We start from the raw sequence: 72,089 nt of genomic DNA, 5'->3' as shown, positions 1-72,089 counted from the left end.
ACTGAGTCATAGCAATGGACATGAATATCATTCAACAGAGGTATGCTTCTTCTGTAGCAAACCAGGATGATTTGCATAATGCATTAACATTCCAACTTGGTTGCGATTACAGTATAATTTTAAAAAAAAATGGTATCATGAGTCTTTTTGCTTGATTCAGTGTTACCCCTACATTATATTAGGGGATCACTGACCTGACCTGACATAGTTATTGTTATTGACAGTGTGTAAAATGACCATCAACAGACTGAGCACAGTCAAACGCTGCTCACACAGCAGCACAGCACTGCACTGTACCTACAGCGGAGCGAGCCTGTGTTGCGTTCAGGCGTTGTCACGTAAATGAAAATTTCCAGCACGCCATAGCACAACACGGCAGCATGTCAAGTGGGCCGAAACCGAGCAAAATTGCTCAGTTTTTCATTTGTTATTATATAGTTTGTTATGGAGTCCATGATTTCCCCGTGATGCTTACAAATGTATGCAAAACTGTGCTTGGATGTTGTTTTATGAGGCTGTGGCAGCTTTCAGTTGTCTCATTGTCTTTAACGTTACACGGCTTGGCTTTCTCTCGCATGCATCTTTCGTACTTGTCTGTGCTGTCTCAAGTGCTGATGTAGATTGGTCGTGTTGCCTCGGGACAAGGCGACTTTAACTTTTAAACTTTTACACAGCACATCTTTCTGTTCAACATCGCTGTACCTGAATCCAAAGTATCGCCATATAATAGACGTTTTTGTCGCCACCAGCTCAGCCTGTTCATGGTCGTGCTCACGCTCTTTTTCAGCGTCTATGTTGGTCACTGCTGCACTCCGGGTGGTCACCTGACCATACGTGCGGCACACACCAGGAGTGCGTCCCAAGTCTCTTATTTTTTATAGTGCTACTGCTAGCTCCTCGCTTGAACCGGAAGTCGTTCGAGGTCCGCCATCTTCTAGGCCGTCCCAAGTCTCTTATTTGTGCAGCGAGGAGCTAGCGCTAGGAGCTAGCAGCAAGCTTTAAGCAGCTACGAGCTAGGATGGTTGAGAGGTTCCTAACAGGAAGTCTTTTTCAGCTTGAGGCCATGACGTATAAATACCCGCCCCCTTTATCTGGCTTATTTGAACGAGATGGCGGAGAAATAGCGCAAGTGTACCCGTTACATGCATTCTTTGCAATGAAACGCTGTAATTCACATGCCTACGTGACTACAAAGAGTAACGTTAATGATATTTCGTGCAAGACTGTCATGTTGTAATTAAGTTTATTTCATTCACAATCTGTTTCTGCTGCTCATGTCCAGAACCACACGTGTTGATATAACACCACACACAAACACACACATATTTGCCCATCATTAATTGTCCTGCATGTCATGTGAGTGGAATAATGTTTAATAGCTTGTAGGTAATATTAATTAGCCTATTAATATTAATTAATATTATTACTTTCATGTTGTTGTAAGCTACTGTCATTACCGTCTGTCCTGCACCTCTCTCTGTCACTGTCTCTCTGTCTCTGTCTCTCTCTCTGTCTCATTGTGTCATACGGATTACCGTTAATTTGTTATGCTGATCTGTTCTGTACGACATCTATTGCACGTCTGTCCGTCCTGAAAGAGGGATCCCTCCTCAGTTGCTCTTCCTGAGGTTTCTACCGTTTTTTCCCCCCGTTAAAGGGTTTTTTTGCGGAGTTTTTCCTTATCCGCTGTGAGGGTCCTAAGGACAGAGGGATGTCGTATGCTGTAAAGCCCTGTGAGGCAAATTGTGATTTGTGATATTGGGCTTTATAAATAAAATTGATAAAATTGATTGAGGTAGACTGACAGGTCTGATGTCTTATTCACTCAGCAGCTGACTTGTTGAATGATGGCGAGTGGATTTAATAATAGTGATAATAATGATGATGATAATAATAATGATAATAATGCTCATCACAGTGACAGTGGCAGGGCTACAGACCGTTCTTTAATTGCCACAAACTTCGGCAAATGTCTCAATAACAATGGTAACACATGCAAAACTGTGTGACCAAAGTCATGACGGCGGGGGGCAGGGGGTTACGGCTTTGATCAGCGAATATAATGAGACTTGGGATGTACCCTAATTGTGGCTCCGTTATGCAGCAGATCCAGTTGTGCCGCTGTCATCAGGAATGGACGTCGCTTCACGTGACGCTTCAGAGTAAGGCCGTCTCATGTCTCTTAAACCGACAATGCTCGCTCATCACTCCTAGCGCTAGTTCCTCGCATTTTTTCCTAGGTGGGAGGGGCTAAACAGCTAGCAAAGTCAGCTAGCAGTAGCACTAGCAGTAATTTAAGAGACTTGGGACGCACCCCAGGATAGCTTGTGGGCGTATTGTCAACAAACTCCACACACTACAGGAGAGGTAGTTATGTTCATAGGCACACATGTTAACATTTATTTACATTAAATCGCAAATCGCAGCCTTTTATGTGGTAATGTAAACGTGACATCGCGATTGCGATTGCGATTAGATTAATCGTGCCGCACTACTTGGAACACATGTGATGGGGCATGTACACTCCACCAAACTCAAGAACAGAATACTGAGTTACTTCTGAGACATGGATGCTCACAAGCAAGGTTGTGATGTGGTGTGCAATGAGGATGTTGGTGCTGCATTGGGGAAAACATGTGAGCATGATGCTGACAACAAGGCAGTTCATCTAGCCAGAGCTGCTAACGTAGTGAGGAAAGACATGCTCAAGATGAAGCAAAACTTAAGTGGCTCATTTGATGCCCACTGCCAGGAGGAGTCAGTGCCAGTTTCACTCTTGGCACTAGTATCCATGGTGTTGTATGGCCTAAACATAACAGCCCAGACCAGCTCTGCATTTATGCCTCAACCAGCCCTCACTCTCTCACAGCTACTCATGTACAACAGTTTGGTACACCAGAGGGAGGTTGCCACCACAAGTAGGCCTACCACTAGGCACGTAGGAAAAATCAAGCACTCTCAAAATAAATACACTTGTAAGGTGCACGGCCAAAAACCAAAAAACACCAGCACTCTCAAATGTCCTTTTGGTAAGTTTAATAAACCAGCTTGGGTGGCAGTACCAGTACACATACGTTGACAGAAAGTCTTCCTCAGTGTGTAGCTATGGTTACAGAAGTGGCGTTTAAGTACGCTCGAAGCAATCAGAGGAGGTGTGTGAAAAACACTTAACACTTCCACCATAAAATGTAGTACCAACTCACAGGCAAAGAATAAACAAAAAACAATCTTAAGAAAGTATGTCACGGCTAATAGCAGTAATATATTCTGTTCATACAAAAAGGCATTGTGAACAACAGTACAGAAGTGTCTTTGGATAACTTGGTAAGAGCTTGTTTTTCTTGGGGACTATTATTGGAGTACAGTTTTACTTTGACTTTTTCGTGAACTTGAGAGGACACCTCCTGTTCCACAAGCCTGCAAAATGTGGCTACTGAAGGGTTAAGGGCAGGTGGGACAAATGTGCTCCTTGTGCTCAGTCTATAAGGCCCTGTGGCTTCAGTGAGTTCAGGCTCCACATCAAAAGTCTGTTGTGAGAGAGATGGCAGGTCATCACTACATTAGTCCCCAAGAAAAACAAGCTCTTATTGAGTTATCCAAAGACACTTCTGTTTCTCCATGATAATAATTTATTTGAGGAATTTCAGTCAGGATTTAGAGTGCATCATAGCACTGAGACAGCACTAGTTAAAATTACAATTGACCTTTTGATTGCTTCAGACAAAGGACTTGTCTCTGTACTTGTTTTATTAGATCTTAGTGCGGTGTTTGACACAGTTGACCATCAAATTATGCAACAGAGACTGGAACACTTAATTGGCCTAAAAGGTTGTGCACTAAGCTGGTTTAAATCTTATTTATCTGATCGTTTTCAGTTTGTTCACGTTCATAATGAATCATCCTTACGTACTAAAGTTTGTTTTGGAGTTCCGCAAGGTTCTGTGCTGGGACCAATCCTATTTACTCTATATATGCTTCCTTTAGGTAACATCATTAGAAATCACTCTAAATTTCCATTGTTATGCGGATGATACACAGTTGTATTTATCTATGGAGCCAGAAGAAAGTAATCAATTAACTAAACTTCATAATTGCCTTAAAGACATAAAAACCTGGATGAGCACCAATTTCCTGATGTTAAATTCAGACAAAACTGAAGTTATTGTTCTTGGCTCCAAACAACTCAGAGACTCTTTATCTGATGATATAGTTTCTCTAGATGGCATTGCTCTGGCCTCTAGCGCTACCATAAGAAACCTTGGAGTAACATTTGATCAAGATCTGTCTTTTAATTCTCATTTAAAACAAACCTCACGGACTGCATTTTTTCATCTGCATAATATTGCGAAAATTAGGCCTATCCTGACCCGAAAAGATGCAGAAAAATTGGTCCACACTTTTGTTACCTCAAGGCTGGATTACTGTAACTCTCTATTATCAGGTAGCTCTAGTAAGTCCTTAAAAACTCTCCAGCTAATTCAGAATGCAGCAGCACATGTACTAACATGAACTAAGAAACAAGATCATATTTCTCCTGTTTTAGCTTCTCTGCACTGGCTCCCTGTAAAATCCAGAATTGAATTTAAAATCCTACTGTTAACTTATAAAGCTCTAAATGGTCAAGCTTCGTCATATCTTAGAGAGCTCATAGTGCCATATTATCCCACCATCGGAGAATGCAGGGTTACTCGTGGTCCCTAAAGTCTCCATAAGTAGATCAGGAGCCAGAGCCTTCAACTATCAGGCTCCTCTCCTGTGGAATCATATTCGTGTTGCAGTCTGGGAGGCAGACACTGTCTCCATATTTAAGACTAGACTTAAGACTTTCCTCTTTGATAAAGCTTATAGTTAGGGCTGGCTCAGGCTTGCCTTGTACCAGCCCCTAGTTAGGCTGATTTAGGCCTAGTCTGCCGGAGGACCCCCTATAATACACCGGGCACCTTCTCTCCTTCTCTCTCTCCTTCTCTCTCTCTCATGTCCTATTACTGCATCTTACTAATTCGGCCATTCTGGATGTCACTAACTCGGCTTCTTCTCCGGAGCCTTTGTGCTCCACTGTCTCTTAGGTTAACTCGTATTGCAGCGGTGCCTGGATAGTGTGACGTGTGTGGTTGTGCTGCTGCCGTGGTCCTGCCAGATGCCTCCTGCTGCTGCCATCATTAGTCATTAGTCATACTTCTACTGTTATTATACACATATGATTATTGTCACATATGTATACTATCAGATATTAATATATACTTTCAACATATTGTACCACAGTAACCAGAGCTATAATTATAATATTATTACTTTCATTAATGTTGTTGTAAGCTACTGTCATTACCGTCTGTCCTGCATCTCTCTCTGTCTCTCTCTCTCTCTTTCTGTCTCATTGTGTCATACGGATTACTGTTAATTTATTATGTTGATCTGTTTTGTACGACATCTATTGCACGTCTGTCCATTCTGGAAGAGAGATCCCTCCTCAGTTGCTCTTCCTGAGGTTTCTACTATTTTTTCTCTGTTAAAGGGTTTTTTTTGGGGGGGAGTTTTTCCTTATCCGCTGTGAGGGTCCTAAGGACAGAGGGATGTTGTATGCTGTAAAGCTCTGTGAGGCCAATTGTGATTTGTGATGTTGGGCTTTATAAATAAAATTGATTGAAATTGATTGATTGATTGTTATTCGCAAAGCTGATAAAGGAGGAGCTATTGTCCTACAAAGTAAAGAAGCATATAGAGAAGAAATTTTGAGACAACTTGACAATAGACAATTTTATACTCCTCTGACCCATGAACCCACTGCGAAATTTCTTGGAGAAGTGGACTCTTTCTTAAGCAATGCTTTAAATGACTCTCTTATCTCTCAAGATGAATATAATTTCCTGTTTCAAAGACATCCAGTACGTCCTATTTTTTATACACTCCCTAAGATTCATAAGAGTTGTGTGGAACCTGTGCCTGGACGTCCTATAGTAGCTGGTACACAATCTTTGACTGAACCTATATCTCAATATATTGATCTGCACATTAAAACACTAGTTTTTCAACTTCCTTCGTTTCTTGAAGACACCACTGATTTCTTGAACAAAATGGACTCTGTACAAAGACAGTGAAGACAATGACTTTCTTTGCACTATGGATGTCACTAGTCTATATACTAATGTGCCACATACTGAGGGTTTAGATGCTCTGGCTTATTATCTTAGTCAAAGGAAAGTCCTCACTCCCCCTACTGATTTTTTGTTAAAGATGTCTGAACTCATTTTGAGTAAAAACTACTTCAAGTTCGAAGATTCTTTTCATTTACAATGTCAAGGTGTTAGCATGGGCAGTTCCTGCTCTCCTAATTATACAAACCTATTCATGGGTAAATTTGAAGAGGACTTCGTTTACCATAACAACCCGTTTCTTCCTTTCTTGAAGTGTTGGTACCGCTACATTGATGATGTGTTTTTTATTTTTTCTGGTACACTAGAACAACTTGAATGTTTCAAAAAACATGTTAACTCCAGGATGCCTTCTATCAAATTCTCTTTGGAGTATAGTTATGCCTCTGTCTCCTTGTTGGATGTTTGTGTTAGCAAAGGGGGATGCCTGGAGACCAAAGTTTATAGAAAGAAAACAGTTTCCTTGATTTTTCCAGTTACCATCCTCCGGGGCTCAAGAAAGGCTTACCTTATAGCCAGTTACTTAGGGTTAGGAGAATCTGTAGTACTGAAGCTGCCTTGTTGGCAGTTGCCTGTTGAGATAAATCTGAGATGCAAAAGATTCAAATCAAACCACTTCACTTCACTTCACTTCAAACCCTCCACAACTACAACTAACTACAAGTCCCATAATGCAATGCAGAGCAGAGCAGAACAGGCTGCTCATAACTTAAAGTGAGGACCTATGAGACAAGCAGCACTCACCCTGCACTGGGAATGGAGAAACATCTCAACAGAAGAAGGCAATTCAACTTGTGGTTCCTCCCAAAGCCGTCTCTGGTATCGTTAAAAGACACTGAATTTATGATATTTGATGTTGATTATGATGATGTTAGAAATATTTGTGTTAATACTGAAATTACTGGCACAGTTGTTAGGCAAACAGTGGCTGCAAGGATTTAAGTTTGGGTTTTGATTGTGGGGGTAATGTGCAGCTCTTTAAGTTAAAAGTTAAAAAGTTAAAGTGAAAAATAGTTGTTTAAGCACAAATTCTTTAAAATGTTTGTGGGTAAATCCATGTTGTATAAATCCAGTCAAGTCAATATTAAAACAGGTATTAAATGTAATTTATATAATATAATATAATATATGTAATATTTGTGACTATAAAATGGTAAAAGTTAAGTTAAAACAATTAAATAGTTGAAACAGTTAATATAGTTGATCATTGATTTATGTCATAGATTTATATCTTTCATTTTGATTTATGCACTGTAAAAAATATTCCACTAAGGAAATTGGTTGGAGAATAATTTCATTTATGGGTTTGTATAACCTGTACCTAATTTGTTGTTTCTTTTATGTCGTGAAGGTTTTCAACCTGATGAAATCCAACCAACCTATCACTAAAACAAGAAAATAAAATGAATGTTGAGTTGGAATGAAAGAGTTGTCCTAGCGTCCTTTGGGGTTTATGGAGCCAGGCCATTTCAAGTTGGGCAGAAGTTGAAAGAAAAAGCTAATAACTTGACACAGGCTGTTGAATTATGTGCCCGCTTTAGCGCTAAAGGCTATGATAAAAACATTCTTGACAACTGTCTCCAGAGAGTGAGAAAAATTGATAGGAAAACTTTATTAACACTTAAACCATCCTTCTCTAAGACCTCAAACTTGGTCTGCGCGTTGACTTTTTCTGATATTTCCTATGATGTTAAAAATTGTATTAAGAGACACTGGCGGGAAGGACGTGACACGGTGAAGAAGATGGCTGCTTAGGTGAATAGCTCCACCATGGCAGCTTATACATTTATCCGTCAACACATAAATAGTAGGCATCTCCTTACTAGAACTCATCCAGACTTTAGACAAAGCGCTTGGGAAACAATGTCGAACAAGCCTAAAAGCTCCGGGCAACAGAATCCTAAAAACACCAGCATGCCAGCTGCCAGTGTTAGCAGCGATGCTAATTCACCAGCGCGTCAGGAAGAAGACGGTGACCATGCAACAGGTAACGTCGCGGAGGACATTGCAAATATTTTCTCCGTCCTGAAACAAATATCCGGAGAGCTGCAGAGCTTGGGGGAAATACGCAAAGCCACTTCATCGATGGAGGAGAAGCTAACAACTCTGGTGACACGGATTAGTGAGGTGGAGGGGAGACTCGGCTTTCTGGAGGAGTCCGACAACCGGCTGAAGGCTAACCCCCCAGCTACCAAAGCCGAGGTGGCGGCTCTCTCTGAGAGGCTTGATGACATGGAGGATCGGAGCAGATGAAATAATTTGCGCTTTGTTGGCTTTCCTGAGGGCTGTGAGTCAAGTAACCCGATCATGTTTTTGGAGAAGGTTTTGCCCGAAATGCTGGAAATACCCACACCCGAGAAGGGATGGTTTATTGAGAGAGCCCACAGACTCGGCCCCCGTGTTGCGGAGGACAGGCGCAGCGGCCGGACACTGATTGCGAGGTTTATTCGGTCGGGGGACAGAGACAGCATCCTGCGTGCGTCCCAGGGGAAAGGAGAACTTCGGTGGAACAGGAAGCGAGTCATGATTTTTCCAGACTTCTCCAGGGGCACTGTGGTCAAGCGAGACGCATTCAGTGCAAGAGAGTCCTGCATCAGCGTGGAGTGAAGTTTGCCCTGCAGTATCCAGCCACGCTTCGACACAAAAGAGGGATCCCGCTGCTTCGACAATCCCAAGGCAGCGATGAACTTCATTAGAAGTGAACTATCCCAGTTGGCCGGGGACATGGAGTAATCCGGCACCTTCCCGCTTCGTCTCTGTGGGAATTGATGTTCTCGTTTTCTACTTTTCCTTCTCCATTCACGGGGTAACATGAGTTAAATGACCACTTGACCACTGATCTCCCCTGCAGTTTGCAGATGCTGTTGAGAGTTGAAAAGGACTTGAAGTAGTATCTTCTCTACACATTTAGTCTAGTGCACATTTATGCACTCACCAGATATGGTACCGTCTGTATAAAAAGAATGAGTAGGCTATCTGTTCAGTTCATACTTAAGGTGCCTACATATGTCAGTGACATTACTTTTGGTAGGCTGCTACGGTTCGACTTAGTTTTGTCAGCAACTTTACTGACAGTTACGGACTATTAAGATTCACAGTGCGCAGTGTTCAGGGTTTGCGCAGGTTGGTAATGGTTATGCACCTCAGTTTTATTTGTCATTATTGCAATTATTATTTTTGTCTGGTTTTTGCTTTTCTTTTTTGTCGATCCCGAAAACAAGACATGGAACCTGCTCACTACCACAGTTTTACATTTCTGTGCAATATAACAATGTCTACTCATAATAATAATTTGCACCTAGCCACCTGGAATGTCAGTGGTTTAGGAAACCCCATCAAGAGGAATAAGGTCCTTTTCAGTTTGAAATCAATCAGGTATGATGTAGTTTTTTTTGCAAGAATGCCATATGTCTGTGAAAGACTCCAAAAAATTACGGAGAGGATGGGTGGGATATGTTTTCTGTAGTCCCGGAACGAGCCGAAGCAGAGGTGTTATCACTTTAGTGAATAAGCATTTGCAGTTTAAATGCATAAAAGAGGTAAAGGATGAGGAGGGGCGGTGTCTTATTATTTTAGCTGAAGTTCAAGGGAGAAAATTAATACTGGCTAACTCTTATGCCCCTAATGCCAATGACCCTTTGTTTTTTGCTAACCTTGAATGTAAATTGACTGACATGGGAAGTTATCCAGTTATCTGGGCTGGGGACATGAATATTGTTATGGATGCAATTTTAGACAGAAGTGTCCCTAGTAAGACTAGACCCCCAAAGTCACTTAAGAAACTGTGCTCAGCCCTAGGTCTTGTGGATGTGTGGCGTCTGCTTAATCCCACAGGGAGGGATTATACCTTTTTTTCAGCAGTTCATGGTGTATTCACCAGAATCGATTATTTTTTTATTTCAAAAGAAATACTTCCATCTATAATGTCATGTGTAATTGGCAACATACTAATATCAGACCATGCAATAGTAACGCTTGACCTGGTCCCTATTAATGATATGATGAAATCCCCAAGATGGAGATCCAACTCCTCCCTCTTGCAAGATGATGCCTTTAAGGCTACGCTGAAAACACAAATAGAGTTGTTTATCGAAACAAATATTGCCTCTGTCTCATCAGTAGGCACAGTTTGGGAGGCCTTGAAAGCCTTTGTAAGGGGTCATGTTATTCAGTTTTCATCGCACAGGAAAAAACAAAACACAAGGAAACTTGCAGACTTGGAGAAGAAAGTGAGAGAGGCAGAAGACAAATTAAAGCAAAACTATTCCCCACACAACTTAAAAACAGTCACACAGCTTAAATATGAATATAATCAGATAATATCACAGAAGATCGAGTTTGGACTCTTTAGAGTGAGACAAAGGTATTTTGAGTCCGGGGACAAAGCCGGGAAACTCTTGGCACGATATATTAAGCAACAGGAGTCCATGGCTATGATACCTGCTGTCCAGTCTCAAAGTGGGGGTCTTGTGACAAAATTGTCAGACATAAATTAGGCCTTTAGAAATTTTTACGTGGAACTGTACACCCCCACGTCCTCTTGCCAAAAGGAAGATATTCTTTCATTTTTAGCAGGGTTAGACCTTCCAGCTTTGAATATAGAACACCGCAAGATGCTGGATGCTGCAATCACGGCAGAAGAAATAACGGAAGTTATCCAAAAGCTGCGTGCTGGTAAATCACCTGGACCTGACAGGTTGACCGCAGAATTTTATAAATGTTTTATGGATGAGCTCAATACCTTTTTCAAGTGCTGGAGATTTATGGTGTTGGGCAGACATTTCTAAAGTGGGTGAAACTGTTATATAATGAGCCTCAAGCAGCTGTACAGACTAATGACATAATTTCTTCATATTTCAAACTAGGTCACGGAACCCAACAAGGTTCACCTCTCTCCCCATTACTGTTTTGTTTAGCATTAGAACCTTTGGCTGCAGCAATTCGTAAAGACCCCAGTATCCCCGGAGTCCCGATTGCGGGGACCGCACATAAGCTTATGCTATATGCTGATGACATTTTAATATTCGTTACAGACCCAGGCAAATCTATTCCCGCGTTGCTTAAAATTATAAGATCTTTTTCTGGTTTTTCAGGCTATAGAGTGAATTGGACTAAGTCTGAGGCTCTTCCTTTGACAACGTATTGCCCAAAAACATTATTTCAAGCCGGATCATTTCAGTGGCCTACTAAGAGAATAAAATATTTAGGAATATTATTTCCTAGGCAATTAGACAAAATAGTGCAATATAGTTTCGAACCTCTCCTGGACAAAATTAACACAGATTTGGAAAGGTGGTCGCCGCTTTATCTCTCACTATGGGGAAAAGTCAGTATTATAAAGATGAACTGTTCTGCTAGAGTTAATTATCTACTTCAGTCTCTCCCACTGAATATCCCTGTAAAATACTTCAAACAATTTGATGCTCTGTGTAACAAGTTTTTTTGGAACGGTAAAAGGCCAAGAATACATCTGCGTAAATTGCAGAAGCCTGTAATGAAAGGTGGCCTGGGAATGCCACATCTTTTGTTTTATTATTATGCATTCAATCTGAAGCATTTGGCACATTGGGCATTACCCCCGGAGAGAGCGCCACCTTGGTATGCAATAGAGCGGTCACTGTGTATTTCAATACCTCCATTGCTGTTCCTGTCGGCCAGAATGCTTCCAAATTCTCGATCCCATCCTATTATCTCTCATTTACAGGGACTATGGAGAAAGGTGTCTCATATATTTAAGATTAACCCCTTTTTAAGTTTATCCTCTGGTCTATGGGACAACCCAAAACTCCTTATTGGTAAATCATCTCCTATATGGAAGGAGTGGGTGATTAAGGGGGTGCATACTCTGGGTGATCTGTATAAATATGGTGTCCTTAAATCATTTGACAATCTGGTTGAACAATTTAAGCTAGCCAACAATCAATTCTGGAGATATCTTCAGCTGAGACACCTCCTCGTCACTAATTTTGGTTCTACACACACACCACCCCAGGGCATGGACTTCATTAAAGAGATTTTATGGATTGCAGGGATTAGGCATGGGACCTCCCATTATTATTCTATGCTTATGAGTAACTCTGGTTATCCATCCAATACAGCTCTGAAAACCTTATGGGAAAGGGATCTGAACATAACATTTACAGAAAACGATTGGGATACAATTGTTGGAATCACTAAACAAGTCTCCAGGGATATCAAAATAAGGTTAATTCAATTTAAAATCTTTCGATTCTATTGGTACCCAAATAGGTTATTCAGGCTAGGGATGAAAGAAACACCGGACTGTTGGAAATGTGTAGGCAAGTTGGGTACCCTAACACATGCCCTATGGTCGTGCCCAAAGATTCAGACATTTTGGAAAAGGGTTCATGAGATTATCACAGAGGTCATAAAAGTGGATTTTGAGTTCTGCCCCAGTCTTTACATATTAGGTAACCCTAAAACCATGGCCCATATTGTAAAACCCTTAACCAACTGGATTCAGACAAGTATTGTGATTGGTAAACAGATGATAATGAGAAAGTGGAAAGATGCAGAGGGACCAGTGTTTCAAGACTGGCTCACAGAGTTAGACAAAGTAGCTGCCTTTGAAAGAATATCTTATAGTATAACAAATGATATTGATAAATATAATGAGAAATGGGGAATGTTTTTAAGACCATACTCTTTACAGGGTAGCTAAAATATATCTGCGTACACTGATCATTATGGGCTGTTTTTGGGGGGGCTGGCATGGAAATGAAGGTGGAGGTGGACTGGGTGTAATACAGTGATCTGTTTATTGGAAGACTACCTGTGGGCTGTGAATTTCACGTGGGACAAGGAATGGACATGTAACAGTGTAGTGGTTGTCTCCTGGTAACTGGACTGGTTAACATATTAAGCATGGACTAATTTACCTGTTTTGGACTTCTTATGTACTTATTTTATTTGTTGTTTTTACTTTTATGTTTTAGTGTCATAATAAGAGTGTGTATCTTAATTTTGCTTTTTTTTTTTTTTAACTGGTTTTTAGTTTGGTCTTGTAAAAAATTTAAAAAAAACTCAATAAAAGTTGAATCATAAGAGACACTGGCATATTCTGGCTAGCGATCCGAATGTAGGCCATATTTTTAAAAACATATTTTCGCTCAGAAGCGTGCCGCGAATTTGAGAGATCAATTAGTCAGAGCTGATTGTTATGTTCGGCCCCAACACTTCTTGTCTCTATCACCTGTCAGTAATTTTCCTTGCCACAGTTGCATTCAGTGTAACGCCATGATTAAAGGTGATATGTTTACACATCCCCATTCAGGTAAAAAGTTTAAGGTTAAAGGTAGAATTTCTTGTAAGACCAAGTTTGTGGTGTATCTGTTGAAATGCCCTTGCGGCTTATGCTATGTCGGTAAGACAAAAAGAGAGCTTAAGACCCGTATCTCCGAACACAAAAGCTGCATTAGAACCAAAGACGAAAAATCATCTGTAGCAAGACATTTCACTGCAGCAGGTCATGATGTTTGTTCTTTAAGATTTCAGGGAATAGAAGAAGTCAAACCACTAAAAAGAGCGGGAGACAGAGAGAGAGCTATTTTACAGAGAGAGAGAGGCTTTTTGGATCCATAGATTACAAACAGAATTTCCTAAAGGTATGAATGAAGAGTTACTGTTGAGTTGTTTTCTGTAACTATTATAGACTGACTCATGGTATCTTCTATTATATTTGCCTTGGCAGAGTGGCCACGCCGTATAGGCGATATACCGTATTTTCTTATTGGTTGCATTGCATGTTTTGTGGGGACACTACATACGATGTTCTGTACCCGTTGAATTTTTTGTTACTGACAGTGCATACATGGATGACTTGTTAGTGGAACCTATAATAACTCAGTGACTTTTTGCACTATATGTTTTCACTGTGCTCTTATGATCTGAATGTTAACTGAGGTGTGAGGGGTGGACAGGAGCACTTGTACAAGTTGGAGTTGCTACTCCTGGAACAGCAGATTCCTTTCTGAAAGCCTCTCATGTGACATGTACCCGACATGCTCATCAGGTCACAGCCAGCTGCCTATATCTTCTCCTACAGAAGGCCTACACCGAGTACAGCAATGACCTGTAGAAGCAAGCAGCACTAATTCAGCACACAGAGGGCTGCCTACCAAGCTGGTTATTGCTGGGGACAGATGATGGGTGCAGCCCCTGAACTCCCATCCTAAAATGACTGGGGGTGGAAGAGGAAGGCCACAGGCGGATGGGAAGTTCACTGGACGACACTACCAGAAGCGACCCAGGCCTGTTGCGAACTCCTCCGCTGTGGATGTGGATGTGGAAAAATGGTGCAGTGCAGTGCAAATGTATCTAGGCAGCACTTCAGTGCACTGCCCTTTGCCACTGTGATGGACTGTGTTTTCAGAAGTAACATTACTATTACCATGGAACAGGTATAACTTCAATAATAAATATGTTGATCATTTAAACCACTGTTTACTGTTATTTCATTCACTGAATGCCAGATCTATGTAGTTAGGTAGTTGCTAGTATGTTGTAAATAATACCACTGCATTCCTCATTGGGTTGGGCTCTAAAATAGATACATACAGATAAACATATGAGGTCTGCACACAACTGATTCTGTAATTCAGGAAAATATGTGTAACTCCGCTAATATTTGATGGTTTTACTATTAATTAGTTCCATGTGTGGAGCCCACAGTAATGTTAACATATTTATGGACACTAGACACCCCCCATACCCCATTTATTATTTTTATTATTGTGTGTTATAATTTTGTACACTCATGAGCTGATGTATACTTTCACTGGTAACATCAACTTTAATGCTTTGGTAGATTAACTTGTGGTTATAGTGAGTAAAGCTCATACAGGCACTTGGGGCAGCCTGGAGGTCCTTTATGTAGGATACAAGGAGATACCAGAGTTGTTCAGTATCCCTAGCCTGCAGCATTTTTGCAAATATTTCATTATATCTTTTCACGGTACAACTCTATAGAAATGACACTTTGATATAACTTAAAATAGTCAGTGTACAGCTTGTATAGTAGTATAGATTTACCTTCCTCTGAAAATTACTCAAAACATAGCCATCAACATCTGAACAGCTGGCAACATAAGTGAGTACACCCCACAGTGAACATGTCCAAATTGTGCCTAAAGTGTCAATATTTTGTGTGCCAACCATTATTATCTAGCACTGCCTTAACCCTTTTGGGCATGGAATTCACCAGAGCTCACAGGTTGCTTCAGGAATCCTCTCCCACTCCTCCATGATGGCATCACGGAGCAGATGGATGTGAAGACACCTTGCGCTCCTCCACCTTCAGCTTGAGGATGCCCCACAGGCGCACAGGTGAGTTTAGGGCTGGATACATACTTGGCCAGTCCATCACCTTCACCTTCAGCTTCTTCAGCGAGGCAATTGTCATCTTCTAGGTGTGTTTTGGGTCATTATCATGTTGGAAAACTTGATAATGAAAACTTGCAGCTCAGTTTCTGAAGAGGGGCGATCATGCTCTGCTTGGAATTCAGAGCATGATCGCTCCTCTTCAGAAACTGAGCTGCAATGCAGTTTTCCAACATAGTGTTGTCCCATGACAAGATAAAATGAAATATTTGCAAAAATGGGAGGGGTGTACTCACTTATGTGAGATAATGTATGCGATGGCCCTAAAGCCAAAAATCTTCCTTAGGGGATGCTCTAAAAGGGTGCCAAAGCTCATGTTTTTATCATCAAAAGCACAATTCCATCAGATATTTCACATTTCTGCTGGACTACATGTATTGTGCGGTGATGGATTGTGTGAAGGCCTGCCTCATCACCAATAATAATAACCAATAACCAATAATTGATGATGTTTTTAGAAGCTTCGGCATGTTTATTTAGGGAAAATAAAGAGTGGCATAGATAATAGAGTGTACACACAGAGACAGCAGTTTCCACACACACTAATGAGCAAGTCTAACCACTATCTGCTTTTTGAAACTTCACTATAGGTTTTAACAATACAGCCTTGAGAGCCATTGAGAGCTCAGTATCAACAATATATGCCCTGATAGACTGTGGCATATCTAAACATCAGATCCTGTGGTTGTTCTGAGCATGCTCAGTCTTTACTTCTTTACTTTACTTCCATGTCGGTAGAGTCCAGTTCATTAAGAAACCTCTGACACTTGGCCATGAGGACTTTGACGGCTTCTGTGACTAGGACATCTGGAGGCAGGATGCCAGTCGACTCCACAGTAACTGTATGAAAGGAAGAGATCCATGAGCAGATATACAGAAGAACTACAGTAATACACAGTCAAAGACATTCCCAATTTCCCACAACAGATATTTTTTACAACAATGATCAAGAGAGTGACATGAAAACATTAATATTGATATATATTTAGTATTCTTGAATCTTAGTATGTTCTCATCTTGCTGACTAAGCAGGTGAAGAAATAGAAAACAAGTCATTGTGATTTTAGGAGTATCAGTTGTTTTTCACAGAGCTCTTTTACAATCATCACCAGCAGCCTAGAGCAATGACGTTCTGGAGCGGCTGGTTGCTTAACAAAATCATGGTGACAAACAGACCTCTGTGAGAAAAGAGACTTCTGTGTGGAGTTTGCATGTTCTCCCCATGTCAGTGTGGGTTTCCTCTGGGTACTCTGGCTTCCTCCCACAGTCCAAACACATGCAGGTTAACTGGTGACTCTAAATTGGCTGTAGGTGTGAATGTGAGCATGAATGGTTGTTTGTCTCTATGTGTCAGCCCTGTGATAGTCTGGTGACCTGTCCACAGTGTACCCTGCTTCTTGCCCAATGTTAACTGGGATAGGCTCCAGCCCCCATGCTACCCCTAAAACTATAAGTGGTTAAGGAAAATAAATGAATGAAGCTCTGATTTGATGCTCTGTTATGCACGGTCAAACAGCAGCAGGCAAATGGCAAGCAGCAAATAGAAATATGATGAAGATAACGTTATTTACATGAGAATAAATCAGCAGTGTGAATTTATTATTGATTTCGGACAAAACAGGGGTCAACAGAGAGAGCACATGCTGTATGTACACAATGCTGTTATAAGATAAAACACTATGTAAAGTTATCTGCCTGGTCATACATCTTACTCTGCTAACTTCTCACTACAGCAACATTAGCTGCTCTGTTTCAACAATATTGGGCAAAAAATGTGCATGCAGACTGAAATTCAAATGAGCTGTTCTGTCAGGAGATGCAGAGACTTAAACAAATGGTGAGTAAGAAAAAGCTTAAATAATGCATGTAATTCGTAGAGGAAATCTCCACTAGCTACAAGGCTAATTTATGCAGTGTTTAAGTCCTTAAGCTACTAATGGCTGACCAGCAAAAACAATTGTTTTGTTGTGAACCCTGACAGTTGAAGTGAAAAATTACCATGTCGTTAACCCATTTTTTATGGCTGCTGGGAGAAGTTTGCCTTCAAGTTTTAGGAAAAAGATGATGGTTTGGGTTAGAATGAAAACATTTCTTCCAGAAAGGTCTCTCTGGCAGAAAGCACTGAAGGTTAACTTATCTTGCGCTGTTTTATGTGTGTTAGTAGAATCAGTATAAAATAAACTTTACTGCACTTAACTGGTTACAATTATTTACATTATATGTTTTACAGCCAAAAGCAAAAAAGAAAGGGATGACAGCTTCTTCTGGAACAGATTGTGTTATATGGGTATATAATGCCGCCTCATATCGATAACAGATATCTTGAATTGAATTGAATTGAATTGAATTGAATTGAAGCGAAGCCATATTGTGGCAAACTTTGTAATACCAGCAAATATTATATCATTGTCTAAAGAATCCATACAATACTGTATTGTGATGAAACTGGTGATTTACACCCCTAGCGGCTACCCAGCACCCATCAGGAGCCAGATTTGGTCCGTGGGCTGTAAGTCGAGTATCACTGGGTTAAACAAACAACATGCAACATGTTGATTAGTGAGCTTTAGAGGTACTGGGAAACAGATATTTTAACTTCAGGCAGAGCCAGGCTGGCTGCTTCCCTATTTCCAGTCTCTATGCTAAACTGTCTCTCAGTGGTAGCTTCATATTTACCATGCGCATAGAGTGCTAGTAATCTCATATCACTCTTGGTGAGAAAGAAATTGATTGCTCTTCTCAAAATATCAAACTGTTTATTTAAGGTGATCCCTGACATGGTAAAAGCAGTCTGGATTGCATGTACATGAACAAGGTATATGAACGTACAGATGAAATGGTCTCGCAGTCTTCCCAGCTTCACGACATTCTTCAGGTCATTATGTCGGAGGACTTCCCTGCTGCACGTATCCAAGCGGCTGTTTACTACTTTGGCGACCTTTTTCCCTGAGGCACACAACACAAGAAGACAGATGATAACATTTACAGACTTAAAACAACACAATGGAGGATTGCTCGTTTTACCTCACGGGGTCCCCCTACATTCAAAAACAGTATTGTCTGTTACAACTGTCGCAAAAACCTTTCTGCTTGCGCACTTGTTGACAAGCCAACAATACAGGTGAAGTTCCTGAAGCTGGCCATGTAATGCATGATCATCATGTCTTCAGAACAGGTAATGTAGCATTTTGTACATACATGATTAGGCCAATTGCTTTATTTATTTATTCATTCATTTTCAAAACACAAATGAGTTGCTCTCTGCATGTCAGGGCTGACCTCCTCCTCACAGAGCGCGCGTGCACACACACAAACTCAACAGAGTGAAGTCAGACAACAGCAGAGAGGCCGCATTGCAGATGAAGGGAATATAACTTCAAGATTACTCTAGTTGACGACAACTACGCTTGTTACTGTAAGTAAGTGCAATAAAACCTCTGCCAGCCAAGCCAATACTTTATCAATACATGTAATCAGCATGTAGAAAGCCATATTTCAATCTGCTCCGTCCGCAGTCTCTCATTCACCGCTATTATGATTTACAATCGCGGTCGACACAAGCACATCACGCTCGCGGTGCTAACAGCAAACTTTTACAGACAAACTAAAATGAAAGCTGTCTGTATGTAGGCTAACACTTTATCTGAAAATGTACCTGAGACACCTGACCTGCAGACAGTGAGTCTCCTAAGTAGAGGGTAACAGCAGTAACAATGCCAGGTCACCATCGGTCAGGCATCCCTCCTCCTCTTTCAGCTCTTGCCAGCGTGTGAAAGCCGGGCCAATATTAATCCTTGTTCGAGCTCGTTTTATCGCTCTCCCGTTTTCTTTTCCTTGTCTCCTCGGACAACACCTTCACCTTCTTCCTTTTCTTTGTCGCTTCACCCATGACAACCACGTCTAACTTCATTCACCTCGGTTCGGCTACACTACTCTAAAGAGAGGAGGGGGGATATGACGAGGAGGGGGATATGCCGTATGCCGTAAAGCAGCCAAATTTTGTAGTCTTTTTTGTGTCTGGGTTCCTACCCGAACCCCGAAACTGCATAGTGCCAGTGCAAGTGAAACAGACACTCTCAAGCAATAACGGAGGTGTCATCCAACTTATTGTGAGATGATGTACCACCACAAGGATCTTGGATATATATTTTGAGGGCTCAAAAACTCCACTGTGTTGCTTTAAGGGACTCACAACAGACCAGGGCAGGAATTTCACGAGGGCCACGTGGGCCATGGCCCTCTGCCTCTTTCCTGTCAACACGGCTTTGACACCTGCATCTATTGAGAAAAAAAAATACGATGACAGTCTGGATTCTTATTGAGCAACATCGAATGAGACGATGGGTACATCACCAGTGGTGGGTTTGATTCGAGCCTGGCATGAACCACTCGGACAGGCTATAACGACAGTTTGACACCAATCTATCACCGGCCAACCAGGAGACTTCATCAAATGCCCAGGCAGGGATCGGTACTGAGACCCGGTATTAAACAACCAAAGGTAAATTTAATCAACACCGTAATAATAGTAAGCTCCGCCATTATCAGCATTACTTTTTAAAGTTTCGGTTTCATGTATCATCATTCTGCAGCGGTGGGGCTACGGTGCAGATGAAGGAAATATAACTTCAAGATTACTCCAGTTAACGAGAACTACGCTTGTTACTGTAAGTGAGTGCGATAAAACCTCTGCCAACCAAGCCAATACTTTATCAATACATGTGATCAGCATGTAGAAAGCCATATTTCAATCTGCTCTGTCCACAGTCTCCCATCCGTGCTCGCGAGTAGCGAGGCTAACAGCAAAGCGTTAAAGACAAACTAAAATGAAAGCTGTCTGTATGTAGGCTAACACTTTATCTGAACATGTACCTGAGGCAGCCGACCTGCAGACAGTGAGTCTCCTCAGTAGAGGAGGGACAGAGAGCAGGATGAATGACTGATACTGATGTATGTCTTCATGCTAAGATAATGTGACTTTCTTCACTCAGTATTGTGATGAAGGAGGAATATTTATATTCCAGTCAGATATTATTGGGTTTTAAATAGTGACTTTGTTGTTGTAAACATGACTGTTGCTGCCATGGACTATATAAAACTCTATCCTGTGTAACTGACCTATAAGGAAAGCATCAGGAGGTGAGATGTGTCCATGTGTGTGTGTGGAGGAGAGAGGGACATGCTGGTAGAGAGATGGTGTGTGTTATTAGATACTGTTAATGTCACTTATTATGCTTCAGCGATTTCATCAGCGGAGCTCAATGACTTGGAGAAAAGCAACATACTGTCAGATCAGAAGGCAGAGTCGGCTGTGCCTGTGAAGCCACAGTCCACCATGCAGTCACCAGAGACTTATTTCACCGGCTGCACAATTAATGGACATGTGCAGATAAATGTGTATAAAGAGTAAGTGCCTGGCGCACCATGTTTGCGTTACATAGCAACGGTGACAGCGGAGTCCTGAGGGAACTGTTTTTGTTGGCGGAAGACAAATAAAAGGCTTAAATTATCTATTTTGTCCTCATTTTTCAACATTTCTTAATCAGCCTTGCTTATTTACTTGTTGAACTGTTGTATAAGACCTCATGATGTTGTACTGTGATATCGTCATGGCTGTGATTCGGTTGTAGGCATGAGGCCGCAGGCCGAGTGCCGAAGACAATTATATATATATGTATTGTATATATGATATACATATATATGTATGTATGTATACATATATATATATATACATATATATATATACATATATATACATATACATATATATATATATATATATATATATATATATATATATATATATATATATGTGTGTGTGTGTGTGTGTGTGTGTGTGTGTTATACTGTATATATATATATATATATATATATATATATATATATACAGTACAGGCCAAAAGTTTGGACACACCTTCTCATTCAATGCGTTTTCTTTATTTTTATGACTAGTTACATTGTAGATTCTCACTGAAGGCATCAAAACTATGAATAAACATGTGGAGTTATGTACTTAACAAAAAAAGGTGAAATAACTGAAAACATGTTTTATATTCTAGTTTCTTCAAAATAGCCACCCTTTGCTCTGATTACTGCTTTGCACACTCTTGGCATTCTCTCCATGAGCTTCAAGAGGTAGTCACCTGAAATGGTTTTCCAACAGTCTTGAAGGAGTTCCCAGAGGTGTTTAGCACTTGTTGGCCCCTTTGCCTTCACTCTGCGGTCCAGCTCACCCCAAACCATCTCGACTGGGTTCAGGTCCGGTGACTGTGGAGGCCAGGTCATCTGCCGCAGCACTCCATCACTCTCCTTCTTGGTCAAATAGCCCTTACACAGCCTGGAGGTGTGTTTGGGGTCATTGTCCTGTTGAAAAATAAATGATCGTCCAACTAAACGCAAACCGGATGGGATGGCATGTCGCTGCAGGATGCTGTGGTAGCCATGCTGGTTCAGTGTGCCTTCAATTTTGAATAAATCCCCAACAGTGTCACCAGCAAAACACCCCCACACCATCACACCTCCTCCTCCATGCTTCACAGTGGGAACCAGGCATGTGGAATCCATCTGTTCACCTTTTCTGCGTCTCACAAAGACACGGCGGTTGGAACCAAAGATCTCAAATTTGGACTCATCAGACCAAAGCACAGATTTCCACTGGTCTAATGTCCATTCCTTGTGTTTCTTGGCGCAAACAAATCTCTTCTGCTTGTTGCCTCTCCTTAGCAGTGGTTTTCTAGCAGCTATTTGACCATGAAGGCCTGATTCGCGCAGTCTCCTCTTAACAGCTGTTCTAGAGATGGGTCTGCTGCTAGAACTCTGTGTGGCATTCATCTGGTCTCTGATCTGAGCTGCTGTTAACTTGCGATTTCTGAGGCTGGTGACTCGGACGAACTTATCCTCAGAAGCAGAGGTGACTCTTGGTCTTCCTTTCCTGGGTCGGTTCTCATGTGTGCCAGTTTCGTTGTAGCGCTTGATGGTTTTTGCGACTCCACTTGGGGACACATTTAAAGTTTTTGCAATTTTCCGGACTGACTGACCTTCATTTCTTAAAGTAATGATGGCCACTCGTTTTTCTTTAGTTAGCTGATTGGTTCTTGCCACAATATGAATTTTAACAGTTGTTAAATAATAGTAAGGCTGTCGGCTGTGTATTAACCTGACTTCTGCACAACACAACTGATGGTCCCAACCCCATTGATAAAGCAAGAAATTCCACTAATTAACCCTGATAAGGCACACCTGTGAAGTGGAAACCATTTCAGGTGACTACCTCTTGAAGCTCATGGAGAGAATGCCAAGAGTGTGCAAAGCAGTAATCAGAGCAAAGGGTGGCTATTTTGAAGAAACTAGAATATAAAACATGTTTTCAGTTATTTCACCTTTTTTTGTTAAGTACATAACTCCACATGTGTTCATTCATAGTTTTGATGCCTTCAGTGAGAATCTACAATGTAAATAGTCATGAAAATAAAGAAAACGCATTGAATGAGAAGGTGTGTCCAAACTTTTGGCCTGTACTGTATATATATATGTTATATTGTTTGTTAGCTATCTAACAACACATCAAAAATAATTGTAAGCCAGTCTTGTTCAGTGAATCAGTTTATCATGTATACTGAAAAAATATTTAGGCCTAATATTTAAGATTGTTTGCTTATAAATACATGAACCTGGTTGTTCTATATTTAAAACACACTGGGTTTATTAGTACTATTAAATAGATCACATTATTACTTATTATACTCATTATTATTACTTGAGCTCGTTTTATTTATTCATTTTACAGATAGTTATACATCCTTAGTCCTTAAATTAAATTCATTATGGATGTGGACTTAAAATCATTGTTTTATTTTATGGCCTTGCTGCCCTGGCTTTTTGCCTTTGTGCCCTCAAAAAATTGACAACACGAAAGGCCAAGTGGCCTTGCCCCTAAAATGACGAAATTCCAGGCCTGCTACAAACTGATAAACAAGTTAACTCCTCAGAAATCCTAACATCTTTCCATTCTGGCTTGGGGCCATGTTAGACTATATGAAAGAGACAGGAGAAATCACTGTCATTTAAACAATCAAACTGATGAGAATGTAGGGGCGGGGGGGGACGACTCGATACAGCATAGTATCGCAATATTTTGCGTGGCAATATTGTATCAATACAAAATGCCACCATTGGCTTTAAATGAACAACTAAAACTAAACTAACAACTAAAATGAACAACTCTCTCCCAAATCCCAAAACTCAAGCGCTAAAAGGCAAATCTGTGATGTCATAAGATATAAAGTGTGGAGCTGCTCCACAGACAATGAATGGTGGAAGATGTTGTAGATGACACTGAGAGCAGCCTGGGGAATGTTCTGAGCATATGGGGACATTTTCTGTTTCACAACTGAGAAAACTACTATAGAACAAAACTCATCTGGGTATAAAAAAGACAACACCTGTGGGTCCAGAAAATGAGATTCCCATTCATTGTCTATGGAGCAGCTCCACACTTCATACCTTATCATATCATAAGTTGTTTTTTGTTTTATGGCTTTGAGAGAATAGCTCATATTCACACATACTGACTGATCTTTCCTGTGCCATGAAAATGACATATCTGAATTTAGGTGGTGTACCCCTTTAATATACTGGACATTTGTTATATTAAGCCTCTGCTTAGATAAATCTCCTAGGTGGTGAAGTGGAAATGTGCTGCATGCTTGCAGAGTACTGCCCTCAGGCTTATGGTTCATGTATTTAGTTGTTTCATTATGCCCTCTGAAGAGTTAGTTTTTATTTGGTTTCTTATGAGTGAGGTTAGCTCTTTCTTACCATTAACATCTTCTATGTCTATAACTCCTCGTGAAAAGCAGCATTTTAGGCGCTCTGCCTTCTCTCCCTCCACCGGCTCCAGCAGGGTGATATCTGGGAGGAGGCGGTAACTGGCTGTGGCCACTGGAGAGAACTTAGCATGGTCCTTACCTGAACAAAGAAAACACTTCAGTACCAGGGAGCATACAGTAGCAGACAGATAACATGATCCAAGTGCACATTAGTACATAATATATGAGGATTATGAATGTGTAAGGTGTGCTGTATAACTTTCAGATACTTAAACCTTAGAAACAAAAATGTCAAAATACTTTATCACTGACAAATTCCACCAAAGTAATCTATATTTTTGTACACGTTTTTGTTGAAAGCTCTAGAAGAAACCATGTGTTAAGATTAGTTTATCACTCTGAGACCTCCAGTCAAGAATGAACTTTGATGCAAGTACTTTTCAAATTTGGAAACAAATGTAGGCTAGTAATATAAACTTCATACTAATTTATAATGTAAACTAGAATTACCACCCCGCGGTTGTATGCCTACGCTCACAGTGCAGTCAAGTTTCTCTTACAATTTTCATCCACGTCTGTGAAAACACGGATGCGTCACACACATCTTCCCCCCAACAGCATGGCAGATCTATACAATCAGCACAGTTTCAAGGAGGACACCCAAGATTAGTCTCACCAATTCAGTATCTGACCAAATGTCTCCCCTTTTGTTACTGAGATATGATGTTGGCTAATGGCCAGAAAATGTTTTCTGCAAAATGTTATGACATCAAAGTGAAGTTGACCTTTTGGATATAAAATGTCATCGCTTCATTGTCATAATTTTTGACATTTGTGTGAAGTTTTGTCATAATTAGCACATGAATTCTTGAGATATGGCCAAAGACATATTGTGTGAGGTCATACTGACCTTGACCTTTGAAAACCAAAATCCAATCAGTTCATTCAGTGTTTCCCCTACCATTATATCAGCCCCCCCAGCGGCACCTCGCAACCCCCCTTGAAGGTCAAGTCAATTTTATTTAATTTTATTTTCTATATAGCGCCAGATCACAACAGAAGTTATTTAAGGTTACCTTTCCTATAGAACAGGTCTATCCCTTGTCCTTTTATTAAACAAACTAAATAGCCTTTTGTTATTTATCTTATTTACACAACAGCATGTCATTTCTGTCTCTACATGCCTACAATTCTCCTCTACTCTCTGTGGTCGCACGCACGCACGCACGCGCACACACACACACACACACACACACACACACACACACACACCAGCTGACAGAGAGCGTGCGTCGGAAAATATGTTGCGTCAACATATCTGCGCTTTTTTAACGCTACCAGGGTGGTGAAGAAGAAATGTTATGATGTTGAGTCCAATGTACAGTTCAAATACTTGTTCAGTTGTTATATTGACTGCTGTCATTAAAAGAAATACATGAACACCATGATTCCTTTAAGTGTTTGTGTCGGTGTCCATCTGAATTCCCTTGAGGTGTTTTTGAGATATTGCGTTCACATGCATGGGATGGACAGACAGACGTAGGAACAGCTGTACATAAAACATGAAAGCATAATGCCTCTGGTTGTGGCTATTGCCTGCACGGAGGTATAATAAAAGGGCCCTTGTTTTATCCCATATCTGCAGTGAGCTGGCTAGTCTCATCTAAACACCAAGAAGCTCTTACCGATTCCTTTGACACAGTGCATGATGATGTCCAGCTCCTGTCCTGGTCGGAGCTGAGCAATCAGGATGTCATCATGTACTGGTCCAATGATGGAGTCTGCAAACACGTCTGCCTGATTCCCAATTGGGACCCACTTTATGTCCCTGGAATAAACTGAGACGAGACAGCATGGAACAGGGGATTTTTACACAGGGATATTCTTTCTTAATTAGGTATCAGTGCCGTGGAGCATTTCCCTCCCCAAAGGGCTTATTTTCAGCAATCACTCATTTTTTTTGTCACAGCTATTGTATCCAAGTCTGCATCTGCAAACACTACCAGCAAATCTTTGATCACTTAGTGTCTCCTGAAACCTACCCATGTGGTTCAAATACAGCTCTTGTGGGTCAGAGGAGTCTTTACTGGCTCTGGGATTCCTGCTGCATTTAACCTTCAGCTGCAGTTGTATTGTATCTATTTCTGAACCTTCTTCTTCTGCAGACTCTTCACCTGAAATAAACAAAGCAGAACCAAATATGTTCGACTCTACTGGGTTCCCTGGTGTGTCCATCTTATAAATGTATGTTCCTACATGAGGACAAGCCGGGAGGTAGAGCTAATAGCGCGCCCACTGTGTATGTATGTGGAAGTATCCTTGGGCAAGATACTGAACTCTTAAATTGTGTGTGAATCTTTACTGAGACGCACCTTGTATGGTAACAGCCAACAGTGTACGGTGTGAAAGTGACATGTAGTGTAACAGCGCTTTGGGTGTTCACAAGACTAGAAAGGTGCTGTACCATTCACCCATGTAATGTAAGGGTAAGGCAAAATTAGTTCCTAACTACATCACATATTTGCTATGATAGATAAATTATCAAACTGGTTCTGGTCAAACATTTGATAAGATTTGGGGACTATTTTTACTCTAAGTTTTTTCAAACCTTGACAGCTGAGAATTTGGAATTAAATATTTGTGTAATGTTCCTTAAATCTAAGCTTAGTAACAGCTGTGTGGTATAGACAGAAAATGGAATCAACTGTCTGATCCAAAAGACAGTTGATTCCATTTTGTGTCTATACCAACCACTGTTCATGAGAAAAGATGTACCACTCCCTATCATCACTGTGCAAGCATGAGTATACTATGAGGCTTCTCTGATAAAACCATCAGCAGATCACATTTTTATTGATATCATAGTCATATAAGGTAAGCTATCAACTCATCAACTTTAAATCAATGCCTCCCGAACCTGGAGCAAGTAACTGGTAAAAAAATGGGTGTAAAAGTCACAGCTGTTATTTCATTGTGCCTTAAGCAGGATTTATATTTCTGCATTGAATCAACGCCAACACCATAGCCTGATGTGCACCTCCCCAGAAATGTAATTACACGTTGCAGTGATGCAGATCTGTCTATTTTTGTAAGCTGAAAACCATTTCCCTCAGAGTAAACAAAGCTTTATTTACTTTTATTTCACAGATAAGAAACAACAAATTGTGAAGACAATAAAAGTATCCACAAAATTGTATTTTAAGTCTTGTGTGTGATTTATCCTGGCTTCATGTGATCAGAGGAAATCTCTGCTTGTCACTAGGCTAATTTATACAATGTAAAATACCACAGGCTTGTGCTAATAATGTTAGCATGTTGTATTTGTTGGGAAAACATGTTTAGTACAGGGTTTTCCCTGGGTTTTTTCGAGACTAAGGTGTCAAAGGCCTGTGGCAGGGGGCTTTACACTGCTGACTTGTATGATAAGAACAGACATGTCCTGTGATTTTCAGCCCTCTATGATCAGGGGCAGAAATCCTGGGGGGGACATGACTCCCCCTTCAGTAAAGCTGTCCCCCCCTAGAATAATTTGAGACACAATTAATAATTTTTGAGCAATGCAGTAGTATTTATTGAAAGCACAATGTAAGCGGTGCTCATTATAATCACGCAATAATGTGCTATTTAAATCTTAAAAGATTTAGTCCCCCCCCCTCCCATTCCTAGTAGTGGTATATCCCATGCTCTTTCCAACGGGCGGGGCTGCTTAGCAGCAGTAGCAGCGTGTGGCTGGACCCGCTGCTCACATCGCGCATCGCAGGGTAAGATCGATGTACACTCACACAGACACAATTTAACTTACACAAGTTACAACACATCCCATTTACTGTTACAACAAGCCCCAGGCCCAGGCTGATAATATAAACTACAAAAGCATACTCAATTATGAGTGCTGCTAAGCTAAAAGCTAATGATTAAGCTCAGAGTTTAGTGATAGTCAGAGAGGACAGGAGAGAAAGAAGAGGGAGAGGACAGGACAAGAGCAGTCAGTGGCAGAGCGGCTCGTAGCTAATGGGTACCTGTCTGCAGGCTCTCCACCTGTCAGTGAGACAAACATGAGAGACGTGCAGTTTAACCGACGAGGAGCGGTCATTACACGCGACTATTAGCACGGTTGTGACGGAGCGGCTCATAGCTAATGGGTACCTGTCTGTTGGCTCTCCACCTGTCAGTGAGACAAACATGAAAGACGTGCAGTTTAACTGACGAGGAGCGGTCATTACGCGTGACTATTACACGCGGTTGTGAGGTGCGCAGTGGCAGATCTCACAGCACACAGTTTATAAACCAGTTAAAAACCAGTTACCAGTTTAATTGCAGGAAACATTTAGTTGTTAAGCCATTTCTCATAAGTATAGACATTCACTCTGCCTGTTGGAGAGATAGAGAGAAGATTAAATCGTCAAATTGCGGTAAAAGATGCTGTATAAAAGACAGGCTACAACTTTTTTTCCTTGTCCCCCCCTGGAATTATTCTCAAAATTTTACTGTTTATTGTCCCCCCCAGCTATGAAATGGGATTTTCGCCCCTGTCTATGATTATATTTACCCTTTGCAGCAGGCACATCCTGACAGCTGAGAATATTACTGTCAGGTATTTCCCCCCTTCTATTAAAAATAGTTTCTGATCATACAAATCAGCGGTCCTGAAATGTGTGTTTTCTCTTCTATAATACACATTCTACATCTCAGAGGCAACATCTTTCCACCAACGGGCTTCCTTCGCCTTTCAAACGGGGCAGAGCTCCATGGGAAACACAACACCAGAGGAAGAAGCAGGTCCGTAAAGCTGTGCGCCGGATGAAAAACAAGTGCATCGCACTGAATGTGCGCCGCTATGGCGTCGCTTTGGGTTGTGAGCACGCATGACACACGGCTACATTAAAAGTAATGGGTTTGTGCGCGCAAAAGACACTACATCTGAACGCCCCCCATGATCACCCATGATCGCCTTTGTCTTAGATAGGCAGGGAAAACCCTGTAGTATAAAACTGTTTTGTTGGTGAACGTTATTAAATATTCTTGTTGTCCCTTTATATGAGTACAGAAAATCCCTGCTAGCCCCTAGGCTAATTTATACAATGTAAAATGCCTTAGGGGGTGGCACGGTGGTGTGGTGGTTAGCACTCTCGCCTCACAGCAAGAGGGTTACAGGTTCGATCCCGGGCGTGGGAGCCCTTCTGTGCGGAGTTTGCATGTTCTCCCCGTGTCAGCGTGGGTTTTCTCCGGGCACTCCGGCTTCCTCCCACAGTCCAAAGACATGCAGATTGGGGACTAGGTTAATTGATAACTCTAAATTGTCTGTAGGTGTGAATGTGAGCGTGAATGGTTGTTTGTCTATGTGTCAGCCCTGCGATAGTCTGGCGACCTGTCCAGGGTGTACCCTGCCTCTCGCCCAATGTCAGCTGGGATAGGCTCCAGCCCCCCCGCGACCCTAAAGAGGATGAAGCGGTTAGAAGATGAATGAATGAATGAAAATGCCTTAGGCTTGTGCAAATAACATTAGCATGTTGTATCTGTGGTGAAAAAGTTTTGCGCAAAAGACAAGTGCTTTGTCTTTGAATCCTGCACGTGATAATGAAGCCAATTTGTGTACTTGTGACTGAAACTGTTGCTATAAAGCCATGTTAAATGTGTGCTTTGAATCAACTAAACTTTACAGCACTTCACAGAAACCCCACCGCCGACTGGAGTTAAACCTAACCTAAAATGTGAAACCTAATGCGTTTCCAGGCTAATTAGAAAGATTTACATTGATAAGTAGTATCAATATTGGATGACTGAACAAAATGCTGTCCAAGCCCAAACCTACACATACGCCTTTCAGGAAAACAACTGCAGCAGAGTAACATGGGAGTACTGTGGTAAACTGTCATGTGTGAGTGGTTCACTGTGTTGTTTTACCAGTATTCCTGTACTCAAACAGGCGAGGGTCAGCTTTGATGGGGATGAGGCCTAATCTGTGGGCCAGGACTTCATCCTGGACGATGGATGTGTTGTTATAGATAAATACCTTCTCTACAGCCATAGTAGGCACCTGCAAACAAGAATAATGCAAAATTCTCACAGAAGCACAAAATATATATCATGATATATGATTTGATAATGTTGCCAGTAGGGATGGGTACCAAACCCAGTATTAAACAAGCCCCAGGGCTAAATGATCAAAGACTGTAGTATTGATAAGCTCTGATATTATTGGTTCTTTCATTAGTACTGTTAAAGATTTTGGTTTAATTCATTATCATCCTGCAGCCTCTGCAGTAAAATAAAAACATTAATAACTTTGCAAACATGGCTTGATTTAGAATATATTTTGTGATAAAATAATTAGGGATGGACGATACATAGCGGACTTTTAGATTATCGGCAAATAATGCTAAATTTGTATTATTATTTATTATTCAAATAATAAAATGACAGCTGATAAACAGAGCAGATAATACAAAGCCAACTTGCTTTTACTGACTTAACTGGCACAGCATCTATACTGTTAATAAACACAGAGGAGGAGAAGAAGAAGAAGAAGAAGAGGCACTGGGTATCATGCTAACTAGAGAGCCAGATGTGTTGTTGCCAGCGTACATGTTTTTCATAGTTGTAGAGGTAGACAGCATGATTATGCCAGGGGTCTGATCCTTTTCTGTCGCTGACATGACACTGGTTAGACGCAGCACTGAAGGACCATCCAGGACGGAACGACCATCCAGGTTACACAGTTAGCTTGAGCTAGCACAGCAGCAGCAAACATCCAACACCGAGCTGTTAAACTGTCCCAACAAACCACACTGACTCAACTCGTTAAACCCGTTAATAACTGTAAGGTATCATTAGCTGTGTGATGCTAACAGTTTGCCCTGTCACTGTGTGACTGAAGGAGGTGTTACTGGCTCATGATGAACAGAGAAGGAGAGAGAGCGAATCAATATGCTGTGTGCAGCTCTAAAAAAAGATAGGCGTTTACCCATTTTAAATAGTTAAAAAAAAAAAAAAAAAAGGAAAATCTAAATTTGGCAGGTCAGTGTTGATATTGTGCCTCACATGTAGATCAATGTATGGGAAACACAAAGCCTTTATTTTTGTATTGATGGATCAATCAATCAATCAATTTTATTTATAAAAGCCCAATATCAAAATCACAATTTGCCTCACAGGGCTTTACAGCATACGACATCCCTCTGTCCTTAGGACCCTCGCAGCGGATAAGGAAAAACTCCCCAAAAAAAACCTTGAACGGGGAAAAAAAACAGCAGAAACCTCAGAGCAACTGAGGAGGGATCCCTCTTCCAGGACGGACAGACGTGCAATAGATGTCGTACAGAACAGATCAACATAATAAATTAACAGTAATCCGTATGTCACAGTGAGACAGAAAGAGAGACAGAGAGAGATAGAGACAGAGGGAGATGCAGGACGATGCACTAACTTCAGGTCCTTGTGTATAATAAATACACTGAAATGTCTGATTTGGCAGATCATGTCAAAGCATTTAATATGAAATCTTAGGCCAAACCTTCTATAAAAGCCAAAGTATGTTTGTGAAGTTTTGTTTATGTGCTTCACTAAAGAAAAATAAATGAACATTTCAAGAGTCAGAACGTAAGGTTACATGTGTAACCTTTTTTTTTCCTGAGTGAAGAGTGCACAATGTGTGCCCAATGAACTATATGCAAGTGTACACTATATACACACCCCAGGCTAGCCAGCTCCGTAAGACGCAAGATGCTGTTGCCACAAGCCCTGGCGCCAGACACTACCAAGGCTACATGGCCCCGCAAGACGCAAAGGCCCAATTAAAGGGGTGGAGAGGCCACTCAGGCGAGCCACACAGGCTGGCCTGACAAGGAAACAATATGTCACTATTGCTGGGCCAAGCCAAGCACCCGCTCACCAAACGATGTGCCTGCAGCCACATTAATCTGGTAGAATATTGCAAACGTGGATGGGGTAGACCAGACAGCTACTGCGCAAATTTAATCGAGAGATGCACCGCGCCATGACACCCAAGAAGTAGCCATGCCCCGGGTTCAATGTGCCCGAACCCCAGATGGGAAGCACACCCCTGCCCCCATATATGCCTGCTGAATAGTTTCCACAATCCAGTGAGAAAGATGGGCCTTTGACAGTGACTGACCCCGGAGGTCTGGCCTAAAACAGACAAACAGCTGATCTGTCTGCCTATGGCATGGAGTCCCATCCAGCAACGGCGGGATGTCCAAGAACCAGGTCATGTGTGACCAGTATGGGGCCACCAGAATCAGCCTCATTCCTTCCACTGTCTGTCTTCATCAGCACGTATTGACCCTGAAGATAGGGCAGAAAATGTCGCAGGGCAAGATGGATGGCCAACAGTTCCAACATGTTGATGTTGTACGTGACCTGAGGACCACTCCAGTGACCGCTGACCCCACTCCCCCTGAACACTGCACCCCAGCCTGTCAGGGACGCATCAGTCGTCACCAATTGACGATGTGTCACTGGACACAGCACACTGCCCTTGGCGAGATTCCTGCTGTTCTCCCACCAGCGGAGAGCCACCCGCAACCGCCTGGTTACAAGCACCGTGGTATCCAGGTGACTCCTGGGACCCAAACCCAGACCAAGGATGCATCTCAGCACCGGCCACATGAGTAGGAGAGCCAAAGGGACTGCTTGGACTGAGGACGCCATCAGGCCCAGAAGGTGGAGACACTGCCTCCATGTGACCCCGGCCCCCAGCCTGAATAGAGAGAGAGACCTGAGAGACAGCTGCCTCTCCTCTGTCAGAGAAAGTAGACCAGCCTGGGAATCTATAACTAGGCCCAGGAACTGTGTCTCTTGAGATGGCTCCAGCCTGCTCTTCTCTAGGTTGAGACACAGGCCAAGGTGCTGGATGTGGTCTAGGAGGATAGTCAGATGCGCCTGGCACTGAGCCTCCGAATGTGCACACAGGAGCCAATCGTCTAAATAATTCAATATTCGTATCCCCTTCTGCCGTAGAGGCGCGAGAACCGCCTCCATGCACCTTGTGAAGGTGCATGGAGCCAGAGAGATACCGAACGGCAGGACTCAACCTGCCGTCGAACACGAAGCGGAGAAAACACTAATGCCTGTTCCAGATTGGAATCTGAAAGTAAGCATCCTTCAGATCTATTGTAGTGACCCAGTCCCCTTTGTTGATGGACTGTCTCACCCGGGGAATTGTCAACATTTTGCAAGGCAGCCGTCTGAGATGCCGGTTCAGACCCCTGAGATCTAAAACGGGTCGCAACTTCCCATCCCTCTTGGGGATGAGAAAATAGTGAGAGTAAAGCCCACACTGCCTGTTGTCGCAAGGTACTTTCCTGATGGCCCTTTTTCCCAACAGAGTACAAACCTTGGTCTGGAGAACTGCTTTTCGTTCTGCATCCACCACCATGAACACTGTAGGTGTCACTGAGGTTGGGGGACGCCGAGCAAACTGAATACGATACCCCTTGGTCATGGTTGAAACCACCCAGGGACTCGTATTCATTGACTCCCAGACTGCCACTCGAGCCTGGGCTTGCTGAAGGCAGACTGAATGTGATCTGGCGTCAGGAAGAAGACGGAGGCTTAGGCTTGCCTTCGCCTCTGCCCACTTGCACCGACGTGACCGCGGTGAGCATCAAGAGTAGCCCTCAGGCGGGGCGTCGGTAGCGTAGTGGATAGTGCCGGCGCCCCATGTATAGAGGTGATGCCTCGCTGCAGCGGTCGCGAGTTCGACTCCGGCTTGCGACCCTTTGCTGCATGTCGTCCCCCCACTCTCTCTGTCTCCCCATTTGACACTGTCCTGTATAATAAAGGCAAAAAGCCCAAAAAAATAATCTTAAAAAAAAAAGAGTAGCCCTCAGGTCACCGGGCCCTCAGCCTGATCCAAGTGCCTGTGTGGGGCCCTCGACCCTCTTACCCCCAGCCTGACCAGACCACCTGGGCTTGGCCTTGGGGGTCAGTGCACTGGAGACCTCCTTAGCACAGCGGCAGGCCTCCTGTGCCTGTTGCAAAAGAGTAGTGCCACCAGGCCTAAACATGGCTGTCGGTACAACCGGCAACTTCAGGAGGGCCCCTATATCCTCTGACTGCAACTTAGAGCTGGACAAATACAGCTGGCGCCTGGTAACCCAGAATGACGACATGCCCTTCCCAGTGGTCAGCGTCATCAGTGATGACAACATAGATGAAACAAGCTGTATCTCAGAAATACAGGATAAGATGGACCCGGTATTCGCCAGTTGAGTCTGAACTGCCATAGACCTGTGTAGTCTGGCCAGTGAGGCATCCAGAATTTTGCAGTCCCCTGACGGAGTAGCTGGCCCTAACATGGAGCGGGCCAGAAATAAGAGGGCAGAAACCGACTGGTCTAGCTGAGGCAAAGAAACACAGCCCACCTTCTCCTTATGCTGCATGGCAGACATCCGTCTGGCGATAGCAGTAAGGGAAAGCTTAGCCGTGGAATTCACCAATGCCTTGTGCATCAGGTCTTCCACCTCCGTATCAGGGAGATCATCATCCTCATCAAAGCATGAGGGGGGAGGAGCTTGACCTAATACTGGTCCGAACCCCGGAGCCTGAGAAGCCCTCTCAATCAAGCTTCTGAATTGCTGGCGCTTACTTTCTTTGGTCTCACTCTCCTCAATCATCCCCTCAGCAGCTGCATCATCCGATAACCCCAACACATCAACTTCCTCCTCCACATCCTCCTGGTCATCAGCCTCGGGACTCAGATTCTGATTCTGTCACCAGGCAAGAAGGACCTGGGAGGGGACTTAGGGCGGGAATCTACAAAGGAGCTGCCTCCAAAATCCCCCATCTTGAGGCCCAGACTGCTGGGGCACTGCGGATGGCGTAAACTCTCTTCGCCCCCACCTACGCTTCGCCCTAAACACACAAAGCCAAGCCTCTAAGGATCATGCTGGCAAAACAGAACAATCCATACAGAAGGATGGATTGTCGCCTGCCGCAGCAGCATGTTCCTCCCCCAAACAATGCACACACACATCATGCCCATCCTCAATGGGCAATTGAACTCCACACAAAAATGGCTTATTGACGTCATTTCTCCAGATCTCGCGATAACCCCACCCTTGCGGGATCACCTCCCAGCATGGCTGCTGCCAAACTTTTACCGGCAAAACTGTGGGATTGTGGAATGTATTGTGTGTGAATGTTGCAATGTACAAACAAAGGGACAGGCAGCAACCTTAATAACCCACGAACTCCTTCTCAACGCCCCAGTGGACAAAGAAGAGAGTTCTGTGTCTGTAATGTGAAGAAAATCCCTGCACGGGGACAACACGCTTGACACTGGATCTGACAGAAGCCCCATACTATCAACAAACTCACAGATCCTTCTCCCCTCGCCCAAACGGGACTGGGATAAAGACCCTAGTGTTATCCGGCACGGAAGCCTCTCCACAGAGACAATATGCCAAGACCGAGAGTGCGACAGCAAGGACGGTATTTGCAAAGCGCAACACAGCCACTGCGAGAGGTGATCACCCTCTCTCAAACCCCGTGAGGTAAGCAGCACGGACTGTGTATTTGTTAGCCTTGCTAAACAAAAGTTTTCTTTTTGTACAAAGATAAAAGATAGAATTGTCTCAAAGAAGCACAGCAACACACGCCACGCTGCTCCAAGTGGAATCAGAAAAATCACTGGGGGCGTGGTTGACAGGTGTTTATATAGGTTGTCAGCCATGACCACAAGTGGATTGTCTTAAAGAAATTATCCACGTCACCTGACCCAAGAGTTCAGGTCTCCAATAGAGATATATCTCTGGGTGGAGGGGAAGCCTTGATTGAGAACTGTTGTTTGTTTTGTAGTGATGTCAGTTAGATTTGGTTCAGTCAGATCTATGGAATATTAAATCATCCACCTTTGCTTGCTAGCCTTTTTCACTCTCAGGTGTGCAGAAACTACTAATTATGAACTTCTTTTAGAAAATACAAAAATGTGAAATTATCGGTTATCTTATCGGCATCGGCCATGAGAATTAGGTAATTATAGGTTATCAGTATCGGCTGGAAAAAATACATATAGCGCATCCCTAAAAATTACATCTTGAATAACGTCTAAACGTAAACATTTAACTTTGCAAACGTGATTTATCTGCCTTACAAAATCCAATATATCATCTCTTGCAACATACCAAAATAATGGTGTGGTCACTGGGATGGGACCATTCTAAATTCTTAGAACCTATGTTATATCTGAAACTTTCACTTTGTCGCATTTCCTGTTTTAACTGGCAACGACTGACTGCATACTTTGCAGACTGTCTTAATCTGTGCTTTGCTGCTTTTGACTTCCATGTAATGGACATGGTGTTAGCAGCAGGTTACTGCAGGCAGAATGGCCAAAAATAACGCTTTCCAGTTTGTATTCTGCTTGTTCAACATGTGTTTAACAAATTGATTATCCTGTCTCCTTTGTGTGGGCTCTGCGATAAAGTGGCAGCACAGTGACTGGCTGTTGTCTCGTTTATTTCTGCTGTGTGCTAGGCTGTTATATCTATTCATATCGAGGAAAATGTCCAAAGTTTATCATTGTTATCAACCAACATGTTATTGCGATTCCTTTATTGAGATTATTTTATTGCCCAGCCCTATTTATGACAACATTACATGGCTGTATGGATATAAGACAAATGCAAATCCTACCTCTGCTAGTAAGATCCTTCTGAAGGCATTGGCGATGGCTGCATCTATCCCCACCATGTCAAACTCCATGCTGTTCTCATCCAGATGCACTATGTCAATTCTGAAGTTCTGCAAACAGATAGGACACACTCATTAAACAGGAGTGTAACCTAGGGTTACAGCAATATATTGCTTTTAAGGTATACCATGGTATGAAAATTACAGGTTATCATACCATGTGCATTGAGAAAAAAAAAGGAATTGGAAGGAGAATCTTACCTTCTGTGAGGAAGCACAAACTCCCTCACTAACTTTTGCTAAACCCTATTTGTTAGGAAAGGTGGACAGACTCTCACACACAATTTTCTTTGTTTTCTTTGTTTAATTTATGGTTTCAGTATTAACTGAGAAACTCAAACAATAGTACTAAGCATTAGAATTTTTAGATGCAAGTTTTTCTTAAGAATGTACTAAAGATATGCAATAATCTAAGCCATAACCTGTCTGGCTTTGGGTCCTTTGTGGAGGCCATCTTGTGCTGGTGCTTAAAGAGGAAGCATGCCTCAACAATAGCCCTTTTATATGGTGTAGGATTAGGCGGGTTCTCTGATTTAATCGGTCAAATGATGTGTGATGAAAATGACAGCTAATTAAGATAAATACTGACTGATGTACAAATGATTTGCTTACTTTGAATTAGTGCTGCATGATTTGATAAAAATGTGCGATTGCGATTTTGATGGACAATATCACGATTTGCGATTGCGATTACAATATAATAAATAAATGGCATCATGAGTCCTCTTGCTTGATTCAGTGTTTCCCCTGCATTATATTAGGGGGACACTGACCTGACCTGACATAGTTATTGTTATGGACAGTGTGTAAATGACCATCAACAGACTGCTGTTACGCACAGTCAAACATGGCTGTCGCACAGCAGCGCAGCACGGCACTGTACACACACTCAGCCTGTGTTGCGTTCAGGCATTGTCACGTAAATGACAAATTCCAGCATGTGAATAGGCCATTGCACAACACAGCAGCATGTCAAGTCAGCTGAGCAAAATTGCTCAATTTTTAATTTGTTATTATATAGTTTGTTATGGAGTCTGTGATTTCCCTGTATCTCTTTGAGGTCTTGTTGTATGGCGTAACACTTACAGAAGCAGTTGAGACAGTGAGGAAACGTCTGCTACAAGACAGCTCCCTTCCAGACAGGACCAATTTCATCCCAGACCACATTTGTGACCTGCTGGACTTTTGTTTGACCACTACCTACTTCAAGTTTAGCGAGGGTTTCTGCCGACAAAAGCACGGCTGTGCTATAATGGGCTGACCGGTGTCTCCTATAGTGGCAAACCTTTACGGGAACTGCTCCTAGCCACTGGTTCAGGTATGTGGACGACACCTGGGTCAAAATCAAAACTAAGGAAGTGGAAACCTTTATGGAACACATTAATGCAGTGGATCCCAACATTAAATTCACACGGAAGGATGTCAGAGGAGACAGTCTACCCTTCTTAGACTGTGAAGTGCACATTGAACAGGACAGGAAGTCCTGGGAGTTGGGAGTTATCAGGACACTGAATCATTGGGCTGAAAACATGGCCACTAGGACAGAGAGTAAAGCGAAGGAACAGAAACACATCAGGGAAGCACTTCGAACCTGTGGCTATCCCAACTGGGCCTCTGCAAAAACCTCTAAAAGACCCAGAGCAGACAGAGAGGAAGAGACACAAAAATGTAACACAGGGCTTAAAGTGAAAAATTTTCCTGAGCCTGAAACCTGAAACCTGAAGAGTGGGGTGGGGTGGGGGGGTTGGTGGGGGGGCATCTTTTGCACAGCGACAATCTTTGTCAATCGTCCTCGGAAGAGGTCTGCCTGTAATTTTGCGCCCTCCTCCAGCCATGCCCACCTCCATTTATTTTTCACCCCTCTGTCCAGTTCTGCTGTATTAACACCGGATTTAATATATTTTGCTTCCATCTTTCTGCCCTCCTCTACTCTACTCCAACGCTACTTACCTCTCTCTCTCTCTCTCTCTCTACTCTACCGGTAGACTACTGCATCCACCTGTTGCACAAAACGCACACAGCAGTGTTTCCCCTAGGATGGAGTTGTAGCAGCGGAGATGACGCACACGCATGAATTTTTTTTTTCACGTGTGAAACTTTTTTGTATGCTTGCAAAGCACAGCCTGCTGGGATGTTTCTATGTATCTACTGGCACCAGAACGGCTCTTTAGGACTAAATACATACAGTACATTTGTGCTAGGGATGGAACGGTTGATGAAAAAAACCCCGAACCGTTCGGTTCTACTGTTTCGGTTCGGAGCGTGTGTCGTTCGGTTCATGAGCATGCGCAACTTTTTCTTTTTTTTCCATACGGAGGTGCAGGGTAGTAGTAGCAGTGATACTCCTGCCCAGAAGGGGGTGGAATGCACCATATAGTTGCTGGCCAACCGCCATAAGAAGAAGAAGTGTAGCATGCATGTTGTGGAGGCATATTTGTGGACATGGCGAGCGGAGAAAACCGTAACGTTAATGACTCAGAGATCAGAGAGTAGATGCACCAGCAGGAGTGTATCGGTCTGCAGTATGGGAGCATTTTGGATTTAGTGTGTCCTATGATGGCGGTAAGAAAGTTGTGGATAAAAGTGCAACTGTGTGCAAGCACTGTGCAACCCATGTTGTTTATGCTGCCGGCAACACGTCCAAAATGTCAGCTCATATACGGAGACGTCATCCTGGTGTGTCACTCTACAGCAGCTCAAAGAGGAGAGTGTCGGGTACGGAACAACTTCTACTCCCCGCGGCTTTTAAACAGCCGTTAAATGAAAAGTCCGACAAAGCAAAAACCATAACTGAAGCATTGGAGTGTTTCATAGCCAAAGATATGCAGCCTTATGCCATGATGGAGGGTGTTGGATTTCAGCGTATGTTAAAAGCAGTTGAGCCACCATATAAAGTCCCCTCCCACAAACACTTAACCGACACGATAATTCCCACACTTTATGAAGAGACACGAAGAGAAATTGTGAAAGAGTTGTCTGACACAGCCTATGTAGCTCTTACTACTGATGGATGGATGTCTAGGGCTACTGAAAGTTTCCTGACTGTAACTGTCCATCACATCAACTCAGAGTGGGAGATGAAAAGCTCCGTTTTACAGACCCACCCCCTGTATGAGAGCCATACAAGCCAGCATCTCTCTGAAGCACTGACAGAAACAGTGACAGAATGGAAGTTGGCGAGGGGCAGCAGCACAATCCGTTACTATAGACAATGCAAAAAATATCGTGAATGCAGTCACTGCAACAGCTGGACTGGGGCCATACACTGGCTGCTTTGCACATACTGTTAATCTTGCAGCCAAGAATGCAGTCTCAGTAAATCAGGTATCCCGACTCCTCGGAAAAATGAGAAAGGTGGTAACATTTTTCCATTGGAGTACAACAGCCAGTCATGCCCTAAAAAACAAAATGGTGATACTGGAATTGCCAGTTCACAAGCTAATACATGATGTCACCACACGTTGGAACACAACGTATGACATGCTGAAGCGTTATGTGGAACAACAGGCTGCCATCTATTCTGCCCTGATGGACAAGGATGTTAAGAAGAATGTCAAGAGGCCCGTTTCCACCGCAGGAACTTCGGGGTAATTTTGCAGGGCCGGGGCCGTTGGTGCGTGTCTCCACCGCAGGAACCACCCCCGAAGGACAGAGTTCCGGAACTTTTACAGGGGCTAAACAAGTCCCTGCCTCAGGGTAGGTACTCAGAACGGCCCCGAAAGACTCCTGGGTGGGGCTTGGGGTTTACTTGGTGCTGATTGGATATACTCAGGGAGAGATGTGACGACAACAGAAAGCAACAAAATAGCCGGCATTTTTAAAACTCAGCAGACGAGGGTTAGCTCGTTCATATAGCTTCCGCCGCCATCTAAAAAAAACTCACTAAATGGCCCGTGAAAAAAATATATTTTCCAGCGGATATCTTAGTTACAACATGATTGAGCTAGCAAAGCAGTTTTGTGTTGATATGTGTGGTATTTATTAAGTTATGGGAAATCACGATGTCTAGAAAGCATCAGCTAACAGCAGCATCAAAGCTAACATCAGGACGTCATCTGTTAAAAGCCTCCCGTTGTCGGATACGACATGAAACTACTCCATTTAGCTCAATCATGTTGTAACTAAGACATCCGCTGGAAAAAATATTTTCTTCACGGGCCATTTAGTGAGTTATTACAGACACCGCTATCGGCTAACAGCGTCCCTACGTCCCCCGGCCAAAATGCTCGCGCAATGATTACGTCACATCCAGAGCCCGTAACTTTACAGGAACCTTCCTCGTACTCCGCTCTCTTAGTGGAGACACGGCGGTTGAGAGGGCCGAGCGAGAGGACGTTCCTGTAGTAGTTCCTGCCCCCAAAATAGTACCAGGAACTTCTTCAGTGGAAACGGGCCTAAGGACATTGCTGTTTTGACTGACAGTGAGGCAAAACTGGCAGAGGACCTAATTAAGATTCTCAAACCTCTGAAGACTCTGACAACCCTGATGAGCACAGAAACATCCCCCTCAGTGTCCATGATCATCCCTCTGCAGAAGATGACACTAAAAACCATGACACCAAGTGAAGAGGACAGCTCCACCATCAAAGATGCTAAGGCAGCCATCACTAAAGACCTGGGAGGCAAATATGGGGACCCTGATCTTCAGGACTATCTGCACAGAGCCACAGCCCTGGATCCAAGATTCCAGTCCCTGCCCTACTTGGAAGAAGCCTCTGTTCAGAAGATCTAGAGTGATGTCACCAGAGAAATCATGGAAATTGAAGAGCAGGTATTGTTATTTTTTATTTTTGTAATTGTAACTAAATTTAATGTATTTTATCATCATTACAATTTCTCCATTTTTTTAAACTTAACAGAATATTTGAGCCTTTGCAATATTTTTTTTCTTTTCCCTTTGTCCAGTAGAGAATAATTTTAGTGTCTTTGCTGTTATGAAAGTGTTTGTTGTTATCAATACTTTTAAAACAACTGTGCTATTTGTCATTTTATCATGCAGGGTCAACCCAGAGAATCCCAGATGGCCAGCTCATCCTCATGTGGAGAGCCACAGGCATCAGGGATGTCATCTCCTCCCCAGAAAAAATCTGCCATAGCAGAGCTATTTGGAGAGCTCTTTACAACAGAGGAGAGAACCACCAAGCTTTTGTCCCACATCATTCAGGAGGAAGTCTCAACATACAAGGTCACAGGCTGCATTCCCATGGATGCAGATCCACTTGCTTGGTGGAAAAGCAACGAGCATAAGTATCCTTACATTGCTAAGTTAGCATGACGTTACCTTGCAGTCCCAGGTACATCTGTACCAAGTGAGCGAGTTTTTTCAACCACAGGGGACATCATCACTGCAAGTAGATCTCGTCTCTTGGCAGAGAATGTGGACAAATTGATCTTCTTGCAAAAGAACATGATGATAAAATGAGCAGAGCAGTGTTGAACAGTACAGTGCATGTGTCAGTTTTGGTGTATGCTGCATTTTATATTGATGACCTGATAATTTTGGATTATTTATTTTGTTATTTTAGATAGCACAGTGACACTTTAAGTTTGATAAGAAATCCAGCCTTATTTCTTTGATTGTATTTCAAACACCGCACTTTAATTTCAAGTGGAAAACTGATCTTTCCATTAAGAACTGATAATCAGGGAGTTGAAACATGCTGACATTGTTTTTGTGTTGATTGCAAAATAAGTCTACTAGTGTTGATAAAGCTTATGCTTCACTTTATGTTGATGGTATAATGTGGTTATAAAAATGGTCAAGTTAAATTCTTTTGTTTGCAGACTGTGCACTAATTGATCAGAGCTTCAGGAGCCATTTTTACTTTTATTTTATAAAATATTTTTTGTAAGAACCACAGTTAATAAATGTGGATTTTATATTTCTCGTATCCTATTACTGCATCTAGCTAACCCGGCCATTCTGGATGTCACTAACTCGGCTTCTTCTCCGGAGCCTTTGTGCTCCACTGTCTCTCAGATTAACTCATATTGCAGCGGTGCCTGGACAGCGTGACGTGTGTGGTTGTGCTGCTGCCGTGGTCCCGCCAGATGCCTCCTGCTGCTGCTGCCATCATTAGTCATTAGTCATACTTCTTCTGTTATTATACACATATGATTATTGTCACACATGTATACTGCCAGGTATTAATACATACTTTCAATATATTGTACCGCAGTAACCAGAACTATAACTATAATATTATTACTTTCATTAATGTTGTTGTAAGCTACTGTCATTACCTGCATATCTCTCTCTCTCTCTCTCTCTGTGTGTCATATGGATTACTGTTAATTTATTATGCTGATCTGTTCTGTACGACATCTATTGCACGTCTGTCCGTCCTGGAAGAGGGATCCCTCCTCAGTTGCTCTTCCTGAGGTTTCTACCGTTTTTTTTCCCCGTTAAAGGTTTTTTTGGGGGGGAGTTTTTCCTTATCCGCTGTGAGGGTCTTAAGGACAGAGGGATGTCGTATGCTGTAAAGCCCTGTGAGGCAAATTGTGATTTGTGATATTGGGCTTTATAAATAAAATTGATTGATTGATTGATTGATATTTCAGTCAGTTCAGTAGTTGGGCCCAATATGCACAAAAAGTGACAGTGGATAAGCGTTTCTTAAAGATAACGTTCTTTGGCAAATAAATGAAAGGCATGTTGAAACTAGCAATGTTTCCTCTCTTGCATGCCAGAATCTTACCTAGCTTTAACCTAAGACTGTCACAATGCATGATGTATCAAATGTCAGACTGCCTCATTCTTTCAGTTTTTACATGAAAAACATAATTGATTTTTTGTTAACTGTAAATGGTGAATTATTGGGCTTCATGGTGTTAAAAACAACTATGTGAACCGAACCGAAAACCGTGACCACAAAACCGTGATCTGAACCGAACCGTGGATTTTGTGAACCGTTCCACCCCTAATTTGTGCACAGTAATGAGCAGGTGAAATGTCTGTCTAGCTTACATATGAGGTGTCTCAAGATTTAGGAAAAAACAATTTTATTGAACATAATAAAAGTAAAAAGTCACTTGACATGCTGCTGTTTTGTGCTATGACCTATTTAAGTGCTGACAAGTATTTACGTGACAACGCCTGAACGCAACACAAGCTCAGCATCAAATGAGTGTTGTGCTGCGCTGCTGTACAAGCAGTGTGTTTCTCTGTGCGTAACAGCAGTCCTTTGATGGTTATTTACACACTGTCCATAACAATAACTTTGTCAGGTAACAAACTGCGCCGGGCTCAGGGTCAGGTTTGTTCAGGAAAATGCGTCCCGAGTCGCGCTCTAGCGTACTCACCTGTGTGCGTGTGTGTGTGTGTGTGTGTGTGTGGCGGAACTCCGCCATGTGCAATACAGAGAGCAGAGGAGAACTGTTAACGCGTGACCATGTAGAGACAGAAATTACACAATGGCATCACATGATAAATAGTATATTATTATGTTATTATATGAAGCGTTCGTCACGCAAAATAATCTAACTTAAGTTTATGAAGAGATAAGGTGAAAACTACGAACTTGCACAAGTTTTCCGCAGAACCAGACACAAAACAAGTCTTGCATTCTTCTTCTTCTACGTTTTCTGACAGTTGCAGACCTGCCAACCTTGAAGAAAGGTTATGAGTACCACCTTACCAGACACTTGTGCGTGGTCATGAACATATGTGGACACGGCGGCACTTTTTTGGTTTTTCTTTTAACCATAAAAGTCAATATGCACATGTGGCAAACAGAAGAAACAAGCGTATGTCTACATATTCATATCTATAGGCCTAAGCCCCACATAAGTCCATAGACGCCCAATATTTGTTTTATGGCGCAGATCAAGGTCAGTTTCAACAATCTGATGGTAGCATTGATCATCTGCTTAAAAAATACAGTAATATGTCCTGTTGTGACAAAAAGAAAGATTTCAAGTGGGATTCGGGGGGTTCTCCCCCGAGAAAATTTTGAAACATCACATGGCGAAATCCTATTTTCATGCAATTTCATACAGAAATAGATAATAGATCATAGACAAGTGCATTACATTAGCATTCCTCATCATGTTCTTGTGTAGTACAACACCTATTAGAACTACTCTCTTCTTATTGCCTTGTTTTTTTCTTATAGAAATTCAGCAGACTCATCAAACAAAAAGTCTTTTTATCATAAGTGTGTTACAGTTATTCAGGCAGGGCACATGGTTTCATAACACAGTTGAATGTAAATTTGTCTGCAATTTGCTTACCTTGGTACAATTCTCACCAGCAATGTATCGACGACAGGCAACTTTGACACTATTTACTTCAGTGTTTGCCCTACCATTTTATTAGGGGGGCACCCCGCCCTGCCCCCCATTGAAGGTCAAGTTAATTTTATTTAATTTTATTTTCTATATAGTGCCAGATCACAAAGAAGTCACTTAAGGTAACCTTTCCTATAGAACAGGTCTATACCTTGTCCTTTTATTAAACAAACTAAATAGCCTTACGTTATTTATCTTATTTACAGACCGTGTGTCATTTCTGTCTCTACATGGTCGCGCGTTTACAATCCTCCCCTGCTCCCTGTATTGCGCATGGCGGAGTTTGGCCCCGTTGGGCGCGCGCGCGCGCACACACACACACACACACACACACACACACACGAGTGAACACACTAGAGGGCGTAAGAAAATAAATTAAAAAGGACTCGGTGGTGGAGTGAGATTTCTTAAATGGCCGTGAGAAGGTGCTACCGTCTACCGGACTAAACACACGGTAACTCCGGTCTGAGCTGACGGTGAGGAGCTAATAAGAGCTAACTGCTAACAGACAGAAGCTAACTACTATGAGACTGTAGTTAACTGTTTACTCTCAAAGCTCTCAATTTTTGCATTTCTTAGTCACTTTACCTGTCAGCGTTGTTTGAATTGACCTAGTCATCACTGAGGACTACCCAGAGGGGTGGGCGAAGCGGGTTCATCTATCTTGACGGTGAGGGCGACAGTGTACTATCTCTAACTGGATGGAACTGAATCAAGCGCATCTTTCTTAGTCAGCCGTGGATGGGAGGGCGGGGGGGCAATATGCAGCAATCTGATTGGCCAAAATCTTTTCGTTCCGCCTACGCACCTATATTCACCAGGTATCAACTTGAGTGACATCTTGCATAGACAAATACACTGAAACCGGCGAAATGCGCAATCGAGTGATATGCGTACTTTTAGAGCATCAAATCGTACCAGCGTACTTTGATGTCAAAATGCGTGCCTGGTATGCAAAATGCGTACAGGTTGGCAGGTCTGCAGTTGGCAACCAGCTTATAAATGCATTACCACCTTCCCAACCCGGAGTGTGAATATCACCATGGAGAGAGGTGCGCTACTAATTTTCCAATGCGATACTTCTAGATGTGCATCTAAACAGGCTGATGGAAACATGGCTATTGTCCGATAGCTGGCGGTCAAGCTAACAAAAGCTAATCATTCAAACGCAGTTCAGTTGTCCATTTCTGTTGCACATTCACCCACACTCATTTGGATATCAGGCTGTGATGGACACCTAAAGAATAGTGTTGTGTCGTTCGCGAACGAATCGTTGAGTGAATGTACTAAACTGATTCGTTCATTTCTCAGTTCAGTTGAGCTCAGCTGAGAGCATGCAGGCCGGGAGTGGAACTGCCGATTCGGTCCGTGCGTACGATGAATCACTCCCGAGTCGCGAGGCAGCCAGGGTGCAGGGAGGGACTGCTTACCGCATGACGAATCACTCGGTGAACGAATCACTCAGTGAACGAGTCACTCGGTGAATGAATCACTCAGTTAACGACGTAACCTCGATTCCTGAGTGATTCAAATCATTTCTTCTCAGCGATACACTTTCACAGGGACTGTTTTCTCCAAGCTAACGGCAAATGTAGCCAGGAGTCAAGCCACATGAACACAATCACACACCTCCCCATTGTTTTAACAGACTTAGTTTCCAGTTAAACAAACTTAAAACGTTAGAATGGCCAGTAATGAGACTCACCAGTGCAGGGCAGACGCAGCAGCAGCAACAGAGAGAGACTGAGTTGAACTACGCAGTACACAGTCAAGGCTCCTCCCGCCAAGCACTGAATGATTCGGTGAATGAATCTTTTTAACGAATCTTTTGAATGTCTCGTATTGTCTCGTTGTCCTCCGCTTATTCGGGTCCGGGTCACGGGGGCAGCAGCCTCATCAAAGAAGCCCAGACAGTCCTCTCCCCAGCCACCTCCGTCAGCTCTTCCGAGGGAAACCCGAGGCGTTCCCAGGGCAGCCAGGCGATGTAATCCCTCCAGCGTGTCCTGGGGCGGCCCCAAGGTCTCCTCCCGGTTGGACATGCCTGAAACACCTCCCAAGGGAGGCGTCCGGAAGGCATCCTTACCAGGTGCCTGAACCACCTCAACTGGCTCCTCTCGATGTGGCGGAGCAGCGTCTCTACTCCAAGACCCTCCCGGATGTCCGAGCTCCTCACCCTATCTCTAAGGCTGAGCCCAGCCACCCTGCGGAGGAAACTCATTTCGGCCACTTGTACTCGTGATCTCGTTCTTTCGATCACTACCCAAAGCTTGTGACCATAGGTGAGGGTTGGAACGTAGATCGACCGGTAAATTGAGAGCTCTGCTTTCTGGCTAAGCTTCCTTTTCACCACAACAGACCGGTTAAGCGTCCGCATCACTGCTGACGCCGCCCCAATCCGCCTGTCAATCTCCCGCTCCATCCTACCCTCACTCATGAACAAGATCCCGAGATACTTAAACTCCTCCACCTGAGGGAGGACCTCCCCCCCGACCTGGAGTGGGCAATCCAGCCTTTTCCAGCTGAGGACCATGGCCTAAGTCTTGGAGGTGCTGATTCTCATCCCAGCCGCTTCACACTCGGCTGCGAACCGTCCCAGCGAGAGCTGGAGGTCACTGTTAGATGGAGCTAGGAGGACCACGTCATCCGCAAATAGTAGGGACGAGATCCTCCCGTCACCGAACCTGACACCCTCCACCCCTCGGCTGCGCCTAGAAATTCTGTCCATGAAAGTTATGAACAGAACCGGTGACAAAGGGCAGCCCTGGCGGAGTCCAACCATCACCGGGAACAGGTCCAACTTACTGCCAGCCACGTGAACCAGACTCGTGCTCCTTCGGTAAAGGGAATGGATGGCCCTTAGCAGAGGTCCACCAACCGCATACTCCCGGAGCACCCCCTACAGGATGCCCCTGGGGACACGGTCGTAAGCCTTCTCCAAATCCACAAAACACATGTAGACTGGTTGGGCAAACTCCCATGCCCCCTCCAGCACCCTGGCGAGGGTAAAGAGCTGGTCCATGGTTCTGTGTCCAGGACGAAAACCACATTGCTCCTCCTCAATCCGAGGTTCAACTATCGACCGGACCCTGTTCTCCAGCACCCTGGCGTAGGCCTTACCAGGTAGGCTGAGGAGTGTGATCCCCCTGTAGTGGGAGCACACCCTCTGGTCCCCTTTCTTGAAGATGGGGACCACCACCCTGGTCTGCCACTCCAGAGGCACTGCCCCCGATGTCCACGCAATGTTGCAGAGGCGTGTCAGCCAGGACAGCCCTACAACATCCAGAGCCTTGAGATATTCAGGGCGAATCGTGTCCACCCCCGGGGCCCCACCGCCGCGTAGTTCCTTCACTACCTCGGCGACTTCTGCTCCCGAAATTGGACGACCCACCCCTGAGACCCCCAGCTCTGTTTCCTCACTGGAATACGTGTTGGTGGGATTGAGGAGCTCCTCAAAGTATTCCTTCCACCGCCCGACAATGTCCCCAGTTGATGTCAGCAGCTCCCTGCCCCCACTGTAAACCATGTGAGCAAGTTGCTGCCTCCCCCCCCCCGAGTCGCCGGACGGTTTGCCAGAACCTCTTTGGAGCCGATCAACAGTCTTTCTCCATGGCCTCACCGAACTCCTCCCACGCCCGAGTTTTTGCCTCCGCGACTGCCGCTGCTGCGCTCCACTTCGCCCACCGCTTGGGAACGTCTGGCGGAAGAACCTGTCAAGATGATCTTCAACTCCCACCTCCGGGAGAGCTTCGACCGCGTCCCGAGGGTGGAGGGGGACACTGAGTCCGAATGGGCCTTGTTCCGCTCTGCCATTGTCAAGGTGGCTGTTGCGAGCTGTGGCCACAAGGCCGCGGGGGCTAGTCGCAGCGGTAACCCCCGTACCCGCTGGTGGACACCAGAGGTGAGGGGAGCAGTCAGGCTGAAGAAGGAGGCCTACAGGGCATGGTTGGTCTGTGGGTCTCCAGAAGCAGCTGACAGGTATCTTTTGAACAAATCTTTTTAATGAACTGATTCTAGTGATTCAGTAACATCTAAAGAACTGCTTTGTCCATCACTACTAAACAACATGTGCTTGGAAGTAGTGTGTGTTGAAACTCTGTCCGTGTGTGTGTGTGTGTGTGTGTGTGTGTGTATGTATATGTGTACATGCTGTTTTTAGACCCTCCTCACTCAGCTCTTATTGGCCAGCTGAGTTTGATAACACTATACTATATTGGTGGAACTACCCATGTGCTTCACTGAAAATCAGAAGATGATTCGTTAAATGCTAACTTATGCCAAGTTGTTGCCAGAAAAAAAAAAAAAAAAAAAAAAAATTAAAAAAAATACTAGAAATGTCCGTCAAGCTGGAAATCCGGCACTACACCGGAGTACTTTAAGCCCTGCGTAACAACATTGTCATTCCTTATGTCACAGGAGTGTCTGAGAAACTCAGGAGTATTTTCAACAAACACCACACCCCTGTGCACTTTAAACCAGTAACACACTGAGACAGAAACTTGTGCACCCCAAGGACAAAACACCCAGAGAAAGGGATATGGCCTTTAGGCCGATTATACCGATGCTGATATTGAGAGAGAGCAGGGCGGCCGATGGCCAATATCACTTTTTTCTCCCCCATCTGATAAAATACAATATTTTGTCGTTATGGGTCTCCTGTCCCTCGCCTCAAGCCCAGACTTCACCTGCTCTCTGCCTCCTGAATTGTGCTTTTAGATCTAGGACTGAATATGATAACAAATGACACAATACTGTTTAACCTAAATGTAAGAGACTGAGCAACAATTATCAAATTTATCTGAAGAAAAAACAAATAGTAATGCAAATAATTATAGCAGAATACACAGTACTAGTACAAACAGCTCACAGTAAATGATACCAATATGTATAGTATCAGTTCAAACAACAGTAGACACGTAAGGGATAATGTACAGTGAGCCGGTGACTGTTGAAAAATAACTCCCGACAGGGGAACGGAACCCCGACGCGCAGCGGAGTTATTTTTCAACAGTCATCGGCTCACTATACATACTCACACACACACACACACTACTAAAACATTCAAATGTTACAACTGGCATCAATATTATTAAATTGCTGGCAGAGTGTATTGATAGAGGAGAGGTGTTCACCAGACAAACGGGAGTGGAGGAGAGGATTTTACTCCACTTCTTCCGGTCGGAGATGCTGGGTGCCCAGTAGCGGCGGTGGTGGCGGCGGCAGCGGCGGCGGGGGGCCAGGGAGGTAATCACTGTCCGAGGGCTGCCGTAGAATGGCAACGAGGATGTCAGCTGACCAACACTCGCTACCTGGTCCCTGGTTGTGGCGATTTGCGATGCTGGCCAGCTAGGAATGAACTAGCAGCCAGTACAGTACAGTTTTCTCTCGGCTGGCTAACATTTAGCCGTGTTACTTACTGATCTCTCTCTCTTTCTCTGTCTCATTGTGTCATGTGGATTACTGTTAATTTGTTATGCTGATCTGTTCTGTACGACATCTATTGCACGTCTGTCCGTCCTGGAAGAGGGATCCCTCCTCAGTTGCTCTTCCTGAGGTTTCTACCATTTTTTTCCCCCGTTAAAGGGGTTTTTTTGGGGAGTTTTTCCTTATCCACTGTGAGGGTCATAAGGACAGAGGGATGTCGTATGCTGTAAAGCCCTGTGAGGCAAATTGTGATTTGTGATATTGGGCTTTATAAATAAAATTGAATTGAATTGAATTGATCCATTAGGAAGAAAGCTAGCTGGTCACCGGTGTTGAAGCCTCTTTGGTCACGGAGCTTCTTCCATCTCTTGAACGCCTGACTGAGGTTTACTCTTGTTCTTCCTCTTCTTTTATCACTCTCCTTTTTGTGCATCCCCGCCTCCTCAGACAGAGGAGCTCGTTTTCTTTTGGGAGGCCGTTTTTCACTTATCTCCAAACTTTGTCCGACTGCTATTGTGCTCCTGATTCAACTATCTCATGCCCCGGCCAGTTCCTCATTAGGACCAGCTCCAGTCTCCAGATTGGCTGACCGACCAGTTTGGCGATACATGACGCATTTCCTGCCATTAAGCAGATTTTTTCCGCGAAAATTCGTCCCCGGTGGCAGAAGCTTATTGCAAAGTCACTAAGTAACCTATGTAAACGCTGATAGTCTGATTTTACTGTGTATACTACCCTGTGCAACTCACATTATTTTCATAATGATATATATAGGCAAAAATGCTGTCTGTTGCTTCTTTAACATTTATTGAAAGTTCTTGTAATTGACTAAAAAAACCACTTAGTGTTTTAGCGCACTTATTAACAGCAGCATCATTGAGAAAACATTTACAGAAATTACTGTATAAACTTGGTTAAAAAAAAAAAAAAACCCACCCTCTCCCTCCCACCCTCTTTCTCTCCCCTTTCTCCCTCCCACCCTCTTTCTCTCCCCCTCTCTCCCTCCCACACTTTCTCTCTCTCCCTCCCTCTCTCATTACATGAGCATGCTTGTGTTGCAGTTACCAAATTAGTTAAATGGGTTTTTGGTAATCACTGGGAATGGGAACTGGGAAACTTATAAATACCTATTGCAGAGTAATTATGTTCACTATTTCAATACTGTGCCAATATGTTCTCCATTGTTCTGATGCTAAAACTTGCACAGGGTTAATGTTCACTCACTATTCTGTTTTTACTGCCGCTAATATTTGCACTGATTCTGTCTTATACACTACTACTTCTACACGATGTGCGCTGACCAGAAGAGAAACCTTAAAACAGTGTTAAACTGTTGCACAATATTGGTGTTCTTGAACGTGCCCTTAACACTGACGTCAGCATCTTGTTTGGCTCAAAGAGGGGAGGCTACACACAGGTGCAGCAGAGCAGACTGTTTCTCCATCTCTCACCTCTCCGTTATTCATGTGTAGTGCTGGTGCTGCAATCATAAACAGACTGGAATACCGAGCAACTCACGCCAGTCAAACGCAACTGAAGGCTGTATGTATCGCCGAAATGTAGACAAGGTATTTCAGCCCCTTTATGATGACTACATTGCCAGTTCTACACGTGAATAACGGAGAACTCCTAGCACTGGTGTTTATATTTTTATTCAGTATAGGCAATTAGAAAATGCACTGGAGACAGTGAATGCACATTTCAAAGCAACTCGAACTCATTATACGAGTACCCGTGGTGCTTCTCTGATTAGCAAACGTTAGCCCCACACCTGTCATGGGCACTTGTTGCATGTTGCTTTCACTGTCTCCAGTGCATTTTCTAATACAATGCAAACACCAGTGGTACTTGTCAACATGTTGCACAGCCTTCAGTTACGTTTGACTGGCGTGAGTTCAGTATTCCAGTCTGTTACTAGGCTCATTCAGGATGAACTGCGCCTTGCCTGGAAAGTAGACGAGAGCAGGCGGCTGCAGTGGGGGGCGGTGACAAAAAGCTGCGGTGAAGTCGGACAGTTTCCAGCAGCCTTCAGTCCGTACAGGAAGTCACAGACACACTAACATCCTGTCTGGAATGATGTCAATTCATTAAAAAAGTGATCAGACCCATATATCAGTTTGTTTTCAGTCTCCAGTTGTTTTAATTATGACAGATTAATTTATTAAAATGCTTTACAGGTGATCTGTAGTTTATGTTCATGGTTTATACCATTTGATATGAATTCTCCTGTAAATCAGCATCATATCAGTTTGACCTGTCCCCTCAACTACAAGGGCTAAATAAACAGTGCTTGACTATATGGTTAATACTTTCAGAGGAAAAAAAATACAAGACAACAGCTTTCATTAAGGCTCAGTCAGATACAGTCAGGGCTTCACATCTGATGTTATTTTAAGAATCCTCACATCCCACTGACCACAAGTCTCTGTGTTGCTAAATACTTGAATAATTAAAAAGTCCAGTGTTAATATACAGTAGACTCTGGATCTAAAATGTCATCTTGTTGAGTTGACATCTAAACCAATCAGCTGTTAGATGATGATGAGAGCCAGGCGGTGCAGTCGGTGGAGAGCAACTGCAGCGCCTGGCTCTAAAAACTGCGACCACCTCGCTCTCGCGGTTTTATCAGCGTCCACTTTTTTTTTTTTTTTTACGTCAGAGCAAGTCGGGATGAAGTCGGACACAAAACTAACCGGCATGCATTGTGTGCCGATGGCCAGTGATCGAATCTGCGCAGGCCTGACTCATCTCAAACGAACCTAATTTCATTGGCCGAGCTGTGTAGTTCCGCCGGTGAATTCCGCGGGGGGGTCAAAGTCTGGGCGGAAACTTTTTTCACCGCACGAAAGTTCCACCCCGGTGTGCAAACTTCCATAAGAACCCATGAAATCAACTTTTATATTTTTCCGCGAGAATAATCCACGCAGATATTCGTCCTCAGTGAGAATGGACACTCTAAATACATTTTAGGATCACCCACCCCCCAAGCTGATGGCACAGTGGATTGTCTTAAGGACAGATTGTCAAGTATGTGATTGGTTGTACAAGGGACTCTTGTGCCTTTTCAAAAAAATTGTGTCAAGGCCATAGATATCCATAGCCTTAAAATTTTTTAATGCACAGATGGCATTCGCTACTTCTGTTTCAGTTATTTGTTCTAAACGGAAAACCAGCTGTGCATAATTTATGGAGCAAGGAGGGTAGTTGGGTGAATTAAAAAGTTGAGTTATTTCATGAACAGAGTCTAGAAAAAAAGGTGTTTAATTCTGTAGCTATGGTTTTTGGATCTGTGACTAATTCAGAATTAATTTTCAGCTCTAATTCTTTATTGTTGTGATTCTGTTCTCTGCCAACCAGCTTGTTGATGTTTTGCTAGATTTTTTTTAACCATTCCCTCTTGCCTCTTCAATAGTATTGATGAAGAAGTTGGCTTTAGCTTGCCTTATATTCGTCATCACTTTGTTTCTCATTGAAGTAAATTTTTGTCGGTCTGTCGTAAGACCTGATTTTAAGGGACGTTTCAACACTTGATCTCTTTCTTTCATAAGTTTTCTACATTCTTCATTAAGCCAGGGCAGTGTGTCCCTGCATTTCTTTTGGCTCCGCTTTTTCTTTCTTTCTTTGATTCAGCATAATGCTAAAAACGAAAGAATCAAGTCTGTGTAAGTCCTCCCTCTTCTCTCTTCTCTAAAAGTTAGCCACTTTTACAACCTGATTCTTAATTCCATTAAACTTAACTGAAGAATAAATATAGTTAGACCATCTACCATTCTTCAAACAACTTGGCTGGCCACATAACCTCTTTCTCTAAAGTAAAGGGTGTGAATTTTATATACTTTATTAATCCCAGAGGGGAATGCTGCTCCATATATAGACAGAGGAACAGAAAGGAGAGGGCAAGAGCAGGGCAAGCAGGGAAACAAGAGAAATTGGAATTATGGATGCAAAAAGCAAATATCGGCTGATGTTAGGGATGGGTCACGATTTTTGAATTTTCGAATAGTCGTTTTATTTTGAAAAATCAATTTTTTAATGCGAGTATTACTATTCGCCGTCTTATTTCCCCCCTTTATTTGACATGCAATTCAGCTCCTAACCGCACGAGGGCAGTCTAGGATTGCTACAGCAGTGTGAGATGGGCTGCCAGCTAGTTTGATGCTCTTCTACAAACAGGAGAAACATGCAGAGACTACTACAGTCATCAAAAAGTTCTGTGTGGAACAACTTCGACAAAATAAACAAAAATGAGGTGCAGTGCAAACTCTGTGAGGCAAAGCTTGCGTATCACAAGTCTACAACAAGTATGCACAGTCATTTGAGAGCGAGGCACGCAGGAGGCAGCAAGGGACCGTACAGCCGGGCGCGACACGTCTGCAGCACGAGTCCCGTAGCAGCGTAGCAACCGGCGGCTCCACCGGCAACAACGAACAACCCCCGTCTGTCGCGCGACAACTCACTATTTTATGCGGCTTTTCTATTTTTGTCGCGCTATGCTCCCCTACGTGACCCTCCAGCAGATAAAAACTACATGAAATAGTGTGCTAAACGAGCACAATGTGTTTTTAATTGAATAAACCATTATCAATGGTGATATGTGATGATTTTTTTTCACGCATTTACCCATGTCTATCCGTGACATTGTGTAAATGTCCGTGGCGGACATTTGAAAGCGAGTAGATGACAAACAGTACAGTAAACTTGTAGATAACTCAAATATACAGTACAGGCCAAAAGTTTGGACACACCTTCTCATTCAATGCGTTTTCTTTATTTTCATGACTATTTACATTGTAGATTCTCACTGAAGGCATCAAAACTATGAATGAACACATGTGAAGTTATGTACTTAACAAAAAAAGGTGAAATAACTGAAAACATGTTTTATATTCTAGTTTCTTCAAAATAGCCACCCTTTGCTCTGATTACTGCTTTGCACACTCTTGGCATTCTCTCCATGAGCTTCAAGAGGTAGTCACCTGAAATGGTTTCCACTTCACAGGTGTGCTTTATCAGGGTTAATTAGTGGAATTTCTTGCTTTATCAATGGGGTTGGGACCATCAGTTGTGTTGTGCAGAAGTCAGGTTAATACACAGCCGACAGTCCTATTGGACAACTGTTAAAATTCATATTATGGCAAGAACCAATCAGCTAACTAAAGAAAAACGAGTGGCCATCATTACTTTAAGAAATGAAGGTCAGTCAGTCCGGAAAATTGCAAAAACTTTAAATGTGTCCCCAAGTGGAGTCGCAAAAACCATCAAGCGCTACAACGAAACTGGCACACACGAGGACCGACCCAGGAAAGGAAGACCAAGAGTCACCTCTGCTTCTGAGGATAAGTTCATCCGAGTCACCAGCCTCAGAAATTGCAAGTTAATAGCAGCTCAGATCAGAGACCAGATGAATGCCACACAGAGTTCTAGCAGCAGACCCATCTCCAGAACAACTGTTAAGAGGAGACTGCGCGAATCAGGCCTTCATGGTCAAACAGCTGCTAGGAAACCACTGCTAAGGAGAGGCAACAAGCAGAAGAGATTTGTTTGGGCCAAGAAACACAAGGAATGGACATTAGACCAGTGGAAATCTGTGCTTTGGTCTGATGAGTCCAAATTTGAGATCTTTGGTTCCAACCGTCGTGTCTTTGTGAGACGCAGAAAAGGTGAACGGATGGATTCCACATGCCTGGTTCCCACTGTGAAGCATGGAGGAGGAGGTGTGATGGTGTGGGGGTGTTTTGCTGGTGACACTGTTGGGGATTTATTCAAAATTGAAGGCACACTGAACCAGCATGGCTACCACAGCATCCTGCAGCGACATGCCATCCCATCCGGTTTGCGTTTAGTTGACGATCATTTATTTTTCAACAGGACAATGACCCCAAACACACCTCCAGGCTGTGTAAGGGCTATTTGACCAAGAAGGAGAGTGATGGAGTGCTGCGGCAGATGACCTGGCCTCCACAGTCACCGGACCTGAACCCAATCGAGATGGTTTGGGGTGAGCTGGACCGCAGAGTGAAGGCAAAGGGGCCAACAAGTGCTAAACACCTCTGGGAACTCCTTCAAGACTGTTGGAAAACCATTTCAGGTGACTACCTCTTGAAGCTCATGGAGAGAATGCCAAGAGTGTGCAAAGCAGTAATCAGAGCAAAGGGTGGCTATTTTGAAGAAACTAGAATATAAAACATGTTTTCAGTTATTTCACCTTTTTTTGTTAAGTACATAACTCCACATGTGTTCATTCATAGTTTTGATGCCTTCAGTGAGAATCTACAATGTAAATAGTCATGAAAATAAAGAAAACGCATTGAATGAGAAGGTGTGTCCAAACTTTTGGCCTGTACTGTATGTAATAACTTAGGTGGAAAATGCTTTAACATTTCATGCAGCCTCTCGGCTCAGCAAACGGTAAACAAGCCCGCTCTACGTGTGGCTTCCGTACACAGTCAGTGGAGCCCAAATGAATACACCGCGATGCTACGCTGACGTGACGCTTACGTTTGCAGCTGGTGGAGCCTGGCCGTAATGATGAATGGATCTCTGTGTGCGTGGCTCCAGGAGGGGATTGGGGGGGGGGTTGGCGATTATTCGAAAAATTGTCGAATAGTTACCATGATTTTCGAATAGTGTTTTTGCTTGTGCTGCCCATCCCTAGCTGATGTTCAGCCAATATTTGCTTTTAGATCGCCGTCAGCCTAAGGGCAAATAAGACGATATTGACCAATGGCAGTGGCCAATGTTTTTCTGTTGTGTCACATCAGTTTTTCACAGGCTAAAGACCAGGGCTGGAGGCCAACAGCCACAAACTGAAATTAATGAGCAGGTACAACAGGAACAAAAAGAGCGTTTGGCAAATGGGCTCTGTGATCTAACTGTTGTGTACATATAGTAAAAGGGCTTCTAAAGCAGTTTTTTATGTTTTTCATGTGAAAGGTATATAACCTTTCACAGGCACAGAAATGGCACAAAAGGGAGAAAAGTAACACCAAAAACAAAATAAAGAACAATATAAAAACATTGGTATCGACTAAATTGTTATTTCTTAACATCGGTATTGGCCCAGAATTTTGCATCCCAAAGTGGAGTTCTTTGAAGTTTAGAAAATAGTCTATCAGGCCATTCAAACAAAGGCAAATACATAATTTCCTAAAGTGCATGGGAGGCATTTTCACTGAAAAAAAAAGTAAGAGGCAAATCTTCCTCTACAGACAGATCCACACACTTCAGCTATTACCAGCGGCCACTTTTCAGGGCTTCCACAATGGAAATGTACCTTTTGAAAATTTTGCATATCCCATGCATCATCATAGCCAGGGTAGTTGCCAGGGAAATCTGATGTATGAACCTGAAAGCAACAAACAATCATCCAATTAGCAAAAGAAAGGACTTGGCTGCAAACACGAAGGCATCTTTGAAAACCACAGAGCTGCGGAAGTGGAAAAAAAAGACATGAAGTGTGTTAGTGTGGTGGATTCATGGTTGCCAACTTTTCAGCTGAGGGATGGGATTAATGATATTATTAGGGATGCATGATAATATCTGCATGTCATCGATATCAGCCAATATCGGCTTTAGAATGAAGAATCAGCCAACATGCTTTTTCTTATTTTACACAATAAATGAATAACGAGCCCTGTTTCCACCAAACACTTTCAGTGTAATACTTTTGAAACCAAAAGTAACCCTTCAGACATGGTACCTAGACCCTATGTCTGTTTGGCATTTCCACCACAAACTACTCTTAAAGGGATAGTGCACCCAAAAAAACAAATTCAGCCATTATCTACTCACCCTCATGCTGAGGAAGGCTCTGGTGAAGTTTTAGAGTCCTCACATCCCTTGCGAAGATCGCCAGGGGGAGCGACTAGCACACCTAATGGCTGATGGCGCCCCAGACTAACGTCCAAGAACACAAAACTGAAACCACAAAATATCTCCAACATGCTCATCCATAGTGATCCAAGTGTCCCGAAGCCCCGACATAAAGAGTTGTTTCGAAAAACGTCATATGAACTCTGTTTTTAGCCTCACTGTAGCCTGTAGCTGACTGCTTCTCTGTGCTCTGCGCTCACGTGTGTGCTGTTGTGCGAGACTAGCGAAAGCATGAGCTTTGCTTATTACCCGTGTTTACATCACGTGAAACATGCACCGCAGGGGGAGACAATGGTAACCACAGTAGCTAAAAGATAATTTGCACTACAGTCTTTTAGCAAAGGACAGTCCAACATGTCTGAAGACTTTGAAATTGAGGAGGAACAGCTTTGTTGAGCCGTATTTGTTTGAGCCCGAGTATACGGACACGGAACTCAGGCTACTGGATGAAGCAGCCGCCGCAGCTCATGAGCCTAACCCTCAGCCAGCTGCAGAATACCGGAGTCAAGCACTGGAAACCTGGTGGTGTAGTTGTTTCAAATGCAAAGCAATGCCAACGGATGAGTAAAGTCTTTGCTGCCCAGACTGGGAATTGGCAATGCCTGCACTTGAGAATCTGGACATCAGTACTGACGACACTGCTGCTCTTCAGAGACCATGCATCACCGATCACCCTGAGCACACACGTGAGCGCGGAGCACAGAGAAGCAGTCAGAGCTACAGGCTACAGTGAGGCTAAAAACGTTCAAATGAGTTCAAATGATGTTTTTCGAAACAACTTTTTATGTCGGGACTTCAGGACACTTGGATCACTACGGATGAGCATGTTGGAGATATTTTGTGGTTTCAATTTTGTGTTACTGGACGTTAGTCTGGGGCGCCGTCAGCCATTAGGTGATCTCCGCAAGAGATGTGAGGACTCTAAAACTTCACCAGAGTCTTCCTCAGCATGAGGGTGAGTAGATAATGGCTGAATTTTCATTTTTGGGTGCACTATCCCTTTAAATGTGGGCGGGTTTATTGTCACTCACTCCTCCTTCAAGCACTCACTGTATTTCCTCCCTTATCAGTCTGCACGTCATTTATCGTCCACAGAACATGGTTGCACATCGACATTTTCAGAACAAAATAGAACAGGCTTCAGTGAGAGTCTTCCTTGATGAGATATTTAAAAATAGCAGGTTTGCGCATTTAGTCCTTCTCAGGCAAGCGCAGGGGTTTAGTGTTGCGAGAGCCCACAGGAACGATGCTCTGTGACACGCTTTTTTTTTTCTCTGAGTGAGGATTGGGATATATGCAGTTCACATAATCCAGTCGAAAATAATACAGATTTTTAAACGCTTGAAGATCCACTCATTGCTCAAAGTGCATGACATCCAAGAGAGACAATAATTGAAATTGAAAATAATGATTGAACTTTGTCCTCCAAACTGCTCCTTCTCCTGTGCCTGCGGACCTCGGGCCGTGGATGGAGGCTAGACATAGTCCACAGAGACTTTTTTACAACCCGCAAGTTGAGCACTGGTTCTTTTTCGTCATTTGAAGCTCTGACATCCAAAGTTGGTTGCTCCAACTATTTATCTGCTGTGTTATCTATCGCCCCCCAGGCATAAATGGTGCTTTTTGGTCTGATTTTAGCGAGTTTTTATCATCCATCATTCATTACGAAAGAATCCTCCTGGCTGGTGACTTTAATATACACATAAATGATAACATTAACAGCTTCGCTGCAAACTTTTTAGGGATTACAGAGTCATTTAACCTGAACCAGCATATATCTGGCCCCACACACATCAAGGGAAACACTCTGGTTCTGGTTTTCAGTCTTGGGTTAAATGTCATGGATGTTAGCATTGAAGATTTGCCAGTAACTGACCAAAAAAGTGTTTTATTCAACATATCATTCGATGCTGACCTCACTCCAGGGAAGCAAGTAAAAAATTCACCCATCCTTAACAGTCTCTCAGCAGAAAAATTTTCTGCCACATTTGACTGCAGTACAGCCCATGCTCCGTCACCTCATGCTGATGCAGAGTCTCTAGTTCATGTTCTCAACTCCCGCTGCTCTACAATTTTAGATGAAATAGCCCCGATAGTTACTCGTGTAAATAACCAGATCTGCAGCCACAAACGCAAATGTCGAAAAATAAAACAGCTTTGGAAATCCACCAAACTCCAGGTCCACCGTCTCTATCTCAAAGATCTATTAACAGAGCTCAGTGTACTGATTAAGAATGCAAGGGCTGCTTATTTTGCAAACCTGATCACATCCAGCAGGCGAAACCCCAGAGTCTTATTCCAGACTAAAAACAACATCATCAGTCCTCTACTCCCTTCAGTCCCTGTTTCCTCCAATCAGGATTGTAACCATTTTCTGTCCTTTTTTTGTGAACAAGGTTGCTGATGTCAGGGCTAGTATCACCGCCTCCAATGCCTCCCCTCCAACCTGTCCACCCAGGCAGGTTTCTCTAAGCAGTTTCTCCTCTGTCTCTCTGCAGGATTTGACTGAGCTAATAGGCGCCATGAAATCCTCCTCCAGTCCACTAGACATCTTACCAACATCCTTGCTGAAAAAAGTTTTAGCTTGGTCTCCATCATTAACACCTCCCTGGAATCAGGCTGTGTTCCTTCATTTTTCAAACAGGCTACTGTGCAGCCATTGCTCAAAAAGCCAAGCCTAGACCCCTCCATACCCAAAAATTACAGACCCATCTCCAAACTGCCGTTTATATCTAAAATCCTTGAGAAAGTAGTAGCAAACCAACTTACCTCCTTCCTGACCATCCAAGGTATGTTAGATAATTTCCAGTCTGGCTTCCCGCAGCAGCACTCTACAGAAACAGCCTTTCTCAGAGTGTCTAATGATATCATGATGGCTGCTGATGCAGGCAAATGCTCCATACTGGTACTATTAGACCTAAGTGCAGCATTTGATACCGTAGACCACCATATCATGCTAGACAGGCTCAGTAAGTGGGTGGGTGTCTCTGGGAGTGCTTTGAAGTGGTTTCGCCTCCTACCTCAGTGAGAGAAGTTTCTCAGTAGCTGTTGGCCCTTTTGTGTCTGACCCTGCTTTCCTGTCATGTGGCCTGCCTCAGGGTTGTGTTCTGGCTCCTTTACTGTTCTCTCTGTATATGCTTCCCCTTGGCCATATCATCAGTAATTTCAAAGGCGTTTCCTATCACTGTTATGCAGATGACATTCAACTATACCTGTCATTTAAACTGGATAACTTTAAAGAAATCAACTCACTCCATGAATGTCTGTCTGCTATCAAGAACTGGCTGGCCAACAACTTCCTCCAACTAAATGCAGACAAGACCAAGGTTCTGATCACTGCGGATGACTCAACGGTCTCGAAGGTGATCGACCACATTGGGTCACTATCACAAAACATCAGATCTAACCTAAGGAACCTTGGAGTCATTTTTGACCAAAACATACTGTTTGACAAATATGTCAATTCCCCGTCCCACTCATGCTTCTTCCACCTCAAAAACCTTGCAAAACTGAGGTCCGTCATCTCACACTCAGAATTGGAAATGGCTATCCATGCATTTATTTCATCCCAGCTTGATTATTGCAATTCACTGTTCACCTGTCTCAGTAAATCATCGCTGGACCGTCTACAACTTGTCCAAAATGCCGCTGCCAGATTACCCACTCGGTCACACAAGTCCTGCCATATCACCTCCATCCTAGCATCCCTGCACTGGCTTCCTGTTCATTTCAGATCCCGGTCCTAACTTACAGAGCTCTCCACAATACAGCCCGTTTACATCTGCGTGCTCCTCAAACCCTACATCCCCAGCCGGTCACTTAGGTCTTCTGACCAGATGCTCCTGGTCGTGCCACGATCAAGACTAAAAACCCGTGGTGACTGAGCCTTCCAAACCATGGCCCCAAAGCTCTGGAACTCCCTGCCCCTATATCTGAGATCCTCACTCTCTGTCCAGATTTTTAAGGTGCAATTAAAGACACACCTTTTCAGGCAGGCTTTTGGACATCTGTAAACAAGTATGTAGTATGTTGTAAATAGATTGCTGTTTATGTTGCTCTGTGTTGTATTGCACTGTTTTATGTTTTTATATTTTGTATTTTTTTTTATTGTGAAGCACTTTGTGACCTCAGAGCTGTGAAAGGTGCTATATAAACAAAGATTTACTTACTTACTTACTTACAATAAAAACCAATGGAATGGTCAAAGTTGTCATATTATAATTTAAGGTGTGCTGATGGATTCATGTTGTCAACTCTAGGGCTGTAGTCAACCAAAGAAAATCTTGGTCGACTGAAGTCGTACATAATCTACAACTAACTGATTAGTTGCGGGAAGAAAAAAAAATCTGCACGTTATTTATACTCCTGAGGTGGTGTGTCTGTGTTTCTCTGCAGTTACACCTCCAAAATGCTAGTCAGTGGTGGAGGAATCTGTTAAGTGCTGTAAAGTTTAGTAATTAAATGCGGCTTAATAGAGACAATTTCAAACACAAGTACACAAATTGGCTTAACTATAAATTGCAGCATTGACAGACAAACACTTGTCTTTATCTGGACACATTTCCCCCGTCAATACAACATGCTGATGTAATTAGCACAAATCTATGGCATTTTACATTGTAGAAATTAGCCTAGCAGCTAGCGATCTTTTCATTCCTTCTCTTCTCATATAAAACCAGGGACAACAAAGGTAAGGGCACTCAATTTGGCTCCATTACAACTCACAACATACACCATCAAAACAACTGTCACACTAAACATACTTTCCAAACAAATACAACATGCTGACGTTATTAGCACCAGCCTATGGCATTTTACATTGTATAAATTAGCCTAGCAATGAGCAGCAATTTACTCTGTTCATATGAAGCCAGGATAAATCCCTATAGGACATATCACACACAAGACTTAAAATGCTATTTTAGTGGAGGCTTTACTGTCTTCACAATTTATTGTTTCTTATCCGTGAAATACAAGCACAAGCTTCGTTTCCACTGAGGGAAAAGGTGTCAGTATACACTGAGACTAGTGTTGTGTTGTTCGCCAACGAATCGTTCAAAAGAACGAATCTATTGAGTGAACGTACTGAACTGAACCACTTCCAGAACTGATTCGTTCATTTCTCAGTTCAGTTGAGGTCAGCAGCGAGCATGCAGGCCGGGAGTGGAACTACCCATTCGGTCTGTGCGTACGATGAATCACTCGCGAGTCGCGAGGCAGCCAGGGTGGGACTGCCTACCGTGTGACAAAAAAACAAATCATGAACAAATGCTGAATGGTGAATGAATCTCTCTGGGAACGACGCAACCCTGACCCCTGTGTGATTCAAATCATTTCTTCTCAGCGATACACTTTCTTAGGGACCGTTTTCTCCAAGCTAACAGCTAATGTAGCCAGGAGTCAAGCCACATGAACATAATCACACACCTCCCCATTGTTTTAACAGACTTAGTTTCCAGATAAACAAACTTAAAACATTAGGCTGGCCAGTAATGAGACTCACCAGTGCAGGGCTGACACAGCAGCAGCTCAGCCGTGTATCAGTTCAGTGAGTCGGACAACGCACTACACAGTCAGGGCTCCTCCCGCCAAGCACTGAACAACTTGGTGAACAAATCTCTTGAATGAATTTTTTTAATGAACTGATTCTAGTGATTCAGTAAGATCTAAAGAACTACTTTGCCCATCGCTGACAGAAACAGACAGGAGGTCTGCGTCACTGCGACGCTAAACGTTATGGTGGGCAAGTACAACGTTGTGTAAACAACGGGGATGTTTTGAAAACTCCCCCATTTACACAGGTAACTTAGCCTGTCCCTCCCACCGCAGGAAATAATAGATTAATCCTGGAAAGCCATTGATGTAGCACTTTTCTCCTTATGAAAGTAACACGGGGATTATTCGACCAATGAGAATTTGGTCGGACGAGAGCATATCGCCCAGGAGACTACAGCCCTAGTCAACTCATACACTTGAGATGTAACGACATATTTGGATTTCATGTCACAACTCAAATGGGACCAAAAGATTATATTTCTCTCTTCATTCACTGCCATTCATATTTTTTCCGATCTAAGGTCCCATGAGCTTCACGAAAGGGGCGTGACTTCGGCACTCTATAGAAACACAGAGTTAGCTCCTGCCATAGACAACTGTGGGACAACAACACCCCAGCCTTTTTAATATTTCCTCTAGGGACGTTACCACACAGAGTAAAAGGGGAAAATTATGGGGTGAAACAGCAGAGGCACTTTGTCAACCCGCTGAGTACTGCCATTAGCGTAAAGCATCAATCATAATGGAGACTGACATAAAGTAAGAAATTTAAAAAATAGTGTCTTTTACTTTCCACAGTTGCAGAGGCTACCAGCTTCATTTGAAACAGACTACATTATAGACGGTCCGTTATTTATTAATCCCTCCCATCCCGTGTCTTTATATTTTTCAGGGCTGTACGTTAACTTTTTCAGCCCATAGCACTTGTGCTACAGAGGGTGATAATTTTGTAGCACAGGCCACAAAGTCTGTAGCACCTGTCACGATAACAAATTTTGCTGGGCGATTAAATGCGTCAGAAATTATTGCGATAAGCGATAATATTGCGTAATATTGTGCTTTAAGAATGATTAATGATGCAAGTACATCCTTTTAAAGAGAAATAAACATTTATTTAACAAGAATATTTATGAATGCAAAAAAGAAACTTTAAATATCCGAAATAACATACCCAAATAAATAGATAAAGACCTTATGAAAAAATAGACTGTCTCACTGTCTCACTTTCTCACTCTCAGGTGTGCAGTTACATTGGTCATATTCGCTCTTTTTGCTGAGATGGTTTTAGAACAAACCCGGCACACCGGCTCGTCTAAATTACTGGGCTCCCCTCTGTGGTTTAAATCCAAAATACTCCCACACAGGGGCCATGGCATTTAGCCTGGTTCCAGACCATAGACCCCGCCCACTCAACTGAGTAGGCTTGCATTACTGGTCTGGCATACTTAAATGAATTTGCGATTTATCTTGTCCAAACGATGGACGGACCAATGAACGCCGGGGGTCTAGCGATTAGCCAGTCAGCGCCACGCTGATGTCAAGCTGTACGCCGGTGGGTAACTGATGAGGATAGCAACAATGGCGACCGCTACAGATCCTATAGACCACATAAACGACGCTATCGAGGTATTTTGCCACTACTCGTGTTAATGGAGGACCAAATTAAGGAAGCTGCTAAACGGGATTTAACGGCGATGCAGCTGGGCGTGCACGACGACGGAGACATTTTAAACGGGCAATGCTCGCTTGTTTTCGGCACCCCCGAGGCATGGATACTAATGATGTCAGATTCTGGGTGAGTCGTTGATCTCTACTGATTGGTTAGGGAAAAATCAAATTCCCTCCCCCTTGTAAATCGCCTTCAATGGAAGCCATGTCAGACTGAAGGTTCTGGGAGCTTCAGTCTGACACTCAGGCTACATGGCATTTGGTTTAGGAACAAGTTCCCTGTCTTTCTCTTACACTAAACTCTCTGTTTTTTTTCCTCTCCACCTCGTCTCCCCCTCACGAAGATCGCACTGTGTCTGTGTGTGTAGCCCATAGCTCCGCCTCCCCCACAGAGACAAAGACACTCGGTGACAAGAGCTTTCCCTCTGTTCATTACACTAATGAACCAATTCACCTGGCTGCCAGACGATGCACAGCAGTGAACGCTCTTGTCGTCGAGTTAAAAAAACGAGAAAAAAAAAAACAGACCACACACACACACACACACACACACACACACATATACACACAAGCAGCTTCCAAGCAGTCTGTCGCACGTGTACTACTAGGCAAATAAATTCATCGCACAAACATTTTTTTCCATCGCATGTGCGATATGTTGCACTGTACAGCCCTGTTTTTACTTTTTAGCCGCTCATAAAAGTTAATGCATCATGCCATCATTTCAAGCTCAACACTTCCTGAATTTGTTTCAAATTAAAAGCCCCTTATAACCTCGGGTGAGAGAATCCCTCAGTTTTCTAAATAGGCTTTTATTGTGAAACATTTGTAGGAACTTGTTGTGGAGGATTCAGTAACCTGAATGTTTGTGGTACAGTACTTGTGGTACAGTACTTCAAATGTAGCTCCTGCCATCTGCTGGCACTTTTTATGTTACTACAATAATATTACGGCTGGCACATGAACAGGCACAGTGACTGAAATAATAGTAAAAGTAATAAAAAATAGGACAAGAATAACCCGATGACATCACACATGTCGTGAAAGACGACCGAGGATATTTGGTGTGTACTAGTGCTGCACAATTAATCTAATCACAATCACAATGTCAGGCTGTGCGATTACATAACCGCATAAAAGGCTGCGATTTGCGATTTAATGTAAATAAATGTTAACGTGTGTGCCTGTGAATGTGACTACCTCTGCTGTTGTGTGTGGAGTTTGTTGACATTACGCCCACAAGCTATCCTGGTGTGGGCAGCACGTATGGTCAGGTGACCACCCGGCATGCAGCAGTGACCAACATAGACTGTAAAGAAGAACATGAGCACGACCATGAACAGGCTGAGTCGGTGGCGAAAAAGACGTGCTGTGTAAAAGTTAAAGTCGCCACGTCCCACGGCAACACGACCAATCTATATCAGCACTTGAGACAGCACAGAGAAAAGTAGGAGGAATTCATGCGAGAGAAAGCCAAGCCGTGTAACGTTAAAGACAATGAGACAACTGAAAGCCGCCAGAGCCTCATAAAACAACATCCCAGCACAGTTACGCATACTTTTGTAAGTGTCACTGGGAAATCATGGACTCCATAACAAACTATATAATAACAAATGAAAAACTGAGCAATTTTGCTCGGTTTCAGCCCACTTGACATGCTACTGTGTTGTGCTATGGCGTGCTGGAATTTGTCATTTACATGACAATGCCTGAATGCAACACAGGCTCGATCCGTTGTAGGCCAAACACTGCAAACTACACATGCGTGCCTGTGTCTGAGGGACTGATGCTGCTTTTCCAGGCAATGAGCAGTATCACCGTGAGTTTTTCAACGTGCGGTAATCAAACACGGTTTTAATGATCATTAAAATTTGAAACGGTAATACTAACCGTCGGGAATTTTACCACGGTTTATCATTTTATCGGTAATCATTACAGTCCTATCATACACTGAGTAACATTACAAGTAAATCTTCCACCTTAAAAGTTGCCCGTAGTCAGTCCAGTGAATTAAGTTATCTTTTTCTCAGTCTACTACGAGAGGCAGCAAAACATCCTTTCATTTTATAGTTATAGTTTACTAATGTATGTAAAACTCGGAAAACTATGTACAATACTGCTTGGTGGAAACTGGGCATTACACATTGAAAAGCATTATATTTCATGCCTCCATCTGCTGGTGGGCCATCAGGGTAACAGTATGCATGCATAATATGGTGTTAATTCCACTACAGAAGACACTTGATAATCACTAAAATTAGCTGTGGGGAAAGAGTGGATACATTGATAGTGGTATCGGTTCTCGGTTAAATGAGTTGATGTATACTGGCATATTGGCTAACTGCGAAAAATCCATTATCGTGCATCCTTGGACATCATTCATAAATTCAAACTGTAGTCAAATTGTTGACAGTGGGGTTGTTTTTCTAATGCTGATTTATCAGTCAAATCTTTGATAAACTCAGATCCACTGTGTGTGCTCTCCTTGGTATGAAGTGATGTTGATGCTGTTTGGCAGATGATGTGGATTACTGTCCATGTCTGTGACATTTCTCAGTGGTAAACCAGTAGGCTATTAAAGGCAAGTAAGAGAGGGCTGGCTGACGTAATGATGGGTGTTTTATGAATATTCCGTGAGTAGCAGACAGATCTCTGTCCTGTTATCGCGTGTTAAATTTTTCATTACAATATCAAAACATAACCATGATACTGTAATGAAAAATTGAATGAAGAAGCGTTCGTGAGGACAGCTACGTGTTCTTTTCCTGGTTGAAAACAGCTGCTGTCACCACGACGGGGTCATCCCTATGTTTCCAGGGTTCTATGTTCCCCACTTACCACCCAAAAAGGTTCTATGTTTCCCGGGTTCTATGTTCCCTGCTCAACCAAAAAGGGTTCTATGTTTCCTGCTTGGTTGAGCGGGGAACATAGAACCCAGGAAACATAGAACCTTTTTTGTGTAAGTGGGGAACATAGAACCTTTTTTGCAGGATTAAGTGAGGAACATAGAACCCGGGAAACATAGATACGATTCCTATCCAGATTCCTATCATACAGCCTATTGCTTTATTATACAGATATCGTAGGAGAGGAATAATCCAATCACTGCTCAGTGACCACAAAATAATTTGTTATTATTATTATGTGATAAATTAATACCAATAGTCATACTGCCAATACAACTATGTAAAATCACAGGTTATTGTATTGAAGTGATATTAGAAACCACATGCTGGAACTAAGTTAGTTCAGCAGTGCAGTATTTTATGCTCGCTTTAAGTTATTCAACTATAAAATGAGACTGAGAAGGCAAAACACAGTGGACAGATATTATTCATTCCTATGCCACGACAGTGTCATAAAGACATTGAAATGGCTTCAGGTATACTTTGATAGTCTGACGTTATCTAAACCTACCGTTATCTGTTGAGCTCTTTACATACACATGCGGCTCAGTGCAGCAGCTCAGAGGACACTGACCGCTGCAGCTGGCGGATGATGGTGCTGTTAAACCATTTTAAAGAACCAACTTACATTTTTTACTCCAAATTCACCCAGTATTACTCGGTTGCGGATTTCTTCCACGTTCTTTATGGTCGCGGCCATTTTGCCATGTAGTCTTCTTCTTCTTCTTCTTCTTCCTCTTCTTCTTCTTCTTCTTCTTCTTCTTCTTTTTCTGCTTCTTCTTCTCTGGGGTTTAATGGCAGCTTGCATCCTTAGCATTGCATTACCGCCATCTTCTGGAGTTATTTGACTCATCCAGTGCCTCATATTCTCCATATCAGTCCAGTTCTTTTTAGAAAGCATATCAGACACTTTCTGCCTTTCCCAGTCTCACCACACGCCAGTATGTCCTTTAAACTTGATCATGTGAGTCCTTCTCTCCTCATCTCCTCTCCAGCATTTCCTTCAGTTCCTCTCTGTATTTGTTGCAGTTAGTAATCACATGTTCCACTGTTTCTGGTGTCTAACAATAGTGACATATCGGGAATGTGAAGTGTCCCATTCAAGTTGCTATGTCCAATTCTAAGTCTTGTCAGCACTGTCTCCTCTCTCCTGTTTCCTCCCCTGCTTCTCCCAGTGCCCACTCTCTTCTGTAGTGCGTATAGATGTCTCCCTCACCTCCTGCTTCCAGTGCCATTTTTCATTAGTTTTCTTCCATACTATACTCTTTCCTTCCAGTTTTGATAACTTGATCATGATATCTATATTTTCTTTTTTAACTGCTTGCTTGGCTATAAAATCAACTTTCTCATTACCCACAATGTCCATATGTGCTGGAACCCAAATAAATTTGACTACTATACCTTGTTTTATTATTCTTGAATGCATTTTCAATATTTCATACAATATGTCGTCGATTTGTGGAAGTACCTCGCTTTAAACTACACAAAGCAGATGCTGAGTCACTACATTTGCCCTGCAGTCCGTTTTGCTCTTCATCTTTGAGTTTAAGAATAAGAATAACTTTATTCATCCCCACGGGGAATTTCAATTATCTGTCAGCTCATCTATTATATGTCAAAGAATTATAAAGCCTGATGGCTGTTGGTATATAAGATCTTCTGTATCTCTCTGTCTTGCATCAAAGAGAGCCGTCCACCACAGTTTTTTCGGTCCATCAAGGTGTTGTGGAGTGGATGATCTGGGTTGTTCATGATGGCCTCGGACATCTTCGGTGTGCATCTCTCCACCACCTCCACCACCACTCCAATCACAGAGCCAGCTCTTTTGACTAGTTTGTCCAGCCACCTTGCAACTTTGTGTCTGATGCTTCCTCCCCAGCAGACTGCAACATAAAACAGCACACTTGCCACCACAGACTGATAAAACATCTGCAGCATCTTACTACAGATGTTGAGAGATCTGAGCTTCCTCAAGAAAAAGAGGCGGCTCTGCCCCTTTGTGTAGAGAGCGTCTGTGTTTAGGGACCAGTCCAACTTATTATCCAGGTGTACACCTAGATACTTATAACTTATGGCGGTTGGCAAACCAGCTTTCAGGTACATAACCACCACTTACTGGACTGGAGTGTGGAGCAGTACATTGGCAGAAAACAAAAATGAAAAAAAAATCTCTTTTATTTCTGTTACTCTTAAATAATGAAATAGAGACTTAGGACATTCCTTGACGTCTTTTCTATTAGATTCCCTTATGTGATACGGCACTTTTCAGTTAGTCCTGTTATTAACCCCCTTCTTTCTTTAGCTTTTGAGTCATTCTGTAATTAGGGGTACATTTCATGTCCATGGGTAATATTTAGCACATTTTATAAAATATTCACTTTAAGCAATGATTAATTTAAATTGTGGCACAGTTCTCTTTTATGTAATACAAATATTTCAGCAGGTCCCATCCTATATTTAGCAGAAAATGCATATGCTATACTGGAATTTGCTGTTTTTGTGCTGTCCACTTTGCTGAATGTCAGGTTCTGCTCTTCCAAGTAACACTAAAATACACATTTTTGTATATAACTTTCATCATTATTTGTTTAAAATAATCATTAGAACATGAAAATGACTTGTAAAAAAATATTTGGATCATTCATGTACATTATAACATCAATTTTGTGTGTCCAAGAAATCTCTGTCAACTGTTACTCACTGGGGAAAAAAAAACCTATAAAACAGCAATGGTTTGCTCCAAAGTCACATGCTCAACATCACAATGATGTCACTTCCTTTTGGAGGGAATTTTAAAGACATAGAGTTTACCCATAGAGTAGATTAATTGACTGTCAACTGTGTTATTAACATATTCTTATGAACTTGGTTTTGATATTATTTTTACAAATATGTAGAGAAAGTGTACAAAGATATGAGTTGATCAAGGGCAAGGAGTGACAGGTCCAAGGTTAGCAGTTAGCACTAAAAATGGCCGAAATGTCAACCATGTTACCTGTCAACTGTGTTACCCATCAAGTGTAACACAGTTGACAGGGCTTAACACAGTTGACAATACTGGCAGTTAGTTGCCATAATTCATGCTTATATTGAATGTTCTTAATTAAAAAAAACATACATGAACTATTGTTATTACACATACATTACATTGTAATTGCATAGTAATTGCCTAAAACATGATTCAAATTAGAATAGATTGACCTAGTCTATCTAAACAGTACATAGTATAATGATTTCATGGAATATGCATGATTTTGATATGATCCAGTCGTTTCAAATGATCATTA

General features: G+C 42.9%; 1 protein-coding gene across 3 annotated transcripts; it reads right to left on the bottom strand.

Moving 5' to 3' along the window:
* Nucleotides 1-15,994: 15,994 nt before the first annotated feature.
* polr1c (RNA polymerase I and III subunit C) lies at nucleotides 15,995-69,577 on the bottom strand. Of its 3 annotated transcripts, none has more exons than XM_049601242.1 (9): nucleotides 69,431-69,577; nucleotides 58,074-58,145; nucleotides 37,034-37,141; nucleotides 30,281-30,413; nucleotides 26,419-26,550; nucleotides 26,062-26,214; nucleotides 24,366-24,515; nucleotides 18,378-18,494; nucleotides 15,995-16,388 (listed from the first exon to the last, which is right to left on the bottom strand). In XM_049601242.1, exons 1-9 carry the CDS (start codon nucleotides 69,500-69,502, stop codon nucleotides 16,264-16,266), a joined length of 1,062 nt encoding a protein of 353 aa, XP_049457199.1. In that variant the 5' UTR covers nucleotides 69,503-69,577; the 3' UTR covers nucleotides 15,995-16,263. The 3 variants fall into 3 exon arrangements, with proteins under 3 accessions (XP_049457199.1, XP_049457202.1, XP_049457200.1); XM_049601245.1 differs by having other exon boundaries at nucleotides 69,314-69,446; XM_049601243.1 differs by lacking the exon at nucleotides 58,074-58,145 and having other exon boundaries at nucleotides 69,431-69,566.
* Nucleotides 69,578-72,089: the final 2,512 nt, after the last annotated feature.

Source organism: Epinephelus fuscoguttatus, linkage group LG16 (assembly GCF_011397635.1).
Source record: "Epinephelus fuscoguttatus linkage group LG16, E.fuscoguttatus.final_Chr_v1".
In the NCBI taxonomy this organism is placed as follows: domain Eukaryota; kingdom Metazoa; phylum Chordata; class Actinopteri; order Perciformes; family Serranidae; genus Epinephelus; species Epinephelus fuscoguttatus.
The sequence above is the reverse complement of the archived record's forward strand: the minus strand, read 5'-3'. Positions and strand labels throughout refer to the sequence as shown.

Excerpts from the sequence above, each read along its gene's own strand:
- polr1c (XM_049601242.1), bottom strand. The coding sequence starts at position 69,502 with ATGGCCGCGACCATAAAGAACGTGGAAGAAATCCGCAACCGAGTAATA. Across the intron at positions 30,414-37,033 it reads GAAGGATCTTACTAGCAGAG|GTGCCTACTATGGCTGTAGA; the intron begins GTAGGATTTGCA and ends TCTTGTTTGCAG. Across the intron at positions 16,389-18,377 it reads ACTGCGAGACCATTTCATCT|TTACTGTGGAGTCGACTGGC; the intron begins GTACGTTCATAT and ends CCTTTCATACAG.